The following is a 72,089-nucleotide window of genomic DNA, read 5'->3' as shown; positions in this document are numbered from 1 at the left end:
CTCCTGGGATAGGCTTGGGGCGTTCCATGACCCTGTACAGGATAAATGGTATAGAGAATGAATTAATGAATAAATTAAGAAGCAGCAGCTTATTGTACTTTGCTCCCGCTGCATTGGTTAATAAAGTTATAAGCTAGAAGCCTTTATTTGTTACATATATAGTGCACTAAAATGAATTTCTTTTCTTTAAATATCCCAGTTTGTTAGAAAGCTGGGGTCAGAGCGCAGGGTCGGCCATGATGTACAGTAGTTCCCTAGGAGCTGCCACTAATTGTTGTGCCTCTTTGTGTATGATCTTGTGAAATTAGATCTATATAAATAGGTAATTATTATCTTGAAAAAAATGCATCATGCTGCATCATAGAGCATCACACATTCGGAGAAAAGCACAATCTGCACATATCCACATACATGAGCTGGCAGATGCCGACAAATTGCCAATATGTTCTTTGAAACCAGTGATTTATCCACATCTACTTTTATTTCCTTAAAACTGTAAGAAAAAAAGTGGTCAATTATTTTCTTTTTTTCAGGATCAGACAAACGCACTACACACCCGAGTGTTTTTTCCCCGTGGATATATCTAGACCCAAGAGCTTTTATGGCACTTTCGAGTACATACAGTACGTGTGATCTAAATCATTTTGAGTGCTTGTGACATCATATATGTATGCAGTTGGGAATTCTCCCATTCTCCAACTGCAACATTTCACTGTCCTTGGAAGCGAAGGTGAGCTTGTAGTCTCCATGGCAACAGACAGATTCCATCATCGGTCTCCAGCTGCTCCTGCTTTTTTCTGACACAATAAAAAGTCATCTAGACATGGAGATGGTTTATAAAACCTCACAATGCTAAGGAACGAGGGATTTGATGGAGGAAAAACATGAGCACAGAGAGCCAAGATACTGTATAAAAAAAAGGGAAGTCTGCCCTTGGTTCTCCTCTCCTGTCCTCTCCATTCTTCATTCCCTCAAGCACTGTCCTGCCCTCATTAAGCCATTGAGGAGGTCAGAGAGGTGCAGCTAGACCTAAAATGCTTATTAGTGTAAAGTGACACTTTTTCTTTTGAAAGATTGCTGAGGCATGTGGCTCCTGCCTGCCACACTGATAGAAGGGATATCAATCCTTGCTTTTCTCTCTCTCTCTCTTTCTCATACATACGCCCAGACGCCTACACACACCTACTCTCACGCTTATACAGTCAAGTTGTTATTTAAATAAATAAATAAATAATAATAATAATAAAAACACAGAAACAACTGTTCGACATATTATTCGGACTCAACACAAGAGAAAAAACACACAAATGCTATTCATGTTTTTTTTTAAATTACTTTTAAATACTCCAATTAGATTCTGTAAAGATTACAAAAGTCACAGTAAGTAATATTTGATAATTAGTTCCTTTAATATATATATATATATATATATATATATATATATATATATATATATATATATATATATATATACACACACACACACACACACACACATATATATATATATATATATATATATATATATATATATTTTTTATTTTATTATTATTATTATTATTATTATTATTTAAATATTTTTTTTCCTAAAAATTTAAGAGGTGAATCTTGGTACTGAGTGTTCCCACTTCCAACCAGTACAACATAAGACTTGTTTCACTGGTTGTGGGGACATTTGGCTTATTTAGCATAAATTTAGTCATAGCACACAAAATCTCCCGAGAAACAGGACATTTCGAGCAAAAGTCCTTCATCAACTTTGCAGCCAAGGTGCTTCTATATACACGCTGTACCAAAGGGCAAAAAAAAAAAAGACGAAGTAAGAATGAACATAGCTGACTGTCTTTTGGTATATTCCATTTAACATTCATGTAAAAAAAATCACAACATAACCATATAAATATAAATATTATGTATTAAGCTGGAATACCAGCTGTTAAAATATCTTACATAACAGTCGTATGCAAATGTGTAATTGAAGAGTTTAGTGAAAATGCACCTCATGCCAGTGTGTTCTCAGGGACCATTGTGATGTACAGTATCTGTGTGTGTGTGGAGAAATAATGCCTCTAAATGGATTGGGTAATTTAATTTGCCTCTTGCTGTATGTGCGTGTGCATCTGTGTGTCGGAGTGTGTGTGTGTGTGTGTATTATAATGGACAGGGTATGTTCTTATCTTACTCCCATTGTAGACTGATCCTGAGATCTAGTACTAAACCGAACAGGATAAAGTGATTCTTTAAAGGAAATGTGACACTGAAACATGTTAAATGTTTAAAGATTGTGATGTGTTTAGTGATTCTGGCTCCAGTTTGATGGTTGTTGAGTGAGAGGTAAGGATGTCCCATGGTGACACTTGTTTTTAACTAAAGCAGTTATCCAGCAACATGATGTCTGTTAAAAGGAAATGTAACCTAGCAATACTCATTTTGTAGGGGTAGCTCTCAGTGGTTAAGTTGCTGCCCTGCTATTTAAAAGGTCCCCTTTCTAAACCCGAGCACCAACAAGCTGTCACTATTGAGCCCTTGAGCAAGCTCCTTCAACCTTAACTGTTCAGATGCAATTTGGCATCAAGCTGGCAACCCGTCCCCATAAGAACCTGCCAGTGAAATGACGGATATATCTCCAGGATGGAGAGAAATTAGTGCTCCCGATGCCTACGACAGCTGAATACAGCCATTTAAAATAGTTTTACTGAGACTTGGCTTAGTTAGTTAGTTAGTGATCTGCGAGATGATGAGAATGATGCGCTGGGTGTAGCGTGAAACTTAAAGCTCTGGAAGCTGATCTGAGTGTACAGATAAGGAGGTGAGAGAGCTGGACTAAAGGACTAAAGTGCCAGTGCGTTGCTCTCATTAGGTAAAGATGAAGTGAGGGCTAAATCCCACCGGTAATGTAGCAGCCCGCTGGGTAATGTAGCAACCCATTAACCAAAGTGAAAATAGACCAACACGTCAAAGGGAGGAGATGGAAAAAAAAAAAAAAAATCAGAATTTTATTCCAAGCTAAATCTTAGACACAATCAATCCTCTTGTTCATTTTGAGGAGTAATATACTGAACGAGTCATTCATGGTAGAATGTTCTTCTGTGTACTTACTGTAAAACACCTTGTTTTGGGTTTGTTACAGAGAGACGCAAAGGGTCGATGGCTATTTGAGCAGATCTGCCATCATTTGAGCCTGTTAGAGAAAGACTACTTTGGCATCAGATATGTCGACCCAGAGAAACAAAGGGTAAGTTAAAGTAAAAGGAATATATAAATATATAGATTTCATGTTCATGTTTAATAGAAATAAACAGATTGTTTTTATGTGATTATTATTTATGATATTTTTCATTAAAAAAAAAACTTTCACAAGTATCTAGGTTCACTAAATCCACTATTTTTAAAATTGTAGACAAGAGAAATGAAAATTGCGTACCAGACTGACTAATTCTTATTTTAATTTAAACAATTACTGTCCTAGGTATAGCATTCTGTCTGTTGTTCATGCTGATTCTCTGTGGTGCACGACAAAATGTTTGGAATATATGTAGCTCATGGGGGAACACACGTCAGCTTCATCTCACCTAATGAAAGAGTGCAGGGAAAAATGCAATAAATACTGTATGCCAGCACTATTGAATGACAGCAGCATTAGCTCTTTATACATTCACACACTCAGTATGACTCATTTTATTTAACTTTGTCATTTCAGCATTGGCTAGAGTTAAACAAGCCAATTGCCAAACAGATGAGATGTAAGTTGTACTTTTCACTGCAAGTTATTTCTTGATATGTACTGTGGCTTTGCAGAACTGTGAAAGACAATATGTTAGTTCTGTGATATCAATTATTCTGCAAAATCTGATCATGTGGAAACTCTAGATATAACTCTGTTATTAAGTTACTATCTTTTTTGTGCTCTAGCGCAACCACCCTTCATCATGTGTTTACGGGTGAAGTTCTATCCACCTGATCCTGCTGTACTCAAAGAGGAGATCACCAGGTGCTCCAGTCCACTGTGACCTGAATAATAATAATAAAAATAAAAATAATCATCATCATCATCATCATCATCATCGTGATTAAAATCTGTATCTATATTTTATGTACTTTTTATTCCATTCTATTAACATAACCGTTATGCTTTACATTAAGGTTGCCTTAAAAAAAATAAGGAATAAACCACTTTGGGATGTGCCGTTAAGGGAAAATAATCAGTGATTAGGCTGTGTAATCCTACACCACTCATACTGTACCACAGCAGGAGTCCAACAACATCAATTTATCAATTAATAGGAATTTTTTGATAAATGATGCCTCTTTTATTGACCTTTTAGCCATTTATATAAAAGATATATGACATCTTAGGGTCTGTTATCACTTAGGTCATAGCAGCATTCAGTCATTCCCTCAATAGCCTCACTATTTCCCTCTCGGGAAGTTAATAATATGAAGAAACACAGCTTGTAAAACTAAGATGTGAAAGCACAGAAAATTGAATTTCAAAGCACACACACTGGAGATCTTTATTTCCAAGATAAATAAGTGTAATTTAGAAACTTTTACAATATTAATGGTTATACTGTATGCATTTCTTCGTTAATAGATTTATAATTTTGTAATCATTTTTTAATTAGAAACTGTTAGAAAAGAAACATTACTAGACAGTATTTGAACAAGAGCGTTAATATAAACATGTGAACATTGTAGACAAAACTAATGTCTACGTTAATATAAAAATAGGTCTTATTGATCAATCGCTTTTGAGAATTCAACACCATTGTGATATAATTAACATCAGCAAACCATGAACATTAGTGTTAATAAAATGTACATAATGTTTTACCCTATTTATAGAATTTGTTTCAATATTGAACAAATACATCTAAAGTAACTGATTTTTGTCAAATCAGACTAATTTACTAAAATTATACAAATGGCCACAAACACCAGTTTACTGAACACTAGTCTTTATATTTGAAGTTTACTTCATGATGTAACTAGTGTTTTATTGCAGATGTTGATTATTTGATATATTCGGTTTATTATTTAAAAAAAAACACCATTTAGTAGAAGCATGAGTGTTGTGCATTGGTGCCCATCTGGAAGTCTTTTATCCTCCCATGTGGAAGGCCTGGGTTCGAGTACCAGCCACTGGGTTGGTTAAATCAAAGCCTGGATTAAAATGGAAGGGTTGCATCAGGAAGTGCATCTGGTGTAAAACCTGTGCTAAGTCAGATGTGCAGATGAGACTCTCTGCTCTGGCAAACCCTAAACTGCTGAAAGAACAGTGACAACAACAAGCACAGTTGTGTTAGTGTTACTTACAGTGTATTAATGCTGATCATCATGGTTTGTTCCTCCTAATTAGTGTTAAATAGTATAACTTAAGGATAAACTAATGTAACCCTAATGTAAAGTTGCTTCCAGTTGATAGAATGATAACATTTCTATTATAATTGGGACCAAAATTACAGTACATGCACTAAACAGATGTTTTCTAACAATGTTTTTTTATTGATGTTGTTTTCAGATATTTGGTCTTTTTGCAGATTAAGAGAGATTTGTACCATGGCCGACTGCTATGCAAGAGCTCTGATGCTGCCCTGCTGGCTGCTCATATTCTACAAGGTAATGACATCCAGGGACGGGATTACTTTCACTTTAAGGTCTGGTGTAAGACATCGGATATGTTGTTGGTACTGAAAAAAACAAAAATCATTCCATAGTAATATTTGGTATAAAGGAATAATTTTGGTGAGTCAATGTGGTTAAATTGGTATTGGTATTGGGTTTGGTATTCTAGTCTCCTGTGATAAATATAAAGCAATATTAGTATTTGAGATTGATATTTCGATTTTGGCTTCAGGTTTATTCCATGTTCATGTGGTTTAACAAAACTGTATTACGTAAAAATCTAATTAAAAAAGATCACGAAAAGATTACACTTTCTACTTTTCCGGAATCAGCCAAAACAACGACGGACTGTGTGTTTATAGGAGATTTTTTTTCTTAATCTTCTCTTCCATGTCCAGCTGAAACTGGAGACTACACTCCAGAGAAGCATCCAGAAGGCTACAGCTCCAAATTTCAGTTCTTCCCCAAGCACTCTGAACGCCTTGAACGCCGCATCGCTGAAATTCACAAAACCGAGCTAATGTAAGAACGTAATTATGGTTATAATTAAGCTCTATATTTGTCTCTCGATAAGCCCTGTCCATTAATAGAATAGTGTTCATAAAATAAAAGACTACAGATGGATCTCAGGAGACTAACGCCTGCATGAGGCAGTGCTATGAGGTGTGCTCTTAGAGATTTTAGGCACTTAAAATTTGTCCTTATATTATTATTATTATTATTATTATTATTATTATCGTGTGCTATCTTGGATATGTGTGTAAAGATCTGTATATCACTCTTACGTTTTCACAGAGGCCAGACTCCTGAGACATCTGAGTTGAATTTCTTAAGGAAGGCTCAGACTCTGGAGATGTACGGAGTTGATCCACACCCTTGTAAGGTCAATATCATACACATTTTTGTCATTTCTAAGGTCCATTCCCAGTCCATAACTGATCAACCATACCAACATAATAGCACTAACCGAGTCTTTATTTTATTTCTGCTCTGTTTGACGCAGGATGTGTCAGGAAATGCTGCGTTTTTGGGTTTCACTCCATCTGGCTTTGTGGTGCTTCAAGGAAACCGACGAGTTCACTTCCTCAAATGGTCAGTTGGAAAAACCTGTCGTATTGCATTTACATGATCGGTGCGTGTGTGTCAGTGCAGATAACTGTCCGCTGTTCGTCATCAGGAATGAGGTCACCAAAATGAAGTTTGAGGGGAAGACGTTTCACATTTATGCAAACCAACAGGAAGTAAGTGTATAGATGTATAAATAATATTTGAAAATATAATTCATATTGTTTATTTCCACAAATGGGATTTTCAGTTAAATGTTTTTTTTTTGTAGCAGGGATGGCCTGAATCCAGCTTATGTTAATGATTTCCCGCTCAAAAACACCAAACTCAGCCTAATTAGTAATGTGAAAATCATCAAATTATCCCTGCCCTCAAGGACTGGAGTACTAATGGGACACATTTTTTCTAGATTTATAATATTTCCAATATAACAGCTATGTCTAATTATAGCCACAAAGGGCTGATGTGGCTGCAGGTGCTAATTCCAGCCATACTGTATAGGAGACAAATATTACTAGACTAGGGACCAGGATTGCTGGTTCAGTCTAGTGTGGTTTCTGCTTGACTGGAATGAAAGCTCTCAGACGCGCTGGCTGGCTACAATCGGATGCCCGTGCCTTATAATTTTAACTGTCAGACACACTTACAGACACGCACCAAGCCCACTTCTTCTGTTTTCAATGTAGTAATGACAGCCAGAACTCAAATACTGACGTCCTCTTATTAACTTTGCCGACTGTCAATTCTTCTGAAGCATTGTACATCAAAGATGTGATGGAGAAAATGTTCCAAAAAAAAAGAAAAGAAAAGAAAATTCCTATGTTAAGTGCATGTTCAGTGTGTCAGTTAACTCCACATGCTTTCATTTTATGGAGTGCATCAGAAGATTGAGTCACATCTGCTACAATATCCAGAAAAATGTGTCACATCTGCTACAATATCCATCCAGCGTTTCACTCCAAAATTGGTCTTGATCTGTTTTTTTCTTCCTTCACTCAGGATCAGAATATCATCCTGACCTACTTTGCACCAACGCCTGAAGCATGTAAGCACCTGTGGAAGTGTGGAGTGGAGAACCAGGCTTTCTACCAGTGAGTCACCCTGAGCGAGCATGATGGTTTTTCCGAGTACATAAATAAAGGCTATTATTCTTAAAGATAACAAGATAATAAAAATAAGTCAAATATATACATAGGACAGTGATATGGACGAACGTTATTAATTTGCTATGGATGGATGTTATTATTTCTGCATTATTGCATCACAAAAACAATTTATGTTTTCAGAAGATACTTTTTCTACCAAAAAGAAAAAGAAATAAAAAATATGTTTTGCATAAAAAAAAGCAAGTACAACAGTCCAAGTCTTTAAAAAACCTGTGGGAGTTGTCAAACCAATGTAAAACCAGTTTTCACACGGTATCTGGGACCACTTTTCATTAAGTGAGGCGTCACATCAAATATTTACTCTGTCTAGTTAATTGCTGTTTACGAAAAGTGTAACGGTATGCAGGTTCGAAGTCGTATCGCTTGGTAAAGCTCGTTCAGTTCAGTGCATGCTGTGATCTGAATGAATACGGACTAGTTTTATCTAGTGCTGGGTGATTTTCCCCATCAAGTCTGTTGATTCAAATGAAAGTAACAGGCAGCACGTTACTGCAAACATCAATATCAAATATCACTTCAGAGATATGGAAGTCAGATGCAAAAGTCTTGGGCCGTCCCTCATTTTTTCATATTTTGCTTTTAAAATGTTACGACTTTAATGCAGTCTTGAGGAATAGATCCCCAGGCTTCTTGATAGTCTTTTGGCTCTCCTTTTCAGTCCTTCCCTGTACCTGACCTACAGTATGAATCATACAAGCATAACAATCATCTGACGGGAGATGATCAGGCTGGTGATTAGTATACTGGTGATGCTGAATGCTGAGTGGTTGGAACAGACGAGAGGGGAAATGAGGTTGCTGCTGAGGTTGTTTGTAGCCTGTCACACATTGTTCAAATTTCTTGAATTAAAGTGACTTGAATTTCATATGAAATAAATAAGGGGTGACTTTAGACCTTTGCACAGTGCTATATATTTCAAATATAATTCCAGATACTGTGCTACCTTCTGGGTGAAATTACGGACCTTTGGCATGCTTGTCTAATGGAGTGGAAAACTATTCCATCAGGTTTTGATGGAGAGAGCCATGGTACATGTGTGATATTTTCAGTGCTTTAATACATCCAGTGATTATATATAATATATCAGGCCAGTCCAGTTTCCAGACATTTTTGTATTTGCTTCTGCTCAAGGCCAAAACAATTCTCCACTGCAGTCACACTTTCGAATAATCTCTGGGAATAGGTTACAGCCAGGGTTGCCAGAGCACACTCTGTGCCTACACAATGCTAAACGCCTTCCCAGGTCAAGAGATGATCATAACAATTGAGAGGTGTTTACTTATTATCTATAAAAATAAAAAAAAATATTTAAAGTAGCACAATTTTAATTACTTTCCCAAGACACATTTTTCCAGCCCAAGATGATCAGAAGTAGCTGAATTAGGCATAAAGCACTTAATCTGGAGCACGGCTCACTTCTTTTAAAGGGACACTTTCTGGTATGTCATGAACGGCTGGATTAGTGCCGTGTTCAAAGTGATCAATAAATGTTTGTGATTCATAACAGATTTTAGCGTGATTTTTAGTGCTTGGGTGCTTATTCAGAAATGAAGACAACACTTTAATTTGTAATTAGATTCATGGAAAGGAGGACATGCGTGAAACAGGCTTAACACTGGCAGCTTAGCTATGACAGAGTTTTAATTAATGACCTTTTAATAAGTAAACTAAACAAGCCACAATGGGCCTACAGTTCTAATGAAGGGAAATCAGAATGCCATCAGAAATTCATTCCATAAGATTGTAAGGAAATGTTGGGTACATAAGGATATGTAAGGATATGTAAGGATATTAAGATTGTCAATATGTTTTGGCTATATAGTACTTTATCTTACTTACTGTTCCCAGAAATGATAAGATTCACCTGGACAACAAAAGCAAATAAGGTTTAAAACAACAGAACTCACCTTTAGACTAACCAAAAATAATAATAAACCAAATCCAACTTTGTCTTCTTATAGGTTTGAGAAATCCAGTCAAGTACGGACAGTGTCCAGCAGTAATCTCTTCTTTAAAGGGAGTCGTTTCAGATACAGGTAAATGCTTCTCAGCTGTTTTAAGGCCTGCCTGATTGCTTAAATTTACTCAATTTCCTATGAACTGATATTAACCGTGATATGTTCATGTTGTTTAAATGAAGTAAAATGATGTTAATTCGATTAATCTGGTTTGTGTTTTATTTTCTTAAAGCGGGAAGGTGGCTAAGGAGGTGATGGAGCAAAGTGCCAAAATCAGACGGGACCCACCGGAAATCCACCGGTAGGTTCATATTTTAGGCTTGAGTAGTTCGTTGTGTGTTTGCTTCTCTTTATCTGACTGCTTGTGTTGTTCAGGGCTGGGATGGTCCCGAGTAGGAGTTGTCCTTCCATCGCTCACGGCCCACGACAGAGCAGTATTCCACGAACTTCCAGAAGAGCAGTCCATATGTCTATAATGGAGGGTAAACACAAGTGCATTTTCTTCTGCCTTTTATAATATAAAAATGTTTTACTTGTTTACATACTGAAATGTTTTCTCTCTCTATATATATAGTGCTGTGAAAAAGTATTTGTCCCCTTCCTGATATTTTTTTTGCCACAGTTAAATGGTTGAGATCATCAAACTAATTTTAATATTACACAAAGGGAACCTGATTTAAATCCGATTGAGATACCTTAAATAGACCATTTATGCTTGAAAACTTCCAAATTTGGCTAAATTAAAACAATTCTGCAAAGAAGAGTGGGCCAAAATTTTTCAACAATGATGTGAGGCTCATTGCAAGTCATTGCCAACTCATGATTGCAGTTATTTCCGCCAAAGATATCACATGGCGTTAGTCGGTTTTCATTCTCATAGTGCCAGGATTGGACAGCTTTTTTCCTTAATAAATGGTAAATCATCAGTTAAAAACTGCAATTTGTATTTACTTGAGTTATGTTTGTGTAATATAAAAATTTGTTTTATGATCTGCATAATTTAAGTGTGACAAATATGCAAAAGAATAACAAATCAGGAAGGGGCAAATACTTTTTCATGGCACCATATTTTGCACACGGTGTTCTCACATTATAAAATTAATACACCTCGCTTATTATCCGTTTTATCCATGGGATTAAACTTGATCTGGTCTCAGTTCTTAAAGACACAAACACTGTGCTCATACTTTGTTGTATAATAATGCATTTTTTACACCAATGTTATCTGGACGCTTTTCAATCTTAAAATATTGGATTCCTCTACTGAAAACAGTTGGAGGCTAAACTTGTTAAAGGTTCCTGACTAGTGAACAGCAAACGATACCTCTAACCATGTTGCAAAAAAAGACTTTTTAATTTTAATCAAAGCTCATTCTTAAATTCTGGGCACTGCAGTAGATTAAGAAGATTTGTAAGATCATGTTGTAGATAGGGAATACCCTTAATACTGTTTGAATTGTGCAGCATTTATTTTAAAGTCAGAATAGATAAGAAGAACTCCCTATAAACGTATAATTCCAACTTAGAAAGTCTGCTCCATGAAACACAGCCTCCCAGGAACTCCTGTAGCTCTTATAGCTCAGAGCTATCATTTGCCATCATTTGCTTATTTTTAATATATAGGGCTCAGGATTTTACAGAATAGAGTGACATCCTTTTTTCAGCACAAATAGGCAATATGATGAACTGAACAGGGATTGACTTAATGACAAACTGAATCTAACTACCCAAACATGACTGAGCTAAAAATAAAACAAATGGGCCCCATAGGCAAAGAAATAGCACAGATAGACATAATCATGTGTTTTAATTGTTGTTTTCGGTTGTTTCTATTACAAAAGAAATGCTCATTTGAGAGTTCTACATTTTTGCGACATCAAAAGTCGCAAGTATTCCAGTAGTGGTAAAATTTACACTGTATAGTAATGATGAATTTAATTCTACTTGACATATCTGAAAACCCAAATGCACAGTTTAAAGACTAAAGCCTTCCTGTTAACATACCGTTAAAGCTTCCATATAAGCATTTTATTTTTTAATCATCATTGACCTACTGTATGCTGTGTTGCCGGAATGTACCTGTACCAGTTGAGTTTTAAGGTTAATGGCACAAACATGTGGAAATGGCTTGGAGCAAGGTCAGGATTGTATGGGGATGTGTCAATAACTCATAGCCGAGTTGCTATAATTTGCAAATAGCGCAGCAGACGGTATGAGGCCGTGCATCCTGCAAGAACAAATTGCCTGTAGTGGTAAAAACTGGCCATTTTTTCCATTAAAGGAAAATACCATTAAAGGAGTTCCTGGGAGGCCGGCATTTCAGACGTGAAGCAGGCAGTCCGCTCTGGCTTTCGCATACTGAATACTAAACCTTTATACTGTACCTTGATGGTATCCAAGCACTACTGAAATGTTGGAATACATGTATTAATATATATATATATATATTAATATTAATAACTGTTTTGTTATTCTGCACAATTAAAAGTCCCGGATTGACTTGAACGGTCCTCATCTAAACCATCAGTTAGGAGAAAATCCTGGGTTGTATAAATACAAAAAAAAAACAAAAAAAAAAACAACTGCACAGAAAGTGCATAAAAACCCTAACTCACTTATCACTACTGAAGACTCTGCCAAATTACTGCATGACCTTTAACTGCCAGTCGTCTTCCATATATCAAACTCTAGCCTGCACTGACCCACCTGACTCATCAAACATTTATTGTTTGTTCCACTTTCTAATAAATCTGTTGATTTGCCAAATGTCAAATAATGGTGCAATTTACACCAATTAGCACTTTGCATGTAATTTGGTTAATGTGTAAAAAAATAAGTTTTAAACATCTTTTATGATAAGGACGATGTCACCTATAGACCATGAAGGCAAAAAGTGTAGAAACATCATTAGCATCATAATATTGCAAGTTGTTGGTATGTATTCACAGTTGTACATACTGTTCAGGAATGTTATCATTGAATGATACCAGGGAATATCTTACTGCTGTGGTTTTGAAAGTGGGGTCTGTGAAGCATAACCAGGGTGTCCTAGTTTTAGCTTGATGGAATAAATATGTCAACAGCACCATTAAGTCTATGATGGCTTGTTCAAATATAGGATTTTTTGTAGCTAATAAAATGAAGGCCAAAAAGAAAGTGTTATAACACTCATGACATTACAGTATCTTGTTTATTTGAATTATTTGCGTAGAGACTTTTTGTATTAGCTGCACATTTCTGCATAACACTTCACTATTTAAATTGGGGACATTTTATTGACCTTTAAACGTACAGTATGTGTTAAGAATTAAGCATAGAGTTTTATCTGTGACATTTTTATCGTTTGACAGAATGCATCTATGGGTTTTACCCCAAACATTTGTTAACCCCACAACACCATATTTGTTAAATGTTGAATACATTTCAATTCATTGCTTTGTATATTCATATTTGTTTAGAACTCCAAATATCTGTATCAAAAGTGGGTATGGTATAAAATCTTTTTTGGGGTAACTACCACTAGAACAATGGAAATTACTGAGGACAAAACCCAGAGATACACTTGCTGGCCAAAAAACAAAGTCGCGCACACTAATATTTGGTTCAACCATCTTTAGCTTTGATTACTGCACGCAATGTGGTGGCCAACTCATGTGTGAAAATGATTCCTCATGCTCCCAGGACCACTCTTTCACAATTTAAGTCCTGGGATATGCCTGTGCCATCAGGTAAGAAAAAAAAATGCATTGACAGGATAAATATGGTCATTCAGTTCATTGAGGTAGTCAGCTGACTTAATTTTTTGTAACATAACTTTGCTGAGGAACAGAACACATAACCAACAAAATCCAATCTTTATGCTTTGAAGCCTTTTTGCAGTTAATCTCACAAACAAGTGAGCTGTTTAGTCCCAGTCCTGTAAGTTATTGTTGAATTGTGTGCTTTTACAATCACTGTGTAACATAGCTGTGATTCTACTATCGTTTATTTGGAATGTTTCACCGAGTGTCTATGTGATCTCAGATTATGAGATCATTCTGACCAAATTCCTTTCACCAACTTGATGGTTCGCTTCTATACTTCCAGGTTTCAATAATGTGTTGGCCAGTTCTTAACCCCAATCCCAGTTATTTTCTTTCTTCGTTTGTTTACTTTGCTTGATCCAGGCCAATAATTTGACCCCTTCTGAAACTGTGACTTTTTTTTGGCCAGGTAGTGTAGAAACCATCAATGTTAGCATGTTCTGTGATGTCTGCCTTTGCAGTTCCTCAGTCTCTGCTAAATCATTCCTAATGTTCTCAATTAAAGTTGTAAATAAGACTGCTTTAAATCCTGCTTGAAGAAATATTGTTAATCTTGGTTGTACCGCCCTACAAATTTAGTTATACTGTATTTATCAAATTCTAAATAAAAAATAAACAATGAGCTGGGAGAATAATTTTTAATACTGTGACCCTCATAAAGGCAGTTGCTAATGATAAATGAATGGACACTGTCAATGCATTGTGCATTAGATAACATTTATATTTACTTTTAGGCATTTGGCAGACGCTTGTACCCTACATAAGTGCTTTGAAGTTTTCATCATTAGATATGCAGTATATCCTTTCTCTGGTTCACTAGGTTATTAACTAGAAGTACCATCAATCAAACACTGTCGAGAAGGATTTTTTTTTTTTTTTTGGGTGGGATGGGGGAAGCTACCCCAAATACCTAAGAAACATATAAGTCGTGAGTCATTGTTTGAAGATCGCCAGAGATTCGGCTGTACTGTACATACATAAACATGGTTTTTGTTCTTCCACAAACTTCTGACAAACTGATTTTCTCTTGGGTGTATATCAAAGTTCTGCTTGCACTCTTTCTTAGTTGGGTGCAGTGGGATCCTGATGTGCATCTTTAGTCAACCCAAATTCTGGCAAGCTTTTTAAAAAAGTCACCCCCCTCCCAAAAAAAAACAATAATAATTTAAAAATGTTTATTTAGAACCCATTCCCAGTTCATTCAGAAAAAAGGAATTCTTATAACCCCGTTCATTGTATATAATTCAGTAATATAAAAAAAAAAAAAATAGAAGTAATCCTTGTTTTAATGTTTGTTCATTTGCAGGCTTGGAGTCTTTACGTGACAGTGGTCACTCCACTCCGGTGCGGTCTCTCACCCGGGGCGACTCTTTACTGAGGTCCCAGAACAATTTTTCTGAAGGTAAAAATGGGGCGTCTGAATTTTCTGAGGAATTGTACAGGCCCACTGACAGCGTGTTACCCACACCTGTCTCCAGCAACTGTTCACTGGACCAGGCCTTGTGTCAGCATATCAACAGCCCTCCCAGTGTCCAAGAGGAGAAAAAAACGGAAGCAGGCATTCCAAAAAGCGGGAGGCTGGTTGTTGCTAAGTTTACAGGAAGAGTCTATCACCTGGGAAAGATCCAGACACCCACTGGTAGCATGGAGGTAAAGCAAGTAAGTAAGGTGATTGGAAGTTTGGCACGGCTCTTCTTGGTGACCCTCACTCTGCTCCTGGCTCTCCTCCTGCTTCTTATTGCTCTGACAGAGTCTGAACTCGACGTGGCCTTTCTGAGGGACATCCGACAAACAGCTGAATTTCAGCAATTCCACAACGAATATTTTTGCCCGCTGAGACGCTGGCTAGCGTTAAAGCTGCGCTGGATGTGAGGCTAGCTGATGAATAAATGAGAGACTGGGAATGTGTGACAGGCTTTTCCATTTTCTATCACTATTCTATTATGGCATCATGTACTTTAAACTTTCAACTCAAACCCAGGCCAAAGCCACAGACGTCCCCAGTGCCATGCCACGAAGACTGTGTACATGTTTCTCGTTATTGTAAAAAAAAAAAAAAAATTCCTCATTAGTGTTACCTTGGTCTAAGTAGAAAATGTTAGCAATTAGACCACAGTGCTGTTGACTTTTTGATTCTGATTGGTCAGAAGGTGTAGATTCATTTTTTTAAATAAAAGCAGCTCTGACGGTAGTGCTGGCTATAATTCAAAACATAGGTTTATATTAACATTCGAAAATGTTATTATTTCTATAGAAACAACTTATTCACAGGGACTACTTCACTACGGCAGACGATCTACATAATCTAAGGCTAATAATAAACAAACAAAAAAACATTAATTATTATTATTTAACAAAGGAGAAACTATAATCGCTAATATGGTAAAGCTTTTTTTTTTTTAGGAGATGTTTATTTGAATTTATGGAAGGAGTCTAGTGTGGCTTTTAAGGGGATGATTTTTTGTAGCTGCTATACAGGAACTAACTTGTCTTGCAGTCGTTCCAGATTATTTAGTCTAACAAAAAAACAGATAAAACGCATGTGTCGTTCATTAACGAATTAAAAATCGCCACCCTTGGCAAATCACTGTGGTACACCGTAAGAGGAATAAAACACTTCCAGGCATGCTGTTGTAGAACAATAATCAACAGTGACTCCACTTCATGCTGGATCGCATGACGCCACATCATTGTTGATCATTTATTTTTTTTTGTACCAGCACATCTGGATTTGTTTTATTCCTAACTAATCAATTTCCTCCTCACCTAGTCTGTGCTTTTCATGGCATGTGGATATCAGATGGACTGATGGAACATGTTTTCATCTCTTTTTCAGTTTTACTGTGTTATCCTCCTGTTTTTTTTTCATTTTCGCTGTTCATGACCCAATTTTTTTCCCTCACTTACATTACACATTTACTATGTGACAAGTGACCGAATACTGCAGACAACGTTTTTTTTTTCTTTTTCTTTTTATGCTGGATTATATGTACAATAGTAAGCTGCAAAAGGAACTTCCTGAAAAAAGGTAAACTGATAAATGATTTGAGAGCCCAACAGATATTTTCCTATGTGATTAATACTTTGCTTTTTAGTCATGTGCCATTAATATCAATCTTCTCCTTTAAGGGTAATAACACTGGGTTAATATGTGTGATATGGAGGCTAAATCTTTTTTATTAGTAGTATTATTATTATTAAGGAATGGTTGTACAGAAATTTATCTAACATGGATTCCTTCTTGCCTTAATTATGCGCCATTCGACTTTTTATTTAAACATTTTATAGAAGTTTTTTTTTGTTTTTGCAGAGTGATGCATATTGCAAGTCAAAGTCATCCTTGTCAAAGGAAAAAAAGTACTTCCATGTTTTGAACGTTGCTGAGCCTACTGGAGCAATATTTATTGGTTTATTGAAATATCTATGTATTTACAAAAACAACAGACAATGGAACTGTATCAATGAATGAAGTAAAGTGTCACACCATGTGTTTTCGTAATTTGTCTAAGGATGGTGCTGAAATTAAGCAAGACATTTCTTTTTTTCAGAAATTACAATGATTTTATATGAAATAATATGTAGCACAGCCCCCCCCCCCCCCCCCCCCACGCCCACACACACACACACACACACACATACAGTTCTTAAACAAATGTTGGTAAATACATTAAGCAATTACCACAGGCTTTGAAACATTTCAGCCCCTCGTAGGCGTCTATAGCCTACACTCACCAGCCACCCTAAAGCCATCACTGCTAAACCTGCTCATTTGCACAATTATCTGCAATTTGTGCAATGCATAAAGTCATACAGATCAACAGCTTCAGTTATTGTTCACATCACAGAGAAAGAAAATGCTGCGCTCCTGGGGTTTCCTGCGCACAAAAGGAAAATGTCTGAACTTTTCACAGAATGGGACAAAAAAAAAATTATAACACTGAAAATAAGGTACGGGTAGGTCAAATAACCACACATTTTAACCGTGGTGAGCAGAAAGGCATCTCGAGAAACAAAACATGCCGAAGGTGGAAACAGCAAAAGACCAGGAAATTAGCTGCATGATTTTGTGCATTGCACTGCTGGAGAACTGCATGGGTGTGCAGGAGTACCCGTGAATGTACAAAGTGTACATTTCTATTAGTATTCTACTAAAACAAACCTGTCTCTTTTAAAACATACTGTACAAAATGTACACACTTTAACCCAAAGCGGCATGTTGGCCCGTTTATAAAAGAGAAATATATGTGATGTATAGCAAAAAGTACTGAATATTACAATAAAATGTAATAAACATATATTTTATCATTATTTATTTATTATACAAAACGTTCTATTTTCTATTCAATCTATTCCTTATTCCTGAATAACACATTACTGATATATTAGTATAATATTGGTTAAATGTAAGTTTTACATTTACAGTGTGTACAGCATAATAAAGTGGTGAAATCTGAGAAAAATGCACACAGGCTAACAGAGGTTTGTTTTAAAAAATGTTTTCTTAATGTAGGACTTTTGTCTTACTGAGAAATTATATTTACTGCTACTCAGTTTACTAATAAAAAATATATGTTTTTTCCTTTTTTTATATATGGGGAAATTATATCTAGTAAGTTCTTGCAGATCCAGGATCGGGGTTTGATTTCCACCTCGGGGTCTGATTGCATGGAGTTTGCATTTTTCCCCTTGCTTGATGGGTTTCTTTCGGGTACCCCAGTTTCCTCCCAGAGTCCAAAGACATGCAGAGTAGGCTAATTGGCGTTCCCACATAGTTTGTAGATGTGCGCGTGAATGTTGACCAGAGGCTCTAAAATGGGAATAAATACAATTCAATTCAATTTTTCTTTGCATAGCGCTTTTAACAATTTACATTGTCACAAAGCAGCTTTACACAATTAAAAGAATTAAGTTGGTATGAAATGTGAATGTGTATAAATCAAAATGATATGATTGTCCCTGATGAGCAAGCCGAGGACGATGGCGACAGTGGAAAGGAAAAACTTCCTGAGATGGTAATAGAAAGATACCTTGAGAGGAACCAGATTTAACAGGGAACCCATCCTCATTTGGGTGAAAACACATAGCAGAGATTGATGTGCATAATATTATGCAAGACTGGAAGTATAAGAGAAGTTGTGTAAGATTAAAGTCTAGTTTGTTCCTGGAGGCTCAGGTAGACTGAAGAAATTCCAGTCCTGAACTATTGAGCGACTAAAGTCACAGGTCCTCAGAGAACAACTGTCTGCATCAGTCGAGGACAGGACCACCTTCATGGAAAAGTGGAGCCATCCCCAGTCACCACACGCATCCCAGGCAGACCACACGGGGCATCCATGTGATGAGATCTCCAACCAGAAGCAGGACTCCAGGACGAGTTAGACAGGTCCAGAGGGCAGAGGAGGTCTGGATCACTGGCAGCTCAGGAGCGACATGTATAGCTCGACAGAGAGATAGGTAGAGGAAAAGGGAGAGAGAGAGAGGAGAGAGCAGAAGAGGAGAGAGCAAAAGAGATGGAGAGATGGCAGTTAGGTATGGTTACAGTCGAACAATGTATAAGGTGAATGTATATTTAGTGCAGAGTGCAAGTAGGGACTCCGGCAGGACTAACTATGACAGCATAACTAAAAAGGGAGAGCCAGAAGGAAACACATACATGAGGGCTTCCTGAGATGTAAAGCAACCAATCACCTCACCGTCAACAAACCTGAGTGATCAATGAGAGTGAGGAAGACAGCATCTAAACATACCAGGTCATCTAAAACTCTACGTCCATGAGTTCCCCAGATCTGCTCCTTTACCTAAGGCTAATCTATTTACAAAAATGCTTGGGTAAATAAGGTTTTCAGCCTGGACTTAAACACTGAAACTGTGCCTGAGTCCCGAACACTATTGGGAAGACTATTCCATAATTTTGGGGCTTTGTAAAAAAAAAGCTCTGCCCCCTGCTGTGGTTTTAGTAATATGCGGTACTGATAAGCAGCCTGCATCCTTTGATCGAAGTAGGCGTGGCGGATTGTAAGACACTAGCAGTTCACTCAGATACTGCGGCGCAAGCCCATTTAATGCTTTATACGTCAAGAGTAGTATTTTAAAATCGATGCGAAATTTCACAGGAAGCCAATGCAATGTGGATAAGATATGAGTGATGTGCTCGTATCTTCTGGTTCTAATGAGGACTCTCGCTGCTGCATTCTGGACTAATTAAAGCTTGTTTAAGCACCTTGTTGAACAACCAGACAGTAAGGCGTTACAATAATCGAACCTAGACATGATAAAAGCATGAACTAGTTTTTCTGCATCATTTGGTGACAATATATTTCTTATCTTGGCAATATTTCTGAGATCAAAGAATGCTATCCTGGTAATATTATCTACATGTGTTTCAAATGAAAGGCTGGAATCTATAATCACACCGAGGTCTTTTACTGTTGCACTTGATGAAACAGAAAGGCCATTTAAAATCACAGTGTGTTTAGAAAGCTTACTTCTAGCTGCTTATGGTCCTATGACTAGAACTTCTGTCTTATCAGGATTAAGCAGAAGGAAATTAATTAACATCCAATCTTTTATGTCCTGCACACATTGCTCAACTTTAGTAAACTGGTTTTTCTCATCTGGTTTTGCTGAAACGTGTACTTGTGTGTCATCAGCATAACAATGAAAACTTATACCATGATTACGAATTATGTTGCCCAGAGGAAGCATGTAAAGGGCAAAAAGCAGTGGGCCTAAAACAGAACCCTGTGGAACACCAAACTCAACTTGAGAACATGAGGAATGGTCACCATCTAAATCTACAAACTGATAACGATCAAATAGGATCTAAGCCATTAGAGGGCCATTCCCTTAATTCCTACTACATTTTCTTATCTGTGAAGGAGAATACTATGATCAATAGTGTCAAAAGCTGCACTGAGGTCGAGTTACACAAGTATAGTGACACAACCCTGATCAGAGGCCACTAGGTGGTCATTTACTACTTTAACGAGTGCTGTCTCTGTGCTGTGATGAGGCCTAAATCCTGACTGATACAGTTCTTTTATGCTATTTCTATGTAGATATGAACAAAGCTGCTGTGATACTACCTTTTCCAGAATTTTAGAGATAAAGGGGAGGTTTGATATCGGCCTGTAATTGGAAAGGTTTCTTGATTAGTGGTTTAATAACTGCTAATTTAAGGGATTTAGGAACATACCCACTGCTGAGTGAACAGTTAATTACTTTCAACAGGGGTTCTGTTATTGCTGGAACTATCTGCTTCGGTATAGGATCTAATTCACAGGTTGATGATTTTGAAGAGGAGATGAGTGAAATAAGTTCTCTCGCTTTTAGGGGAGTATTGTAGGTTCTGATGTGATGTGATTAATTGATCATCTGTATCACTTAAATTGTCTGGTTTCAAAGCCTGAATTTTTTTGCCTAATATTTATGATTTTGTTATTGAAAAAGTTCATGAAATCCTCACTACTGTATGTTGTTGTGGAGATTTCTGCAGTAGTCTTGTTTTTAGTTAATTTAGCTATGGTATTAAATAAAAATCTAGGATTATTTTTGTTATTTTCTATAAGAGTAGAGAGATACATTGATCTAGCAGCACTGAGAGCTTTTCTATAGTTCAGGATGCTCTCCTTCCATGCTATTTGGAATACTAGTAATTTAGTTTGACGCCATTTGCGTTTTAATTTCCGAGCGATTTGTTTTAGAGTGTGTGTGTGGTCATTATACCAAGGAGCAAGTTTCTTATCTCTAATCATTTTTCTTTTAACTGGAGCTACATTATCTAAGCTATAACTAAGTGTTGACTCTAGATATTCAGTCACTTGATCAAGTTCTGTGGAGTCAGATGGCGATCCAATCAAAGTTGATAACTCTGGGAGATTATTGATAAAGCTCTGTGTGGTATTTGATGTGAACGTAAGTTTAAGGCAATAGCGCGGTGCTGTGCGTACATTATTACTATGATACACTTTAATCAAGACAAGACAGTGATCTGAGATAACTTCAGACTGTGGAATGGTAATTATGTTTCAAACACAATGGTCACTACTGGCCTCCACAGTCACTAGTTGAACTACGGAGGTTCATGGATGGATGATTAATTATAACGGGTGTGCATAATTTTGAATATGTAATGTAATTCAGGTGTTACTCTATCACGTAGACCTACACCGGTTGATTAACTTAATAAAACACTTACTGATGTACTGTGATAATGTGAAACAATCTTGTCATGGGTCTGTAACAGGCACTGACTGCAGGAACAGAATAGAACTGTTTGTAAAGTCCCTCTGGTGGTCCATAAAGGTATTGCGGGTGGGCAGTTGAAGGTAATTTACAATAAATTAAAGAAAAGTTTAAATTTTCAGTTTTAAAGTTTGTTTTTAAACCACCACAAAATAATTATAATTAAATGTTTATAATATATAATTGAATAAATAATTATAATTAAAATAATAGAGACATATATAGAGAATGTCTGGCCAAGAATATTTCCAACAAATAATCTTTAATTCAATTCAATTCAATTCAATTTTATTTGTATAGCGCTTTTAGCAATTTTCATTGCCGCAAAGCAGCTTCACACAGTCAAAAACATTATTAAAGTTTGTATGAAATGTGAATTTGTATGAATCAAAATGGTCAGTTTGTCCCTGGTGAGCAAGCCGAGGGCGACAGTGGCAAGGAAAAACTCCCTGAGATGGTAATAGGAAGAAACCTTGAGAGGAACCAGACTCAACAGGGAACCCATCCTCATTTGGGTGAAACAGAAAGCAGTAAATGATCTGCATTTATACAGTGTGTAGGGTGGGAGGCAGTTCAGCTATAATAGCTGATGTTAATTGATGTTAATATGGAGTCCAGGTAGTTATTGAAGACCCAGGTAGACTTGTAAGAAGTTCCAGTCATGAACTATCGAACTGTCAAGTCCCCAGAGAAACAGGTGCCAACACCAGTCAAGGCCAGAACCGTCTTCTAGGTAGAGAGAATCATTCCCAGACACCAGACGCATCCCAGAGAGACACACGGGGCATCCATGTGACGAGATCTTCAGCCAGAAGCGGGGCACCAGAATGGGTCAGACAGGTCCGGAGGGCAGAGGGAGTCTGGATCACTGGCAGCTCAGGAACGACATGTGTAGCTTGACAGAGAGAGAGAAAGAGTGAAAGGGGGAGACAGGAAGAGAGAAGAAAGAGAAAGAGGGGGGGAAAGAGAAGAAGAGGAGAGATGGCAGTTAGGTATGGTCACAGTCACACAATGTATAATGTGAATGTATATTAACTGTAGAGTACAAGCAGAGACTCCGGCAGGACTAACTATGACAGCATAACTAAAAGGGAGAGCCAGAAGGAAACACAGACATGAGGGCTTCCTGAGATGTAAAGCAACCAATCACCTCACCGTCAGCAAACCTGAGTGATCAATGAGAGTGAGGAAGACAGCATCCAAACATACCAGTTCACCATAATACTCTACGTCCATGAGTCCCCCAGATCTGCTCCTTTACCTATGGCAAATCTATTTATAAAAATGCTTGGCTAAATAAATAGGTTTTTAGCCTGGACTTAAACACTGAGATTATTCCATAATTTTGGGGCTTTGTAAGAAAAAGCTCTGCCCCCAGCTGTATTTTTCATAATACGCGGTACTGACAAACAGCCTGCATCCTTTGATTGAAGTAGGCGTGGCGGATCGTAAGACACTAGCAGTTCGCTCAGGTACTGCGGCACGAGACCATTTAATGCTTTATATGTCAAGAGTAGTATTTTTAAATCAATGCGAAATTTCACAGGAAGCCAATGGAGTGAAGATAAGATAGGGGTGATGTGCTCATATCTTCTGGTTCTAGTGAGGACTCTCGCTGCTGCATTCTGGACTAGCTGAAGCTTATTTATGCATCTAGATGAACAACCAGACAGTAAGGCGTTACAATAATCCAACCTAGAGGTGATAAAAGCATGAACTAGTTTTTCTGCGTCGTTTAGCGACAATAAATTTCTTATCCTGGCAATATTTCTGAGGTGAAAGAATGCTATCCTGGTAATATTATCTACATGTGCTTCAAATGAAAGGCTGGAATCAATGATCACACCAAGGTCTTTCACTGTTGCATTTGATGGAACAGAAAGGCCATCTAAAGTTACGGTGTGATCTAAAATTTTACTCCTAGCTGTATGCGGTCCTATGACTTTAACATTTTTGCAGTTAATGGAGCTAGCAAAGAATTTTTTAATGTTTAGATGTAAAACTAATTTCAGCAATTAAATTTAAGTCTGTATAATAATTAGTATAATGTACTAATAAGTAGGGCACTGGTGGCTCAGTGGCAGATGTTACTGCCATGCTGAAGGCCTGGGTTCGATTTGTTTTGTAAAGAAGAAATTGACAAGAGCAAGTAAGGTTAGCAATTTGTGGGTAAAATGACAGAGGATTGTCCACAGTTACCCCAAGATTGCGGGCAGTGACTGAAGGAGTAATCTGATTCTTGTCCAGAGAGATCACAAGGTCTTAAGTCGCCAGGGATGAATAGCAGTTCCGTTTTACTCAGACTGAACTTTAGCTGATGAGCTGCCATCCAGCATGAAATGTCTGCCAGACATGCTGAGATCCAGGTGGAAACCTGAGTGTCTGAGAGAGGAAAGGAGAAAATATGGTGTGTCATCTGCATAACAATGGTACGATATTACCTTACTAAGAGACCGGGTATAGAGGGAGAACAGAAGATGACAAAGTACTGAACTCTGTGGGACACCAGTAGAGCGTCTGCATGGGGCAGATGTGGATCCCCTCCATGTGACCTCATACGACTTATCTTCTAAGTAAGAAGAAAACCATTGCCACACTGTTCCACAGATTCCAAGGCTTGTAAGAATATATAATAAAATCTTGTGGTTCACTGTGTCAAATGCAGCTGACAGGTCCAGGAGGATGAGGACAGAGCTGTGTGTGGTGTATGTGTGGAACATGCGTTAGTGGTAGCAGCTGACGTTTTTAATAAGGTTTAAAAAGTAGACGGATTACTATATGCATTTCTTACTTTTCACCACTAGATGTCGCAAGCGTACGTTGATTTTAAAGGGGCGTTAAATACTGTATCTACGTGGTCATCTAGGCTCAAAACAAGCCTACGTACAGTGATTATAAAAAAAATAAAGACGTTAGAGAGAAAGAAAGAAAGAAAGAAAGAAAGAAATATCGTTTTATCATTTTATTTCCACCACCAGTTGTGTTTTTTCTTTTTTCATTGTTTTTTTCTAGTTGGTACTTGTAACTTGATCGTATATTGATTCCTTGCTGCATATAAAGAAGACATTTTACGACCTGCAATGTGTATAGATTTAATGGAAATAAAGATACTGTCTGTTTACGTTCTAAATAAAGAAGCCATGTTATTGTGGCTGCTGTTTGGAGCGCATGCGCATACCATGTAAGCTGATTGGCTAGAACACAGAACATGGAGGCGGGACAAACAGCCGCAGCTCGCGCAACCAGGAAAAACCATTAGCGCTCCATCGCTACATCGAGATAAAGCGATTCGGCTTCGCTTCGGTCGGATTTATAAAGCTCCGAGTCATGACCAGTAGGTATTTTATTGGTTATAGTTTTATAATTAAATATATACACACGTTCATGTTTCTATTTACGCTAAGTACGTTTTTTAAATACAGAAGCTAACGAATTTACGCTAGCTAATGCTAGCTTTGCTGGCGGTAACAAGCTAGCCGACATGACGTTACCACTGTTGTGCTAACAAATACGTTGCTAATATAAACAATAACGGGTATATATGTTAGCTGTTTTTAAACAGAAGTGTTCCAAAAAACGATTCAACAGCTATGATAACGTTATCTTGGCGTTTTAACCTTGGCTTGACGTTTTCTCGAGTCCTAGTCCGTCCTGGGCTAACGTTAGCAGTAAAGCGCAGTAAGAATGTATCATTAATTTTTCATTCTAAAAAAGAGGATTGTTTATCTCAGCTGTGGATATTTCCTCTTTTCATTTTATTTATCTCGACCAGCTGTTTGTTTGTGTTTTTATCTTAAACATCAGCTTTTGTTTAAGGAATGTATTTTGCCACGTTGGCATGTGATGTATATAATTAACCCATCTTCTAAAGCGTGTTTAGATTGAGATTGAGCTCATACGATACCAATGATCTCACCATTCTGACAATGCTTAGTTATTAATCTATGCAAATAAAAATATCTGTTTGTGTTTACATAACGGTATTCCTGCTGCAAGATCCTAAACACAAACCCAGCTGGTCAAACTGGTAGACTGATTTTTACCAGCTGGTGAGTTATTTTTTCAGCTAATTGATGATAAATGTTGTTTTTTCCCCTATAACAATTATATTTTTGCTGCAACTGTAGCGTATGCCCTGTGATGGATTGGCACCCTGTCCAGGGCAAACCCCACCTTGTGCCCAAAGTTTCCTTGGATAGGCTCTAGGATGCCTGTGACCCTGTACAGGACAATCAGTATAGAAGATGAATGAATTCTCCTGTTGTGTTATTTTGGTAAAAAATTACCACCACTAACCAGCTGGTAAAGACTACTTTTTTTTTGAGCAGATCAGTCTGGGTTTTGGTAGCTGGTCAGATCCAGGTCTATTTTTCTTCTTTCTGCATTGAAGCTATTTCAGATAAGCTGGAGATATTTTAGAAGATTAATGTAAAATTCTATGTAATTGCTTGTGGTGGGTGTGATTTATTTCATAAAAAATTCTTGTGCAGGAGGAAACCAGCGTGAACTTGCTCGACAGAAGCACGCCAAGAAGCAAAATGAGTCGAGCAAGGGCAGAAAGGATGATGGTCTCTCCGCTGCTGCTCGCAAGCAGAGGTAATGTCATTTGCAGCATTTCCCAGAGATAGTAATGGTGATTTACAACAAGTATCAAATTATAACATCTATTTTTTTCTTTTTTTCAGGGATGCAGAAATAATGCAGCAGAAACAGAAGAAAGCCAGCGATAAGCCGGAACCTAAATCAAAATAACCAGCGTGGCACATTGGGACTAGTATGCATTTTCTGCAGAGGTTCCCAGCTTTCAACAGCTCATGGCTAACGAAAAAAGTTGTAACCATATAGACGGCTTAAAATACTATTACTGACTTTGGTAATCAGTTGGAGAAATTAGTCTACAATGTGGCTTCAAAAAGATCTCCTCTTGCGAGGGAAAATTATTGCATTGAGTATCGATTCACCTGTTGTTCCAAATGCAATCAGTGCACACAATAATTCAATAATAACATGTAAATTGGCTTCATATTTTTAACTGGTTAAAAATATTGACGTGTAGTTCCACCACATGTTAAAAACAACTGTGTTACTGGTAATTCTTGGTTCAAATGTCATGAGATCTTAATCTTTCATCTTGTGTCTCTTTTTGATTTCACACACTCGAAGGTGATGTACTAGATGCGATGCAGATCATGTTAAAGAAGGAGACTTCCAGTCAACACATGAATTGACTTTCGAGTTCTGTATTTTTGTATTAAACACCCTTAATAAAATGTACATTTTTAAACTGATTAATTTTGCATAATTTGACTTTTTTTAAGCTGTTTTTAATTTATGAAAAGGATAAATGTAGAATTTTAAGTTTTAACTTTGCAAACTCACAAAACAAAAAAACACTATAAGAGGCATAAGGTTGTAACAGTTGAGTTGTAAATTTGTGTCAGATGGAAACTTTGAACATGGAGGTGTAATGCAATGTCACTGTTTGTTACTGTTTATGCTTGAAATGTCCCAGAGCTCTAGCTGTATTTTGATTAAAACCTAAAGTGGTTTTGTCAGCCCTACTACCATGGCTCTTGAAACATTGTAAAACACTTGACAAATTGACCTTTTTATTTTCACAAATTATATTAACATATTTGCAGAGTGTATTTAAACACTTTCCTGTATGGTTTATCAACCTCAGTGTCTATGTTTTGGATGTTATATTAGGGATTTGTAATAGACTGCATAGTGGTATGGGGATGTCTGCCCCTCATGCCAATATATGGATTTTGCCCCAGACTGTGGCCATGAAGTTGAATTCACAAAGTTGCATGGACTTTTTTTGTTGTTCTAAATTGTAATTTTTTTTATTCATTGAAACTAAAGAGGTCAAAACCTGTTCCAGAATGATGATGCCCCCATACACAAATTGAGGTCCATTATTTGCCAAGGTTGGAATGGTACCGTGGTACAACAGTCATACCTCAAAGAGAGCAACCTGTAACCTCAAGCGAAAATGTAGGAAAACTAAATTACAAGTTTTTTCGAATTGCGTATAAAGACAGTATGTGCAGCTATAGACAGGCTCTAAAAACTGCTAGGACCGAGCATCTTAGCCAACTGATGGCAAGAAACCAAAACAATTCCAGGTTTTTATTTAGTACAGTGGCTCGCCTAACAAAACCTAAGATGCCCGCAGAGAAAATCCCATCACAGTTTAGAAGTGAAGACTTTATGGACTTCTTTAATGAAAAAATCAAAAGTATCAGGAAGAAAATAACAGAGGTTCAACCTCTAATAGTATCTCACGATCCAGTTCAGCCCATAGCTTTACATGTAGATTTTCAGTGCTTTACAGGTATACGACAGGAAGAGCTGTATAAACAAGCAAATGAAATAAATTAAAGACTGATTTCGAACTTTCCGTTCATATAAAAAATATTAGAAAAAGTACTATCTGCTCAAATATGCACATTCTTGCAGGGAAACAACATCCTTGAAGAATTTCAATTAGGTTTCAGGCCCCATCATAGTACAGAAGCTGCACTAGTTAAGATTGCAAACGACTTGTTTTTAGCTTCAGACCAAGGCTGCATCTCAATACTAGTCTTACTTGATCTAAGTGCTGCATTCGACATTATAGATCATACCTGTCTGATCGATACCATTTTGTAGATATGAATGGAGAACCGTCTGGTGTAATGCCAGTGAAATATGGGGTCCCACAAGGGTCAGTTTTAGGACCCCTGCTGTTCTCAATATACATGCTTCCCTTGGGTAACATCATGAGAAGACATGGGATTAGTTTCCATTGTTATGCTGATGATACCCAATTATACAGTGGTGTGAAAAACTATTTGCCCCCTTTCCTGATTTCTCATTCTTTTGCATGTTTGTCACACTTGAATGTTTCTGCTCATTAAAAACCGTTAACTATTAGTCAAAGATAACATAATTGAACACAAAATGCAGTTTTTAAATAAAGGTTTACGTTATTAAGGGAGAAAAAAACCCTCCAAATCTACATGGCCCTGTGTGAAAAAGTGATTGCACCCCTTGTTAAAAAATAACTTAACTGTGGTTTATCACACCTGAGTTCAATTTCTGTAGTCACCCCCAGGCCTGATTACTGCCACACCTGTTTCAATCAAGAAATCACTTAAATAGGAGCTACCTGACACAGAGAAGTAGACCAAAAGAACATCAAAAGCTAGACATCATGCCAAGATCCAAAGAAATTCAGGAACAAATGAGAACAAAAGTAATTGAGATCTATTAGTCTGATAAAGGTTATAAAGCCATTTCTTTAGGACTCCAGTGAACCACAGTGAGAGCCATTATCCACAAATGGCAAAAACATGGAACAGTGGTGAACCTTCCCAGGAGTGGCCGGCCGACCAAAATTACCCCAAGAGCGCAGAGACAACTCATCCAAGAGGCCACAAAAGACCCCAGGACAACATCTAAAGAACTGCAGGCCTCACTTGCCTCAATTAAGGTCAGTGTTCACGACTCCACCATAAGAAAGAGACTGGTCAAAAATGGCCTGCATGGCAGATTTCCAAGGCGCAAACCACTTTTAAACAAAAAGAACATTACAGCTTGTCTCAATTTTGCTAAAAAACATCTCAATGATATATACCTTGTGGACCGACGAGACAAAAGTTGAACTTTTTGGAAGGTGCGTGTCCCGTTACATCTGGCGTAAAAGTAACACAGCATTTCAGAAAAAGAACATCATACCAACAGTAAAATATGGTAGTGGTAGTGTGATGGTCTGGGGTTGTTTTGCTGCTTCAGGACCTGGAAGGCTTGCTGTGATGGATGGAACCATGAATGCTACTGTCTACCAAAAAATCCTGAAGGAGAATGTCCAGCCATCTGTTCGTCAACTCAAGCTGAAGCGATCTTGGGTGCTGCAGCAGGACAATGACCCAAAAAACACCAGCAAATCCACCTCTGAATGGCTGAAGAAAAACAAAATGAAGACAAAATGAACCGCCTTTTTAAGGTCATGCCACAACATCTCAATAGGATTCAGGTCAGGACTTTGACTAGGCCACTGCCTAGTCAAAGTCCTGACCTGAATCCTATTGAGATGTTGTGGCATGACCTTAAAAAGGCGGTTCATGCTAGAAAACCCTCAAATAAAGCTGAATTACAACAATTCTGCAAAGATGAGTGGGCCAAAATTCCTCCAGAGCGCTGTAAAAGACTTGTTGCAAGTTATCGCAAACGCTTGTTTGCAGTTATTGCTGCTAAGGGTGGCCCAACCAGTTATTAGGTTCAGGGGGCAATTACTTTTTCACACAGGGCCATGTAGGTTTGGATTTTGTTTCTCCCTAAATAATAAAAACCATCATTTTAAAACTGCATTGTGTTTACTTGTGTTATCTTTGACTAATAGTTAAAAGTGTTTGATGATCAGAAACATTTTGTGTGACAAACATGCAAAAGGATAAGAAATCAGGAAGGGGGCAAATAGTTTTTCACACCACTGTATATCTCAACAAAACCAGACAAAATACCCAAGTTGTCTAGATTAACTGAGTGTGTCAGATTGGATGACCAATAACTTTCTTTTACTAAATTCAGATAAGACGGAGATATTACTCATCGGCCCAAAAACCAGCACACAACAGCCTTCACAATTCAGCCTGCGTTTAGAAGGATGTACTGTTACTACCAGCTCGACAGTAAAAGACCTGGGCGTAATATTAGACAGTAACTTGTCCTTTAAAAATCATATTTTCAATATTACAAAAACAGCCTTTTTCCATCTTAGAAATATTGCCAAGCTTAGGAGCATCTTATTCGTATCTGATGCAGAAAAGCTAGTTCATGCATTTATGACCTCCAGACTGGTGACTATTGTAATGCATTACTAGGTGGTTGTCCTGCATCCTCAATAAACAAGCTTCAGTTAGTCCAAAATGCAGCCGCCAGGGTTCTCACCAGATCCAGAAAATATGATCATATAACCCCAATATTATCATCCCTGCACTGGCTGCCTGTTCAGTTTAGAATTAATTACAAAGTAGTATTACTTACATACAAGGCTTTAAATGGTTTAGCTCCCACATACCTAACCTGATACGATACACTCCACCACGCTCCTTAAGATCACAAAACTCCGGACTTCTGGTAGTTCCCAGAATTTTAAAATCTACAAAAGGAGGTAGGGCACTTTCATATTTAGCTCCAAAGCTTTGGAATAGCCTCCCAGTGTTCGAGGAGCAGACACTGTTTCCCAATTCAAAAGTAGACTCAAGACGCATCTCTTTAATCTGGCAAACACGGAACTCTTCCCATAACCTCATACTCCAGTACATCTATCCTGAATGGCAACTACGCTAATTTTCTCCATCTGTTCTGTATTTTTCTACCATTTTGCCATCTTCAGTAGATTGTGCCATCTTCAGTAGACAAAGGCCGACCCTGAGAGGTTTCTAAGGCATTCAGAGAAGGACCAGCTCTAGCTGGATTCTGCTTTATGATGGTTGGAGCTACACATGCTGCTCCTGTGCTTTCAGTGACCCAGACCCCATCTGTACCTACTGCCTCCCTGTGCTGAACTGGACTCCCTGTGCTGAACCTCTCTCTATAAGGAACACAGGAGCATGACTGAGGCTCACAAAACTGCATCTAAACAAGCCACAAGACTTCTAGAACAATTCCCTGTGGACAAATTACCTCACAGTGGAATTGTCATTTCAACATATACACCCCATACCCACTGTCAAGCATGGCAATGGACACACACAAACTAGATGCAGAGCTCTGCTCTCTCTCTGGTCACTCATTCTTTCTCGTCTGCTAATTTTTTATAAGCCACAGGTGGAAAGCTTTGCAATTTGACTTAATGGTTTTCCTCTTTTTCTGCAGGCGATGCTTAACTATGCTGCCACTACCACAATGAACTACAACATGTACTAAACAAATAGAGTTTATTTGGTCTGTTATCAACATACAGTGAATCAGTGAAAAGGAATTCATACAAAAGGTGGCTCAATTACAAAAATATGGTTATCACAAAAAACTTGTAGTTTATACTAAAAGCAATATACAAAGGATGTACCAAAAGTAATGCAGAAGAAAATGCATAACATTTTTGTATTAACAGACATAGGTTGTCCAAATTGCACACGTTGGTAAAGTAACTCTTCCTCTATACAAAGGTAATACTCAACATAGTCTCCATCAATAAGCCATGCATTTGTGCCATCGTTGAGCCCAAAAGTGAAGATAAACCACACGGTGGGAGACCATCAACAATGACCAAGGGATTTTCAAAAATGTTGGGATCAAGGATGGTGCAAATACATCGCTTCTGATGGAGACTAGGCTGAGTATTACTTTGTATAGAAGAGTTACTCCAACAACATGTGAATACAAAGGTTATGCCCACTTTTGCATTACATTCGATACAACCATCATATGTTGTAGGCCTTGCATAGTGACATCTTTGAAAAACGAAGTGACTAACTAATGTACAACACAGTAGTATTACAACTAGCAGTGTTCCTAAGATGGCTGCATAATACGCTTGCAGTGTGTAGTCATCCACTAGCATTGTTCTTAACATTTGACTCCCATTATACAGATAACCAGATTATCTTGCTTTATTTAAAAGCTTGTAGCACTGCATGACTAATGATTAGAGAGTGTTCAAAGTATTAAACATTCAGTTCCCATTTTTTGACAATGATCTTTGTGCTATGAAACTCTTAGGAGAGCCGATTCAGTTTGATTTCATTAAAGGTACTATAGAACCAGCAAAGACTTGTCTAATCTAAACACAAATTTATCTAACATATTATGATTGTTGTTAAACTATGTGTGGTTTACTTTAAAATTATATATCTATATTACATCTCTTTAAATAGTGCTTACTTGTGAAAACTATTGAGTTAATTGAATATGAAATGCAGTAGTGGTAAATATTAATGCACTAATTATAAATGAGAGTACTCTACAAAGATTACTGTATACATTTTATATAAGTGATTCTTATATTAGTATGAGGCACTGCCAACAACCAAGGATAGTCTATCAAAGTTAAAATGCCCAAGACACTGACTTGTTAAAATATGGCAAAGTAACTGTATGAATGTCCATCAAGTTGGATCTCATTTGTTTGATGGCAGAAGAAAAAAATTCAGATGTAAATATTATAATGGAACACAGTTGCATAAACCTCACTAGATACAGCAAGGAAGGACGATGGCATCGGTTCACAGTTCTTTACTTTCTCTGGATTTGGCAACGTTTACCACAATAGAGGCAAAACAGCTTTGAGCAGCTTTTCTGTGTCCTCCAGAATGGCTCTGTGCTGAGAGAGGCTTGCTCTTTACCGTTCTTCTGACTCAAAGCAATGTGCAGCGCTCTTTCAGGGTTTTTTTCTTCTTGCCTCCTTTCTTGCCGTTCTTGTCCTTGTTCTCAGCCATTTTCTTAGCCCGGACTTCCCTCATTAGGTCAAAAAACACCTGAAAACACAAGGACATCTTGAAACCCCTCCTTTTTTTTTGGAAAATTGAATAAAATCTTTCAACTTAAAAGTATAAAAGCTGATGGGTGCTTTCACTAAAAAAAACGTTTTTAGATTATGTAATTTGTATAATTTTATATCACAACACCATTCTTTTCAAAAGGTTACAGCGAAGCTCACTTACAGGTACTGTACAGTAGGTAGACAACCAAAATGCCTATTACCGTCGCGCTCACCGCCGTGGGAAAACGGCAGCAGCCAAAATAAATCTGTTGCATTTTAAAGTCATTCGTGAAATGACCGCCAGGTGGCGCAAAATGACATTTTTCACTCTACACAGTTTTAAATATAATTAAGTCATAAAAAAAGTCTTAAAAATATGTTGTATCGAAGAAATACTACAATTATTGTAATTTCGATCAAGTTCACTAGCTGATAATTTTATTTGTACAAAGAATGAAGTGTTATAGAGCCTATCTCTATTTGTTTCTGTTTTTTTTATTTAAATACATTCAAAAATACATCAAACTTTAAATATAGAAATAACTGGTAAAATAGACTTTTAAAAAAAGACAGAATAAAACATTACAATAACTCAAAAAAGATGCACTAAAAATGTTGTGTTGTTTCTGTAAACACATGGTTGGGTGGTTTATGCCGAATCAAAATTCTAGGTTATTTCGGGTACTTTAAACACATTGTTGTGTTGCTCATGTTGGGTCATATGATATGTAGTGAGTCATTTACAAATGAACACCTGGTTGGGTTACTTTGACCCAACAACTGGTTTATTCTTTATTCTCTGGTTTCTTTAAACGGCAGCCTGCAAAATGTTTGAAATATTACTGTTATTGTGTCACAAGTGTAGAGATTCAAGCTTCAGGAAATCTCCCGGCGAATAACATCGGCTGTGCCATGCAGGCATGCGGGCATACAGCTGGCGAAAGGTGGCGGTGGGCAGAGTGGCAGAACGGAGCACGCCGAGGCAGCACAGAGCGTTTGCTTAAATTATTTTGGAAAATCATAAAGTTTTTTCATCATTGTGACGCTTAAAAATAGATGCAGGATTATTTTATATAGTCTAAATAAAACTGCTTTTCTAAACAGGGGCTATTGTTGTTTATCTCCTCCTCTCACACGCATAAAGTTTTCCAGAGGGCGGAGGATTTTTGTTGTAATATTTAATAATATTTATGCAGTATAATCAGGGGCTCTTATTCCTATTTGTCCTGGGATGTTGTTCTTTTAGTGTTACTGTGTGTTTACAGTAAAAATACTGTGTACTGTGCTTTACAATGGCAAACATTCAAACGCAAATTATTCACCCTCCCCAGGTGTGAATCAGCTGTTCTCACCTATACACTTAGAGAAACTGAAATGCACTGCAGTGATTCAGACCTCTTTTTAAATTTCTGCGAATTTCATCTTCTGGATTCTAGATTCTAAAATTGACATTATTACTGTTTTACTGGAATAAAAGAAATGGAGATTTTCCTTATCATAACATAAATTGTATTGGTTGTAATCACTCTATACACAATAATTTTCTTTGGTATTTTTATAAAAAATAAAAAAAAAATAAAAAAAAGATTTAATTTGTATTTCCCTCTAAAATAGCATAAAAATCACGGGTTGTGTATAGAGTAATAAAAAAAAAAAACTTTTTTTTGCAATACAATACGTTATGATGAGGAAACTTTCCATCTCTTCCATTCCCTCGTCTCCGCAGCAATGAGCGCGCCTACAATTCACTTTTCATACGTATTACATAATCTAATAATTTGTTTTTCATTAGTTTATATAAAAGCAGATATTTCGCTTTTTATAAGTATATATTTTTCACGTCTCTGAGGCGATTACACACTGAGTTTCGGTTCATTTTCTGACGTGCTCAAGTTCAACAAAAACAATACAGAACCCTGTTTACTTTCTTTATTTAACAAAATCCTGAAGTTTTTTTTCGTCATTGTAAGTGCACCTAAATAAAAGTAAAGTCTCATAAAGGCTATGAAGCTTATATAGTTTTACTATATAGTTTTTGCACATTATTCTGACAGTGTTTCAATTTTATGGTCGTTTAGTTTCATTTATTTCAGTTAATAAATCTACTACAAATTTAAAGAACACAAAATATAAGATGACGCAAGACCCTACACGTGTAGCTTTTCTAATTACACATAAAATCCTAAGGCTCATTGTGTTAACGTTTACATTGCTTAAATACGATCCTAAAAATATTTCATTTAATTTTAATTACAAATGTGTACTGTAATGTTACTACTGTGATTATGAATTTGTTTAATTACAATGTTTCACTTGATTTTATCTGCAACTACGTGAAGCTTTAGACAAGCTGCAGCTCATTAGGCCTGGAGAGAACTACCTGATGCCTGAGGCATCAGTCTGTAGTTATATAGCGCCAATCAGCGGTAAAAGCCAGCAAACGCACAAATCCAAATGCTGCCGCCATACGCTGCGACGGTAAAAGTTGAATACTGCTTGTCCACCTACTGTACTTGTAAAGGCTAAAAAGATCTTAAAAGCATGTTACGGTGAGTTACCCATATGTTAACCATTTTAAGTACATGTTAATTCGACATTTATAAAAATGTCAGAATGAGTGTTCATACTTACCATAATGCGAATAAGAACAGGACGTAATGGCTTAAAGGATGTTTTTTGACATAAATGTATGACATGTTATTCTTTAACAAATAAAAAATGCAATCTATGATATATTGTGTGGTAAAACTGTGTTATAAAGAGGACTCAAACACTTCTGGGCATGCCGCTATTGGAAAATAAATCAATAAACCTCCTGCGGGAAACCAGTAACTTTGCATTGTGTCAGGCTTTATCATGCTACCCTGTCATGCTTTGTTACGTAAACATTAACATACATGTTTAATGTGTTCAGTAAGGCAAGTTCAGGTCAAAGTCAGCGTATAATAAACAGACTATGTACAACATTATTTTACCGTTCATCAAGTGATTGCTGTATCTTACGAGGGGTGTTCAAGTCAAGTCTTGTGAATTAAGGTGTGAAACCAATGGACATTTTACAGGAGACCTCGATCACAGTACTGTACTGCAAACGTTTTAAAGAAGGCCATATGTCCATGAAAGAAAATCCCAGGCAGAGGTTTAAAAATAAATAAATAAATAAAAAACGAGGGATAACTTGTAATCAACTTGCAAAAGAGACACATGTCTGTGGGAACAGTACACACTAACATTCACTAACACCACTTGATCGTTATAGGACCTCGGCTGAAAGTAACCGCCACATCTCCTGTACAGTCCTGACCCCGCTCAAATCATTTCCACATGTTTGGGCCTTTAAAGGAGTTTACAGGGGACCAATGTTTCAGAGGTGAAGGAGGCAGTCTGATCATGATGAACTTCATAGCATGTTGGTATCCAAGTTATAGTGAAACACTGGGATGAGTGCATTGGTGTAGCAAGGGGTTATATAGAGAAATAAAGGTAGCTTATACTCTCATAAATGTTGTTATTTTCTGCAGAATCAAAAGTCCCAGTTTGACTTGAGCATCCCTTGTAATAGCGCAAATATATTTTTTCTTGAGACTTATCAGCAGCATGAACAGTAATCAGAATTAGCAACCAGTTCATCCATGTAAGACCGTACATGTTACCCTCCCAAAGATAAGTTAACTCAATTTAATTGTTCCAGATTATTTTATTTTATTACATACACTACCATAAGTTTCAAAAGTGTCAATAGTTTAGACACACCTTCTAATTTCATGGTCTTTCCTGATTTTTATTTCTTTCTACACTAAAAAAAGGCGCTGAAGGCATCCAAAATATGCAATACTCTCCTTTGAATAGTTGATATTGAGATGTATCTGCTACTTATACTCTGTAAAGCCTTCATCATGGCTCTAATCCAAAGAGCTGTTTGTAAAATAGTGATTTCTGAGGCTGGTAACTCTAAATGAACTTCTCCTTTGCAGCAGAGGTAAGTTTTGTCTTGCTTTCCTGGGATGGTCTTCGAGAGGCAGTTTCATCATGGGTTTTGTAAATGCATGTAACAATACTGTTCTTGCTCCAGAACAGCTGACACTCCATGTTTTAAAATAACTGACTGTTGTTGCTGCTGTTTTTACTTAAATACCCAATTCCATACAGTATGTGTTATTTCATATTTTTTAAATCTCCAGTATTGTTTTAAATAGTAGAAAGAAATAAAATCCAACCTGTAGTCATTTTAAAACTTGCATCCATCAAGCTACAATATAACAAGTTACAATATAAGCAACACACTGTATGTAAACCATACCTTATCAACGTTGGCTCGTGTTTTTGCTGAAGTTTCCACGTACTGCACTCCCCATTCATCTGCTTTTTCCCGGGCCCCGGTCACAGAAACCTGCCTCTTGTCTTCCAAATCAGATTTATTTCCTACTAACAACAGGGGAATCTTATCTTCCTCTGCTTTTACACGCAGGATTTGCTCCCTGTAACAAACACACACACAAACACAAAATGTTTAACTATAGGTTAATCATGGCTAGAGCTCATTGCTTCAGTTTGTATCCTGTACCGACTGCACAACAAGACAACACAAGATGCATTAAATCAACTTGCAGGTTTGTGCTGGTTTTGTGGCCATGACATAATATTGATGATGAAATCACAAGCACAGTCATGGCTTTATTACGGAAGCACAAACACTTAGAGAGATACTGAAACACACACTATTTGAGGCAACTGAACTTTACTGAAAAGCATCCACTTTTCATCTATTAACCTTGCTACTGTAGATTTCCTACAAGTGACCGCAGTACTACTGGTGCTGAAGATATAAATATTTCTTTTATTTTTGAACTGGAAATGCTGACCAAAGAAGTCAACACTGACACATCCTGTTCTGGGCGAGTCTGCAAATCAGCACTGTGGAAACAAAATGGTGTCTAAAAATTTTTTTGACTCATAATCCTTATAGGCTTTACCATGTTTTTTCCATTGTTTTGAACTTTATATGGGTGAGATTTGACTCTAACAACCCATCTTTAGCTGTTTGACAAAGGCCACCAGGTTTTGATTTAAAATGTCCTGTTATTTAAGAGAGTTCATGATGCCATGCACCCTAACAAGGTTCCCTGGGCCTTTGGAAGAGAAACAGGCCCACGGCATGACAGGTCCAGTGGGCATGAGGTGCTTTTCCACATGCTCATCTTTTGTTTTACACCAGACCCAGACAGTGTTTGTTGCCAAAATGCTCTCTCAGTCTCATCTGACCACAGCACACAGTCCCAGTTGAAGTCCTTTCAAACTCCAGACATTTATGTTTGTGATTGTAGGTGAGAAAAGGCTTTTTCCTTCCATGCCTCCCAAACAGCTTGTTGGCATGTAGATAGCGTCTGATGGTTGTTATGGAGACAGTGAGGTTTGGAGATTTTTTTACTTCTTTTACCATCGCCCTCACTAGGTGTGGTGGCAAGATAAACTTGGGTCCTCGTCCAGCCTTGTTTATCACTGTTCCAGTTTTTTTGTGTGTGTGTGTTTTATGTTTTTTTGCATTTTGTACAAGATTCAGTGAAAAACAGGCACCATGGGTCCCAAGAATGTTATCAAGGAGAAAACGAGGCTGCTTTCAGGTTTGTTTTTAAAGCAGCTGGTGCCATGATGAACTATGACTTGAGGATAAGTGAGGTTAAATGTCTATTCATTTTATATTTTACTTTATTTACATGTCTTTTCTAAATGTTTTTTTTATTTTTTATATGCAAAAAAATATAATTATAGTGTTGGAAATTTGTAATATTGGAAATATTTTTGGGTGGCTGGAATGGATTATCTGCATTTATATTATTTCCTAAGAAAACTATGTTTCGCAATATAAAATTTTACCTGAAGAACTCGCCTCTGCAATGGATTAAATTCACAAGCCGAGTTACCACTGTACTTAGGTTTTTTTTGTTGTTTTTTTTTATGTCAAAACTATAATCTGAAATTCCAAATTACATCTATTAAAAGGCAAATCTTTATCGCTAACAAATAATAAAAAAAAAAACTCCAACTTCACATTGCCGAGTTTAAATCTATAGCTACAACCGACCTTTAATATCTGGAATAACACTATATATACTGAGCTTCCAAAGAGCTTTTTTTTTCATACAATCTTGAAGAATACTTCTCCAGACATTTTAGCAGCCATTCTCAGTCCAGTCCCTGTACCTGAGCGGTTTTAACAAATGTTTTTTTTGCTTGTTAGGCCACACAGTGACTTGTGAATCATGTTAGCATAAAAACATCTAACTTAAGGCATGAACCAGTAAAAATCAGGTGCAGATGATGACAGATCAGACCGGTGATTAGTATACTGGTGATGCTGAATGCTGAGTGGTTGGAACAGATGAGAGGGGAAGTGAGGTTGCTGCTGAGGTTGTTCCATAAACAACCAATTTTTAAAATGTATCTTTAGCCGCTTTGCAGCCTGTCATAGAAAATCTCTGAGAATGCTATATATATATTTTTTTTCATAATAAACCCAGCATACCTGAACTCAGAGGTGGCACTGAACGACTCTTGCTCTGTGATGGAGAACACTAGCAGGAAGCCCTCTCCGCTGCGGAAGTAATTATCCCTAATAGCTGCATAGTCCTCCTGTCCTGCTGTGTCCAGAATATCGATTTGAACCTCTTCTCCATCCAGTACTACCTTTTTCCTGTAGCTGTCTGCTTTAGTGGGCTCATAGTCTTCAACAAACTGGGGAAAAAAATGAACTAAGTGAGTTTTATGAAAGTTTTATGAAACAATTTCATTTAAAACTCATTACAGTATTGATTTCTCCTTATGGGAGGCTCTCATATTTAATTTAAATGAGAAAATATTTATTAGACCCATCCATCATGCTATAGTAGCAAGAGTTTTTATAGAAGAACTCGGAACTCGAGATGTATTTATTTATTGCGTTCTTGCAGTTCACACACTCCCCCCATGTCCTGTCTCTGTGTAATCTCACTGCACATTTTGTTTGTTGCAATATGTTGTTACCACACGGTATGTTTGATGTTTTGTTTCTTTCCCTTCTGATACTGTCTGTTCCAGACTATTAGATAATATCAGATAATATTTAATAACCCAGAATAGACAGTTCAGGACATCTATGAATTAAACAACTTTTTAGTATAAATCTCACCTCATCATACATGAACTGCAGTGTGAGTGCTGATTTGCCCACTCCTCCGCTTCCCACCATGATGACCTTGTGCAGAACCAGAGAGCTCTGGCCCTTGCTCTTGTTGGCTGCCATGCGTGATCTGCTAAGGTAAAGGAAAAATAAACCTTGAACAACTGTGTGTGCAATAATGTTTATGATTTGCATGTGATCTTCAATGTCGTCCAAGGATTACTGTGTAATGAAATTCTGTGTTGACTTTTAGGTTCAAATTCTTTCATTGACATTTTGTTCTATTTTCACTTTAGTTACCTTGGTTAACAGGTTCCTACATCACACTCCAATTACTAAGCACATGACATACAGTACACTGATCAGCGATAACATTAAAACATCAGTTTTTCCCCCTTGTGCAGCCAAAAGAGCTTCAACCCAATAATGCATGGCCTCAGTACGAGCTCCCCAAGCAAGTCAATAAGCTCTGGGTGCCTAAGACCCAGTCACTGTCTTACCTGTTGTCCTTTCTTGGGTGACTTTTGATAGGTAGAAACCAGTGCATACTTGGATACCATAAGCCCCAGTTCCACCACTGTTGGGCACTTCAGCAAGGCCCTCCAGCTAAGTCACTATATCACAGCTGACCCTGAGTTCAGATTTCGCTATGCACAATAGCAAATAAAGACTAAAGTTAACTAAATTGTGAATGTGTCTATGTGTTTTGTCAGTGTTCTCAAGACTATAAAGCCACTGTGACCCTGATCAGAAAATGTAGTTGCTTAAAATAAATAAATACAAGTAAATGTTCAATAAAGGTGGCACGGTGGCTTACTGGTAAGCCATTTCACCAACAGCCTTGCACCTCCTGGGTCTGGGTTCGATTACCCCCTTGGGATCTGTGTGCATGGAGTTTGCATGTTCCCCCTGTGTTTGGCGAGTTCCCTCCGGATACTCCGGTTTCCTGCCATGGGCTAAAGACACGCAAATCAGGCTAACTGACAGCTCTTGTTTCCTGTAATTTGTAAATAAGTGTGTGTGAGAGTGATTGTGTATGTGTGAGTGCCCTGCGATGAACTGGCATCCTGTCTGGTGTGTACCCTGTAAATGAGATGCAGGATAAAGCGGTATCGACAATGAGTGAGTTTATATATATTTATATATATTTATATATATACACATTGTACAAACTTTAATATCATCATCATGAGTCCGGTTGCTGTTTGTTAAACTCATTGTATTACTTTCTTGTATTTTTATCTTTTCTCACCTTCACAATAATTGGTTTTGTTACCATTTATAACTTTTTATAAAAGTTACGGTGCACAAAAAGTTAAATTTTCCTACAAACCAATAGTTTATCTTTAAAATAATCTCACATGCAGTGTCATGGATCTAAAACCTGCTGACTGAGGGACTCTCAAGTGATTACAACACACGTCTACAGTTACAAACGCATTATTTATATTAAACATCACTGGAGGTCTTTAATTGTAAATGTCCATTAAATAACGACAACGTGAAAATATCAATTACTGGAAAAAAGAACTTATATTCTATCTGTCACAGACATTGAAGCTACTTTTGTTTTCTTTCTGTGTTCTTAAAAAGGACACCGCCCCTTCCGTGATGTGCTAAGCGACAACCCGCATTCGCCTGCTCGCTCATTGGCTAAACGAAGGACACGCGCTCTCGCGTCTGCCCGTGTATTGGACACCACAGCTGTCAATCAAATGTTTTCCAGCGAAAAGAGAAGTGCTAGTGAAAACGGTTATTCTTAAACTAAATATTAATGTCAAATAAATATTCATTAAAACATTTAGAAATTGAAAAAGAAACTTCACCTAAACAAAACTTTAAAAACCCGACTCACAGTTTCAGTTACAACAGGCAGTAATTCTCCAATAAAACGCGTCCACTGTTCCCAAACTGCTACTCTTCTGTCGTCCCATCCACCGGAAATGCAGTGGCGCACATTACAGGGATATGATGTCACTAAACTGGCATGGTATTTCAATGGCCAGTTTTACACAATCATTCAAACGCCTACAAATATGTTCAATTAGTTTTAAGCGTTTCTAATTTTGTTCCAGATTACTCTAAAAGATATCACAGACCAGTATCTCACTGCTTAAAACATTTAGCCCCAATGGTCTTGGCTGGTTTACCTTAATCTAACTGCCTGGACTAACTGGTTGGCTAATTTGCCTCCTAGCCTGTTCAGGATTAGCTGGCAAGAACCAGACTGATGAGCAAGAATCTTCATGACTAACCAGTCCAGTCAATTCGACCAGCTAGAACCAGCTTGTAAATGGCTAAAACTCGTTTAATACCACTAATCCAAACATGACAGATTAGCGCAAACCACCCGACCAGCCAGAATCAGCCTGTAAATCTCTTTCTGTAAATAACCAACCAGACAGTCACCCCACCTAGCTAAAACTAGTTTGGAAATGTCCGGAAAACCCTATTAACCATTACTCCAAACAAGTACGCCCACTTAGAATCAGGATGAAGTGTACAAAACCTTTACAATACCAATGATCCAAAAGAGGAAAGATCAGTTACAACTAGCCAAAGGGTATAACCAAACAAGCAGAAAATTAAACTGGTAAAATGATTTTTAAAATATCCATTAAAACTACAAAACCGATCCAGATTGACAAGTTGAGGCTGTGTACCAGCTAAAACCAATAACTATGCAAGCTTTCTTGTCCTCCTTCAGGTTACTAAAAGCTGTGAAAAAAATAAATATTTTTTTAATTTGTCAGTAATAGTAATTCTGAAAATTCTATTATTATTATTATTATTATTATTCTGTTTTGGGTGAATCAAATCAACAAAACGCAACTGTTTCGTCGATAGATGGCGCTATGTGATAACTTGTTGCTTCGGTACAACCTTTCTTTGCTGAGCGATTTAGCTCATACATGAGTAAAAGGTTTAGGTAATTAACATAGAAATAGCTAAAACACAAAATCCAGTTAATTAACAGCCATATCAGATAATTGCACGAGTATATTATGGACATTCCAGGGAATTGCTTTATCTGCAATTTATTTTCAAATAATAATTTATTTCCTGTCTGTAATTAAGCAACAGGTTAGCACTTTCCAAGTTTCATTGTAAACGAGGAAGAAAAAAAGATGAATTATTGATCTTCAGGGAATTTTGGAATTTAAATGATATCCCCTAATCTTTAGGAAATTATGAGGATCATCATATCATTTTCTGCAGAACATACGACTTTCCAAAAATGGAATATATTTCATATTGAATATTCTCAAGTAAAGTAGAATCAGTGCTGTTGGTCACTACATTTTTTCAGCATATAATGGATGACTCACGAAAAGTGATGTTTCAGGCATGAGGTGGTAAATGGATTTATACAGTCTGATCTCTGAAGCATTTTGATGCTTATAATTAAATAATCCTAGCTGCAACAAGCCAGAATGCTGCCCCCCCTCCCTTTTTTTTAAATAGAATTCACTGTTGTGTAAAATTAAAATTTTTAAATATGTTAATTTGAAGGTTAACAGTCACGTGTTAAAATATATTTTATATATTTTATATACAGCATTTATAAATGTAATGGTAGTTGACTTGCTAAAGGCTTTATGGTTTTCTTGTTATAAAACGTACTTGATAGATTATTAATGTATCGTCAAGTAATGCTGTGCTTGAATTTGATTACTTAATGTGTGTGTGAATAAACATCCGTGAACTGCATTTTAATGACATTGCCGACACAGTTTCCTGCTATGTACAGAAAGGAATAAGAAATAATATAAAATATAATGTATTAAGTAAGTATAAATATATACATATATTTAATGTATGCAATTTTATGTGCAATAATATTTGGCTATTTAATAGAGCTGTTGTTTATTAGGGTTGATTTTAACCAATTTAATTTAGTTAACAGTTAATAGTTTATGGTATTCAGTTAATAAAAAATTGAAGAAATAATAAGCAAGAGGTGAGAAAGTCATTCCCTGATTATGCCCAACCATATCTTTTAAAAATATATATAGAAATAGGAATGTTGTGGCATTATGTAATACTTACATAATTTTTCCATAAAGCATATGCTTATACCTAGCATATGTTTTGTGTAATCCAGGGATAACTTTAAGATCACCATGTATAGGGAAATCTTGGGTTGTGATTTCTAAATTCAAAGACCCCTGGAGGGCCCTGTACCCCTACTTTGAGAACCACTGGAGTGTCCACTTCAGGTCAGTAAGGATGCCATGCGTCCACATGGACAGAGCTCCATCAGGAAGTCGCATTCCGTTTGCTTGGAGCTTTAATCCGCTACAGGGAACTCCCTCTTGGCTGCTCGACCCACGTGGTTTCTGCTCCTGTATAAAAAGTTTCTGTCTAAAGCGGTACAATGTTGCGATCGCAAGGGGTTAAAGCTGTTCACACGAGCGCATCGCCGTGTCCAGGAAAGCGATGAAGACCTACTTGGACAGCGCAAACTGGAAGACGACATATCAGACAAATCCAGACAGGACCTAAAGCGAAAGGCGTATGCCAAGCACATAGCTATTGTGCTTTGGGTGGAAAAAAGTACTGCATCTTTTTTTTTATAATTTTTTTCACTATGGATATTTTTAACTGATCAGAGACTGTGCAACTTATTAGACTACATACATGGACTTTATTTTAATTGTATTTGTTCATTCTATAACATTGCTTCCATAATACTTTCTCCAGCCATGGCATGACGCCGAAGATGCTGAGATTTTATCAAGTAGGACCCGGGAGACAATAAAGTCACCTTGTACTATGAAAAAAACGTGATTTTTATTTTTTATAATTTGCGCATCACTGACTGACAAAGAACTTAAGGTCTAGCTTAAGAAATCTGATTCTTCCATGATTTTATTCAGTTTCAATGAAGTTTCTAAATCATCGCATGGAAGATCAGAGTGCATCCTTGCATGAAGTCTGGATTTGTTCTTGCGCTGAGAACATTCTCATTTGGGACGAGCCTGATCCGTTTCTGAAACGATCCCTGAAGCGAAACGAAGACTCGTGACTCGTCTTTCCGCGCTTTCTTTCTTTTTTTTTTTGTGCCCTGATAGAATGAGAAGTTTCCTTTTTAATGTGCTTTGTCTCCTAGGCTGCGCGCTGTCCGTGCGCTGCACGCCCGCGCCGGACTCCGAGGCGCACACGACGGCGTCGCGCGATTCGTGCGCGTCGTGCGGTCTGTCGCAGCCTGCCGACTCGGGCAGGATGGACGCGGAATTCGTTGAGGCGGTCAAGAGGCACATCTTGACCAAGCTGCAGATGAGGGAGAGACCCAACATCACTCAGCCCATACCAAAGGCGGCCATGGTGACCGCGCTGCGAAAGCTGCACGCCGGGAAGGTGCGTGAGGACGGCAGGGTCGAGATCCCCGACGTGGACGGGCACGCAAGTCACGCCAATGACGTCGAGGAGGAAACGTCAGAAATCATCACTTTTGCGGAGACAGGTGTGTGTGTGTGTGTGTGTGTGTTTTCAACTCGGAATCTACACTACTGTACTGTATGAAACATACCTGTGCGCACGTGTGATTATGAAATATTTCAGTGACTTTGGTTCTAAACATTCCGATCCAAATTCAGAATACATAACTTGTGTTTGCTTTACTGTGGGATCAGTATGAACCAAACATTCCCATGGGTAAGTGTTGGCACGAGGTATCTATAAACAGTGTGTGTGTGTGTGTGAGAGAGAGAGAGAGAGAGAGAGAGATGCTTTTCCTGCCTGCCTCATCCACTGTAAACATCATTCTACAATGGAGTGCAGAGAATATTACCACAAAGACCACTTAGGCTCAGTCTAATCACTAAGGTGGTCTTTGTTTGCAGTAAAGCCTGGTTTAGCTTCCAGAGGCAATTCTTGTTTGTAAACAGGTCTGTTGCCATGAATATTGCATAGTTACGCTCAGGTATCAGGTTGCCTAGACAAATGATGTGACTTCTATACACCTTCAGAAAGAAATAGTACTAGTATGCGTTTTGTCTCAACACAGGGATGGAGCACGTATCCTCTGTATCATCTTAAACCTGGGGATGTGCTTGTTTGTTTGTATTAGTGTTTATTGCCATATCAGCTTCACAGGCTATTTCATGGCAGATACATGTTAAACATACAACTAATTTATACGAACCAATATAATATTATGGTATAGATATAATGTAGGCGATTTAAAGGGTAGTGGAAAAAGTCAATAAATAATAATATTAATAATAATTAAATAAATAAATATCACATTATAACATGGCCTTGGCCTAAAGAACAAGATTTTACACAAGGTTCTTTAGGTGCACTTTTGCTAAAAATAAAAATTTGGTTTTGAGTTGTGCTTACAGTTTTTTTTTTTTTTTGTTTTTTTTTATAAATAAAAAGTGACATATTTAGTCTGAGTAGAGCTTTAAAGATGCACTCCTGTACATGCACGATTGCGTCTCTAGGTAAACATTCATATGTTGGCACTATCCTAGCAACCGGAAAAGGCAGAGTTGAGTACAAAGATCTCCACTTTTTATTAGGGGATTCTATAGTCATGACACAATGTAAGGCATTTAATTACTTGCACCACCTAGGGTAAGAGCAGATTAAAATCAGAGCTGATTTGTTAGATAAGTAAGTGATGACAGGAATGTCATATTATTGTGTGTATTGTATTTCTTGGTCAGACCTATCAAGTAAATGTACTAATTTAATCATGAAACGCACATGTATAGTCCCAAAGTCCCAAATAATGCATGTGGGACTTTCAACCCTGGTCCACTTGCTGTGGTAATCCATGGCCCAGCATCAACTAAATGTACAGGCTGCCAAATAGAAACTTTATGACGTTTTATGACTGGGAAAATATTCATGTCCGTTACAGTGTAAACATAGCTTTACTATAGGTACAAACCTAAGGCACGGTGTTTCCCTGTGTGGAACATCTGTCTTATACTTCTCCCATATATAAAATAATAATAAAAAGCTAATTAAAAATGTCTAGCTGATTTGACATTCAATTAACCGAATCCCAGTTCCTTATTACTTATTGTAATTTAAAAAGTACTGAGTTGTTTTCTGAAGCCTGTATATTTGGCATCAGACTTGGATTTGTGAACTCATTGGCATGTTGGCTTGGCTGCTCATGCGTCTCATTAAAAATGCAGGGTGACTCAAGGACACAGGGATCTGTGGTATTTTTTTTTTTTTTTTAAGAATTACTCAGTGCTTGAACTGCAGGCTAACTGAGGCTCCTCTATTCCACTGACATCTTAATTGTGTTTGAAATTACAGGTAAGAAGGTTTCAGCCTCTTAGTGTTGGAGTCACTGCAGTCTGAAATGTCTTACTTTAAATGTAGGTGGGACAATTGTGACTAAAATGTAATTAAATATCACATTTTCACCATGCTTTCATGATGACATGACTTTTATTTTACATACGAACCGCTGTTCTAATAGCTCAGATATTTTTCGCTGTCCATTCTAACTATCTGCAAATGAAATGAGTAAATACTGTGCAACAGGGATTAACACACAGCACTTTATGTGGCTTAATTGTCCTTCATTGGTGTCCAGGTGGTTGTAGTCGGTTGCGTATGTAGACGTTGAGTAATGACATGGAGATTACTTCTCCAAGCCGTGAGAGCTTGTGCAGGTGGAGGCATGCTGAGTGGTGTGTATTGTTGCTGGCACTGGGGCCCACCCAGGTATTGTCCTGCACTCCATGTAGTGGCCAGGCTTAACTTCTAAGGCTTTTGACCTCGTTGATTTGTCTTTCTCCACTAATTCTCCAATTTGCATTCACTGACAGCTGTCTTTTGGACTTTGTCCTATACAGTCCCTGCAGGCTGAAGATATATGATGGATTGGTGAGGGGTAGTGTGCAGAAACTGGGAAGTTGGCATGATTTTTTTGGCAGGTGATAGATGTTGTGACATGAGAGAGAATTGTTTGAAAACTCTTTAAATCTATTTGCCAAAATTTTTACTGATGTACTAGTTATACAGCCTAAATCAGTTTACCTACAATAGGGTCAAAAACCCAGAATAAAAGACTTCAAAGGTCTTTTGGTATAGTGTCTATCTATTTTTGTACATTTTTATTGTCTGCTTTTTTGCATTTGCTTAAACGGTCGGATATTACGATCTCCATTAACTTAGTATAAGTAAATTTCTTGTAACAAACAATCCATGAAAGCACACTTTTGCTTTCTGTTTTAATTTTTTGATTTCTTAAGGTCCGAATTTATTCATAGGAGAACATGACATTTTCTCCTAGTTATATCGTCCAAATGACCAAACATATGCAGGTTAGACTAATAGGCGTTCCCAACTTGCCCGTAATGTGTGAATGATAATCAGCCATGGAGCTGGCAACCTGACCTCTCAAGTAACTGCCATAGAAACGATGGATTCATCTCCAAAGTTGGGAGTTTCCATCGCCTGAATGGCATGTGGACGGACCAAAGAAAAAAAAAAAGGAAGGAAAAAAAGGTCACAACCTTGTCCAGTCCTCATATGAAGACCACTTGGTATTATTTTTTTGGTAAACTTTTTCCTGTTTGGGTCCGGGTCTCAAAAGACTCAGACAACAGTTATGTACAGAAATTTACCCAAAATAATATCCATTTATTATTTTAAAATTTAAGTGTAACTAAATTGTGTCATGTAAATAGTTACCTCTGATCTCGTTCTCTAGTCAGCCTGTTAAGGTCTGCTTGGATTGCTTTTAACATCAGAAAGCTTGTTATGTATTCTCTGAGGTGTCATCATGGCAATCTTTGCCAAGCCTTTGAACCTTCTAGCTATGCCCTAATAGGCTCTCTCTCCTCATCTCCACCTTAACTCGTGGCCAACTGGGCTAACGTAACAGCCCACACTGTCATCAGAGAATGTTGGTGTGGCCCCTTTACCAAAAAGGAGCTGCGGGAGTTCACACACACACTTCTCCCGATTTTAATTGAGCCGCAGACTCAAAAGACTGTTACAGAGATGTTAATATGTTTGAATCGGATAAAAAGGGAACGCTAGGAAGTTCATGCAGGTCAGATTTAGAGAGTAAAGAAGGAGAGACAGATTGAACAGAGCGAGAAAGAGAGAGACGTGGCAGAGGAACAGACTCTGACAACTCCTCCCACCCACATTGTGGTTTAATGTGAAACACTAACACCATTTGATCGCTTTAGGTTTAAGTGTTCCCAGTTAGGGAGTCCATTCATGGCCATGTGAGCGATCTACTGCCCTCTCAGCATGTTAATGTCCTCAGCCTTCTGTCCAGGCCTGACTATTATAGTGACACAGCCTCGGGTTTTCAACTGAAAAAAACTTTTACTGGCTAAACAAAGTGTGCACCTGCTGTTTCAGCTATGTTTGTTGACCTTTCAATGACCTAACCTTTTACCTTTTTTTTTTTTACATCTGATAGACGATTTGCTGTCTTCGAAGTCTAGCCTTTTCTTCATCATCTCCAATGAAGGCAACCAGAACCTCTATGTGTCTCAGGCAAACCTGTGGCTGTACTTTAAACTTCTGCCTAGTTTGTTGGAGAAGGGCACTCGAAGGAAGGTCATGGTCAAGGTGTACTATCAGGAACCAGGGCTGGGCAGCAAGTGGAACCTGGTGGAGAAGCGTGTGGAGCTGAAACGCAGCGGCTGGCACACGTTTCCTCTTACTGATGCTGTGCAACTAGTGTTTTCCAAAGGCACAAGAAGGCAGAACCTGGACATTCGGTGCGAAGGCTGCGAGGGGGCAGGCGTTCTGCCTGTGTTGGTGAACTCGGGCGATGAATCGCACCGACCGTTCTTGGTCGTGCAGGCACGTGCAACAGACAGCAATCACCGCATCCGCAAACGTGGCCTGGAGTGTGACGGTACCAACGGCCTTTGCTGCCGCCAGCAGTTCTACATTGACTTCCGTCTTATCGGCTGGAACGACTGGATCATTGCGCCATCGGGCTACTATGGCAACTATTGTGAAGGAAGCTGCCCGGCTTACATGGCTGGCGTTCCAGGGTCAGCGTCGTCATTTCACACCGCTGTAGTGAACCAGTACCGTATGAGGGGGATGAGTCCAGGCTCTATGAACTCCTGCTGTATCCCCACCAAACTCAGCACCATGTCTATGCTATATTTCGATGATGAGTATAACATTGTCAAGCGTGACGTCCCCAACATGATCGTAGAAGAGTGTGGATGTGCTTGAGCTAAGACTCCTAACTCTGTACACATTCACAGATGGAACAAATTATTGTAAAATTATATTTATGAACAGCTGGGTAAACCGTCACCTTGATGTCCACACCCACAAACACACATGCATGCACAAATCTTTTGTACATATATTTATGTTGGTTAATATCTTCCTGGTAGACTCATTTATATGTGATACAGTCTTATTCTCAGAGCACAGGTTTGTACAGTAGGTGTCGATGTCAAAGGGATGAGAAAGTTGTGTTACAGGTTATTGCCGTTTCTTCGCTTCTCTCCTCTAAAATGGTCGTGTTGGGAAATTGAGATGAGAGGAGACTTAGAAAAGGGTCTTTTTCCCAGCATTTCTTAACTATGCCTCTTTCACTGTATACAAAAGCACTGACCAACTCCCCATTTACTCCTTTCAACAGCAGCACTTCGAATAACCACTCCATTGGAAAACACGACAACCAGTCTATTTAAGAGTCTCCATCAAGCAGTATTCATCTGTCAGACTGTGTCAAACAACTCAACCATATATCTCAAAGACATGCTGCATTCTTAAGTACTCATGTTAACAGGTCTTAATACAGCAGGGCATGAGTAGGCATTTTGACATTATCTAGTACAAGGGCTTTTTATAAAGCTGGAGACATTATGTTAGTTTTTTGTGATGCTTCAGTCCTGGCTAGAGCATATGCTTATACATATAAAACATTATCTGTGCATGGAGTGAAGGGAATTACATGTCTGTCAGTATGTGTTGGTTACAGTGCTGTTTGCAGAAAAAAAAACCTTCCGAAAGTACTTAAAAGAACAGTAATATTTAATATTTCTACTCTCAAGTTTCCATGTTTCAGCTGGCTAGGGGTGCAGCATCTAACTCACAAAATAATAATAATAATAATAATAATAATAAAAGAACATAAATGCACATTTTATAGCACTTGCTAAATAAAATGCCTTTAAAGGGTACCAAGTGACACGCCTGTGCTCGCTCACAATCCTTTTTTCAAATAAGTGCCGCATGAACTATGCAATGTATAGTACCGACCCATTTCAGACAAACTAGCTCCTAGGCGTAAACTATCTTTCAATACTTGAAATGTCTTTCGCTTCCTTCTCTGAATGAATGGTTGTTTATGACGTTTGCACTGAAAAAGTCACATTATGAGTAAATGAAAAGAAAAAAAAAAATTGCCATTGAAATAAAGGTTATTTTTATAGACGTAAAATAAATTCTGTTCAAATGTATTATACGGAATCGTGGAACCAAAGAGGCCAAGATTTTTCTTTAGCTATTATAAGATGGCAAGACCATCGCATTGTTATGTAAAATACTTTTTTTTTTTGGATCATGTAGAAGGCCTAAACACTGTATCAGGGTACCATATTATGGATTCCATTTTCAGCTCAATTTTCTTTCTTTGTTATTTTGTACAGTAGATAAATGGAATATTTCATATTTTTTCATCAACTTTAATATTTTGTTTTTTTTTTGGTTTTCTATTTAATACTTCTAGTTCCTTTTGCAGAACCATTTAGAATCAAATACGTGCCACCTCTGTACAGCGTATGTAAGATAAAGAATGATTTTAAATATTTTGTTCTTTGTAACTGTTATAAATAAATTCCTTATTCTGCATTCAGATGTGTCACTGTAATTCCTTTGAAAAACCACATAATTTGATGCTTCAAGGTTGACAAGAAAAATTAATAATCATTCTTAAAAAAATAAACTTTTTACAACACGATCATACGCCAAGTGTAGCCAAGTGTGTTAACCATTTATTCATCCTTAAAACCTGGACACAGACCATTTGTTTACTACTGGCCCGTAATCAGTAACCAATAACCAAGCAGCTTTACAACTAAAACCTTTCCTTTTGTAGACATGTTTATAATTAACTTGTATACTAATCTTACTAGAAGCTTTTTTTTTTTGAAGCTTGGCACTTTACTTAGTACTTAGCAAACATTAGTTGTCAACATGTGGGTTAATTAGTGTATTTGATCAATGAAAAATAAACAAACTCATGCTTTTTTGAAAACTCTTAACATTTTATTCTAACCATAACTGCTCTTCAATCCTTTCTAAGGCTACTACACTAAGGCTGTAGTATGTCTTAAATAAGGAGTAACGCATGATATTCTTTCTTTCATTTACTCTCTATACTGCGTATCCTGTACAGGGTCGTGGGAGGCCTGGAGCCCATCCCAGGGGACTCAGGGCACTATCCAGAGTACATAACCTGGATGGGATGCCAATCCATCACAGGGCACAAGCATGAATTTACACACTCACTCACCCACAAATAGTAGTTTAGAAACACTGATTATCCTAATCTGCATGTTTTTAAAGTGTAGAAGGTACCAAGCAGGGAGAGAACATACAAACTCAACTCACACAGACTAGAAGGCAGGACTTGAACCCTCAACCATGGAGGTGCAAGGCTGCAGTGTTAAACTTATTGCCACAGTGCAACCAAGGGCTGTACAGCCTGGATGGGGTGCCAACCTTTCACATGGCATGCACATACACACATACTACGGGCATGTCTTCAGATGCCAATCCATCGCAGGGCACTCGCACACATAACCAATCACAATTACATTCACACACTATGGGAAACTAGGGCTGCCAGTTAGCCTAATCTGCATGTCTTTGCCTCATGGGATGAAACTGGAGTACCTGGAGGAAACCCACCAAACACAAGGAAAACATGCAAACTCCATGAACAACAACCTGAGGTGGGAATCGAACCTGGCCAGGAATCAAACACGGACCCTGGAGGCAACAGTGCTAACCACTTAGCCACCGTGATGGCTACAGTTATAGCAAAATAATCTATCCTGGGGTGGTGAGATTCTACCTGATGCAAAGTAGAACTAATAAATCACTAAAAACTTTATTTTTTAAAGATCATGGCCATATGTGTGTTCTTTCATATGTGTGTTATATTTCTCATAGCGGTATTTGCCAACAACTTATACAGTAGTTAATTTATTGTTATGGAAAATCTGCAAAGCGGCTAGTTATTGTTATTACTTATATATTTTATTATAGCAATTTTAAACAAACATTTCTCCACCTGACTCTCTTTCTTCTCCCTCCTGGTGCTACTAGACAGTAATGTCACACTGTAAAATAATCAATATCTTAGCAACTAAAATATCTTTAAAAACTATATATGCAAATGGTGCTTATGAATGAAAAAATATTTTCTTGAAATATAAGCTGACTTTTCAAACATTAACTGACAAAAAAAGAGAATTTTCAATATATATGAAATTACTAAAATATTTACAAACAGGATAAATAAGTTTTAGTGAAATCACATAATAGGAAATACTATATACTTTTGATGGTATTCAAGATATTGCTAATGTAATTTTTTTTCTGTACCAATAATAATAATAATAATAATAATAATAATAGCAAAGTCTTTTTTTTTGTGATGGAAACCTTTCTGACTGTGTGGCCATTTGAAATCTCTCATCCTAAGAGAAAGCTTCTCTATATCAATAATGACAAGTTCTTATTATTTCTTTTGCCAGTTACAACAAACATGAGTTTGATTAATGTATCCAATCAATCATTGGAGTTTAATATCTATTATTTATATTATATTTAGTATAGGTTACTAAAATTACCATTTAATATACAAATCAACAAAATGGTTCATTATTTTTCATGATTTATTGAATTGAAAGTACGAATACGTTGTAAGCTAAGATAACTTTAAAGCAGTGCACATTTTCCTAGTGTAAAAAAACCCACATGTTTATATATGTATATACTGTATATAAACATTTTTTTACACTAGGAAAATGTTTTATATTTACATTTTTAAAAAGACAAAAATAATAAATACATTTACATAATCCTGGTGTTTTACCAAAAACACTGGGATTTAAATGGGGTTTGACATGTGTTTATTCCTGCTGAGTGAGTCTGGGTCAGGCCACAGAGGTCAAAAAGCTGCCCATGTGGTTAAACACTCACCAGGATTGGTTAACCAGAACCCACACCAACAGCCCCTAGGGCAGTAGTAGCTCATGAAGACTTGGTTTATGCCGAGTTATGCCTCGGTTAATTTCAAACTGTGTTTTGATATTTTGTAAGACAATGGACAGGAGTTGAGCAAGCAGTCATACTCAGAATAATGAGAACAAAATTAACCATGTCAACACATTATTGCTGAAAACATAAAAATGCTACTGAAAAGTTGTATATAAACTATGTAAATTAATGCAAAAGAAAAAAAAACAGCACAAAACATCACAAAAATTGTAAGCTGTGTAAATAAAAGGTCGTTTTAAAGCCTAGAATATCACCATCTCCATTACAACACATCCGCTGGTGCATTTTAATCATGCACATTTCTCTTTAACTGTATATTTGGTAGAGTTAACTTATGACTGACCCTATAACCATTTAGTGGTTAATTAGCATACCTCTGAGTAAAATACAGCAGAATGTAACTGCAGAAATTCCCTTCCATTGAACTTATGATCTCAAGTATGCTCAAGCAACTGCTCTAGATTAGCATAAGTTATGGAAAAACTCCGAAAGGAAAGACTTTGAAGGAATAAAGCACTATAAACACTCTCTCACACCAGGCTCTCTCTTTTTCTCAAGTTCAAGCTAACTGTGCTTTATTGGTATGACTATTTTACCAATGTTGGGAATGCCAAAGAGAAGTCAATAAATAATAACAAATAATATCAACAATAAAGGGTTAGACATATAATGATGATTAAAATAACACAACTGAAATAGATATTAATTAAATTACAGAGGTATTACAGAATGAAATTGACATACATTACATAGCAATATAAAATACAATTTCCTTTTGGGATTAATAAAGTACTCCCTCTCTCTAAAATAACAGAATCGATAATATTGGGATTAAATTAGGGTAAATAAGATTGCCGTAATTAGTGTTTTTTTGTATGATGAAGAGAGAATATGAATGCTGCAGTTAGCCACAAACGTTCTTGATGTTCCCCATATTTTCTACAGATCAGGTCAATGTAGGTCAAATGTCAATTAGTTTTACACCTACATCCATAAGAAATTTCATCACACGTCCCGGGTTGATCTGAACTCTTCTCATATTTCTCTGATTTGTAATAACATTTTTATCTGGCTTGACAACAGCCTGGGGATTTTCTCCCCATAGCTCCACTGGAATGCCTCCAAACAATCATCAGCAGAAGATCTTTTGTTCAGACTCTTTAATATTTTACAACCATTTTTTTTGTATTTATTTTTGTTATAGCCACCACATGTCTTCCTAACAGCACCATTCCCACAAACAGCTCTAGATTGTTTACGGCTGTTTAAAAATAAGGAGTGTTTCATTTACAAGTGAACAGAGGATGTATTGTGTTCACAATTATGATCCAGTTTTTTGCCAGATCACTTGGGCATAAAAGGCTACAAGGCCATCAAGACTTAAAGAGATTTACAAATCTATGGACTTGTGGGAAAGCTCTTGTGGAGACCAAAAATTAAATAAATTCCAGAGGCCTGGAATTAGTGGCTAATTTGGCTAATATAACTACTCATATATTGAATAAAATACCAATGAAATGCAAGGGATTACCGGTCTACATTACTCAAGATTGTCATATGGCCAAAAGATTTTATTGGTGATAAAAAGTGTCTCACCTAGGTGAAAAGGGGAATTTTCAGATAGGATCATATAACATTATTTTTCATAATACTTAATGCTTCTTATCTCCCGATCTATGCTTCATTTTTTTTGTAAATATGCATACACATTTATAATTTTACCATATAAAAAGAAACACATTTTCTAAATACAATTTTATTTCATTTTATGTAGTATCCTTAACTTTATTCAATTAAAATCTTTCAATGATCTTAATTGTCATTCAAATGAAACTTGGCCAATTTAGATTTTACATGAAAAAACATAAACCTAAAAAGATATATTATTCTAAAATGCAAAAAATATTTTTTAATAATATTGAAACATGAATTTGACATGGTTACAGACACTAAAGATTTTCAGTTTTTAAGCTTTTACCAAAAACCAATACTCATAAAGAAACATGAATAATTAAAATTATTAAAGTAATAAGTAGACAGTAAAGTGCTGAAAATGGCCATTTTGGGGGCACATATAAAATCATCTCTCAAAAATAGCTGAAGTTAGCAATTTGAACTGCTTTGGGAAGAAAGTTTGGTCACTTACATGATACATAAACTTCAGAAGTAGCTTCTTTTGCACACAAATCTTCTGTATTATATGTATGACATAAAAACAAATCAAATCAGCACCGATACTGTGTTTTGGCCGATAGGTTTAAAGATCAAACCAGACACTTTTCTTTCTTAGGGAAGTAAGCTTTAGAATTTAAAACTCTTTTACCTAAAGGGTAAAAATCCATTAGCATGGTTAAAAGTGAAAAAGACATCAATATAAGATTTCAATTTTGGTGTTTGGTTCAGTTTTAACTTATTGTCGAATCAAGCTTAATAGCACCTCCAATGTGTGCAAGAAAAATACACAAACTGCACTGAAGTAGCCAAGCTGCAGCTGATTTCTTTCTAACCCAGATTGTCCTGTCAAGTGTTTACACAGTGACATGCCCCCTAGACGTCACACTCATTGAGGCTCATATTTTTCTGCCCACGTTGCTGACACATCCATTACACGTCATCAGAATGTGAAATTCCCTTCATGGTTGAAATTGACGCAAACAAAGTGGATTATTTACTCCATGAAGCATGCATCATGCATGATGAACACTACTTACACCATAGTGCTTTGGCTTCTGACTTGTCCTTGCCCGTCTCAAAATTGGTTTATTTTCCAAATGATTCCATGTGTTTTATGTTTAGCTCTTTCGCTCTTGTCTATTTACACGGTTGTGTACTCACTAGTGTGTTCGTTGGTCTCTTTCCTTTGGGTGTTTGCTTTCTTTTCATGGTGTTAAATTGTTGTTTTATTTTTATGTCTTTGGTTCATTGAGGTGTCTTATCATGCATTTGTTACTTTAATCCTTAGACCTGTACTTTTTTTGTGTGTGTTTTCTATTTATGAGTCTTATTTGAGCAATGGTTTATGCTTATGGATATTTCTTGTTTGATCCTGCTTGCTTGCGACTTGACCTATGCTGTAGATTATGACTCACTAAAGAACGAGCTAAGTACATGAGATTGCATCCTGCCTCTAAGTACTACATGTCAAACTTTCTGCCTTCGGAGGAGAAACTAAAAATAAATATGTTACTACATTTAGTGACATTTTGTAAAAGCGCGCATTGTCCAAACAAACCACAAATAACACAAACGTCATTGTAAGATTAGTGCTTTTTGGTTAAAATAAAATTAGATATTTAAAAGGAACAAGGCATAATACAGTAAAACGTCACAAACTAAAATACTTGTATAAAATTGGAACAAAAAATAAAGTTGTCACTTTAACTGTCTTTAAGTGTGTACACATGCCTGTGTATGTCTTTATGCACGACCGATGAGACAATGCATTGCTCAACACTGATCATCATCGCTGACTACCTTATCAGATATTTCATAGCAAAATGTTTCTGGCAAACTAAACTAGTTGAAACGAAAACAGATATTTAAAATTGTAATACTAATGGACATGCAAGTACACATCTATGAGTTTCCTTATGGGAAAAGTAGTGTTTATTAAGGATAATAAAATGCAGTGTCATGGACCTCCATGAAGTAAAAACCCAGACCCCTGGGAGAGTCGGTTTGAGAAGCACTTGACAAGCAGCACTGCAAACAATTAGTCCTGTCTGACACATGGCACCTGGACTTTCTGAATCCCATTACGGAGTGGAGCCAGTCTGAGGATTGGCTGTTAAATGGACTGGGTTGGATGGATTTTTTTTTTTTTTACCATGTCTTTGCACTTGAGAGTTTATGGAGTGGAATGCCTGGAATGTTCCACTTCAGTTATCAAAATATGTACATCTGGGGATATTTTTACCCACTAAACTATTGGCTCAGAGTTTCTACTCAAAAAGGACCTGATTTCCATCTTGCTAGACTGGAGTGGTGATATTTCATTTGATGTTTTTTTTTTTTTTAAAGCCACCCATGTTTGGAATGAAGAATTATTTTTTTAAATGATGGTTTGATATGTTAGTGGCCAAAGGAACCATGATACCCTACACACCAAAACACATGTTTTCCCACAGAAGAAAAAAAAACAGGTCCATCCATTTTAATAGCAGGAAGTAGACAGTATTTGACCCTCTGCTCTGTTAAATATGTAAAAGCAGTATGTCTGACACAAGGGAAAGTGCTAATGGTAAGCGGCACCACAGCGAATCCCAGTGGCACAGCGCATTTCCATTTTAACTTGCCGCTTCTTCTGGTTTTTATTTCGACTCATCAGCCTGAAAACTGAAATGAAAATCCATGCACACTCCAGCTGCAACGACTGAATCATTTTTAAGTAAATGTTCTAAACTAAATTGAAATCTGACCCATAATGAACACCACACAAAAATACCTAGCGGAATAATAGCCTTTGAGTCATTTAATGCTTATTGTATATAAGGAGCATCTCTGACAGACCTGCCACGCACACATCTCGACACTTTATCTCACAACGCCGAATAAAAGGGGAATTGTTCTTGACTGACAGAGCTTCATAAAAGAGTACAAAGGATGAACTTTGGCATATTATTGCACATAATCCCATTCAACAGGACTCCCTCCACACACTATTCACATCGTGACACCACAGCTGAGACATGCTAGCATAAGAACAGGTGGATCTTCATGTGAAGGCCAAAGTTTGACATTTCTTCTGTATATATTTAGGTTAATTCTAAAAAAAAAACAAAAACATCTTTTTAATGTACAGTCAAGTCCATAACAATCTGGATATGAAACAATTTATTGTTATTTTTAGCTATTCGTTGTTGTAGTAGTAGAAATTAGACAATGATTGACCATTTTAAGAAACCAAAAGTAACTGGACAGTTGGGCGATCAGCTTACCAAATTAAATATTTGGTACATACCCAAAAAGAATAAATGCACAATATCATAATGTGCACAGGGAAGATGCTGGAACACTACAGCTCCCATGAGCCACCATGAGTCACATGTCCCTAACCAAGTGCGCCTGGATTGTGTTTACCATTGATTAGTTTCACTATTTAAGTTGCGGTTTTCTGTGTTTCTTTGTCTTGCGTTTGTCGTTAATCTGAAGTGTTCGCATGTACGGACTGTTTCCTGTTTATAGCTACAGTTCCTGGCCCTGTTTTGATTTGTGTGTGTTCTCATGATGTATATTAAAGAGGATCTGCACTTTCGGCCATCTCTGTTTCCAATGTCTGGCAAAATGCAAGACTGCACAGTGAAGGCATTCGATCCATGGTTGTTTGGGCTGGTCCGGGAACAGCTGCAAGAGAGGCACAGATATCTATGGTACTACAGAGAATGTAGCATGAAGAACCAAAGGCAGATAGTTCAGGTTCTGGTGGGGTTATTTTGGGGGGCTACAACAGGCCAGTGGCATCTGAAGCAGAAAGCAAGGGGGATTTCTTTTGTGTCGACCTTGCCATGGACCTTTACTCACCCCTCTCTGCTGAAGATGCCCTTCTGCTTTGTGGCACCATCTGACACTTCTAAGGACGCCACCCAGCTAAAAATGACGAATATTCTACCGTGCCCTATTGAGAAGACTGCTCTGCCACTATGCCCTTGTGAGAATGCTGTGCTGCCACCATGTCCTGTTAAGAACACCACTCTGCCACCATATTCTACAGAGAATGCCGCTTTGCCATTATGCCTTGCAGGGAATGGCACTTTGCCATCAGGCCCTGCAGAGAACGCTGCTCTGCCACCATATCCTGCTGACAACAATGCTCAGCTACAATGCCCTGCTGAGAATGTTGCTCTGACACCATAGCCTGCTGCGAACGCTGCGCTGGCACCATGCACTGTTGAGAACACTGCACTGCCACCATGCACTGCTGAGAAGGCTGCTTGGTTACCGTGCCCTGCTGAGAACAATGCACTGCCACCATGCCCCGCTGAGAACGTCGCTCTGCCATTATTCCATGCTGTAAATGCCATGCTGCCATCATGTTCTGCGGAGAACAGCAGTGTGCCACAAAGGCCTGCTGAGAACAGCACTCTGCCACCATCCCCTGCTACTATACATTTATACATTGTTAATAGTTATGTTCGAGGTAAATTTAATGCAAAATAGAAAAAATAAATAAATGTATAAAATAAAGTAACAATGATTACTAATTATCTGATGCTTTGTCACACATAAAAAAAGAAACCTAGCATCAATAGATTTTGTTCTGGTGATTATTTCAATATGCAGTATGTTGTGGTGGACTTTAAAAATGGATAAGGAACTTAATAAGGATATTTATTTGCACAAGTTTGATTTATGATAACAGGATTACCTCAAACGGTGTAAAAATATTGGTTTCTCCTGAATGGCGTTTGCTAGCATTAGCATTAGCTCAGTCAGTGCTTATGTTGCAAATGAGATTATACTATGGTATGTTCTGACATTTCAAGCTTTCTAATTAATAGCTAACTAAGAGTTCTGGGGTTTGATACAGTGTAAAATGGAAACCTAGTCCGATATGTAGGATGTACAACCCTACATCAATCCAATCAATTGTTTCACACAGGAAGTAATGCGTTCGTTCAGAGGTTAGAGAGAGATTTGGAATTCAGCCTTGTGTTAGAAGCTACAGTAGTTAGCTTAGGAGCTCATGTTAGCTGTAAGCAGTATAGCACGGAGAGTTTTGAGGCAATTCAGAAGGAGTTACTAAGGAGAGAAAGTGTTGTTGAAGATAACATAATATTATCAGGTGTGTTTTCTTGCTGAAAGTGCTTCTGTAACTGGTTTCTGAATGTGTGTTTTGGCATTTGCAAAAAAAAAAAAGAAAAAGAAAAGTCATTTTTGCTGTCCAGGAGTGGGCGGGACCATGGCAGACAGATGTTGTGACATCAGCTGCAAGAGGTCTATAGACAAAGAAGACAATACTCTCTTACTTTGAAAAGAGTAAGAGAGTATGGCGAAAAAGAAGGAATTGCTCATGATCCAAAGCATACCACCCCATCTTATAGCATGGGCAAGTCATACAGAGCTATCAGTGAGACAAGTTCCCTTGTATTTATGATGCTGGTCAAATCTAGTTTTCACTCATCATCTGAGGTAAAAGTCACTCTTGGTACTCGAGCCTCAGTGTCGTCTTTACTTAACTGAACCTTGAAGGGAACAAGTGGACACAAACCATGACTCGTGTTGGTAAACCATGAGTCAACCAGCAAGGGTCTGTTGAATGATTGCTATTTTGCAAAGCTTTTAAAACGTAAAGAATCCGTTCATTATTCTGCTTGGAAAAACAAACAAATCTGGGATTGCATACAAACTTGAACAGCTTCAAGAAAACTAACAAGCCTTTCCTTGACATGATTAAGCCCTGTATGAATTAAGCGCTAACAAGTTGTCCTGTCTAATTCGTAGAAACATAAAACACCTGCTAGAGGCCTTAACTGATTCTAGTAGATGTCGCAGCTGCCTGTTAGGAGTAAATTTGACAGCATGCACCTGGTGCATTTATGTATGTACATGGAGGGAGATCTACTGTTTACATAGTGACCAGAAGGTTCTGAGATCAAATCCCTAGAACAGGACTGAGCCACATTTGGTTCCATTAATAAAATCTTTTACATTCACAGGTATATACATGAAGAAATGCCTCACTTTAAAGCATTTATTTAATTAATAAATGTGCATATGTAAGTTTTATTTATGTACCAAAGAAAGATCTGGAACATTATGTTCCATATGGAACATTCCCTTTCTCTCCTTAGTGACTGCTTCTAATTATAATGGCTAAAACATATCACTTTAATTTTAAGTAGCTTTTATTACTTTATTACTTACTCACTACTTTTGCAGAAGTTTAAATTTATGTTAATTTGTGTAAAGTACACTAAAAATAAACCCACTCATTATTATTATTATTATTATTATTACTACATCCTTCTGAGTTTTCAACCTAATACCCTCCGGAGACTTCTTCCCTTGCTCTCTCTCATGCCACTTGTCCATATGCTATCACTACACTGCTGACAGAGAGATTAGGTGGTGGTATTGCGAGGAATGAGTGTGTCCTCAGGCCCTGAAAATAACTCAGGACATGTTGACATGCAGTCTTGTGCCTTGTCTTGTGCCAGCAGTCCTGAACAGCAGCACAAGGACCATGACTAATGCAAGCTGATATATAGGCCTTCTCGGCGAACATGTTAAATATAGGGCTTATGCACACAGGACAAAAGAAATCCAAAAATACAACCTGAATTGTTTTACACACACATCATTAAACAACGTGCTACCACAGTTAATACTTAGAAACAAACATCTTAACAGTTACTGCAACTGTCTTAACGTGACCTCACGTTTATAGCTTTTGTGTACTTTGCCTCTCTATTTCTTTCTTTCTCCATTCTATCAATTTATCCTTGAAGGTGCGCTGTGGTATTTGGCACCAAAATAAAACTTGATTGTCCAGCACATCCCACAGATGCTGATAAGTGATATCCTGGGAACTTGGAGGCCATATCAACACCTCTAACTGTTTGTCGTGCTCCTCAAACCATTTCTGAACAGTTTTTTTCCCCCAGAAATTGCAGGACGCATTATCCTGTTGAATAAGGACATGAAGGATTAGGACTTAGATATGTAGATTGTATGTGCCAATGTAACATCCTAATGAATGAAAGAACGACACTGTATCTGCTGTCTTGCCTTCTTTCCATAGTGCATCCTCTTTCCCAGGTAAGCCATGCACATGTACCCGGCTGTCCATGTGATGTAAAGACAACATGATGTAAAGACACCTTTTTCTATTGCTCCATGGTACAGTTTTGATGATCCCATGCTCACTTCGAGTAGTGGACTTGGGTCAGCATGCATACTCTGACCAGTCTGTTGCTTGGTAGTCCCAAAAACACTGTTATAGCTGTGATGCACTGTGTGCTAATGGCATTAACTGGTCTATATATATTTCTCACTCATACAGGTGGTAAGTGTAATCCTCAACCTGGGGTTCTCTATGAGAGGACTGAGTGTTTGAGGGTTCTGTGCAGTATCTTAGCTGATCCTAACACTGAACACTTCTAGACAGAGAGCTCTGATGTTGTTCCTGGGATTTGTTGGAGTCACTCTCTCAGATTAGGAGTCACAGCCCAAAGTGCGCCTACCACCCTTGGGACCACTTTGGCTTTCACTCCTCATATTCTCTTCTATTCTTCTTTCAGGTCCTGGTACTTCTCCAGCTTCTCATACTCCTTCTTCATGATGTTGCTGTCACTTGGGACTGCTACATCTATCACCACTGCTGCCTTCTGTTCATTGTCTCCTACTACAATGTCCAGCTGGTTAGCCAGTACCTGCCTGTCCATCTGGATCTGGAAATCCCACAGGATCTTGGCTATTTTACATGACCTCATGAGGATTCTCTTATCTGGACTTTGGAGGATCTAGCCCATGCTCTGTGCAGATGTTAGTGTACACAGTCCCAGGTACTTGTATGTGCAGTCCGATGTATGCAATCCTGCCTGTTTTGCACCTGGCCACTATGTGTTGGACTGTCTCTTGGGTCTCTCTTCACAGACTGCACCTGGGGTCCTGTCTAGTCTGGTAGACCCTTGTTTCTATAAATCTGGTGCTTTGTGCCTGTCCTTTCGCTGCTGTGATTTGTGCATACATTGCTGGGATTTGGATTATATTGTCTAATGTTTAGATAATAGGAAAATTTACAAATTTTGACAGATGTCTGTCTATCAGGTGACCCAAGAGGAGACAAATAAATGTACATCTTCACGTTAACTTATTTAGAAAGTGCGGAAAATAAAACATTGGTTCAGGATTTAGTTTTTTATTTGTGTTAATTAAGGAATTATTTAATTTAAAATTTTAGAACATCAAACACAGTTTATACAAAGATTTATATAAAATCATATTAAATATTGTAAAGGATATTTAGATGTTCATTTTTTTCAGATGTTTAACTCATACAACCCAGAATTGCCAAGAGCACATAACCACAATTTTAATTAAATGTTTTGTTTATTCATTCTTTAAAATATTTTAATTACATCTATAATTTATAAAAAACTATGTGAGGAGAAGTAATGCTATGCATTTTCTTATTTACAACAATAAAACACAGTATATAGGTTTATTGAATTTATCAATCTATACTGACATTAATAAAATATCAGCGATCGATTCATGCTTTTACTCATAAGAACAGGAAGTCATAGATAATGCAGCAGCTGATAGAAAGGACCTGTTTGAAGCCTTTTGCTTTATTAAAGGGCGCGTTTTATACTGTGCCACCAAAGACTCCAGATGGTTGCGGCTGCTGCCGCTGCTGTGGAGCTGGATTTCCATTGATGCACAAAGCAGACCTTTTCTTTCATGCATATTCATGCCAGGAGGACGCTTGTTAGGAGTGACGATTACCTCCCTTCATTTGAATATTCATAAAGGGACAAGCTCTGCAAAAGGGTGACGTCTGGGTGTTTCATGAATATTCATAGGCAAACTGCCCAAAGGTTTTAAGGGCTCACAGTGAGCAATTTTCATGGTACATCTGGGGAAGGATACACCTCCTCAAGTACAAAAAATAATGAGTATGGTTCACAGTTATTGGGAGTTTTTTTTTTTTTTTTTTTCTGGATGAGTACAGCAGATGCTGCTCTTTTGTGAAGTCGTCCAGCGTGTGGCTATGCTTGACCAAGAGGATTATGATGAGTTATTATAAGTTATTATTGTTCTTTAAACAATAGTGATTTAAGAGCTTTGTGTCACGGCAGATTAGAAAGCTCTTAAAGGGTTAAGTAGGTGAGGGGCGACTAGGGACAATAATAATAAACTTTTGTTTTACCGCTCATTTAACAATGATAAAGAGAAGCATGTAAACCCAGTGAACCTTTTGAACATTAATAAGGTCAATTTGTTGATCGGTTACAACAAAGTAATGGGGCAAAATACACATAAATATCCAGTGCCAATTAATACCAGATAAATTAGTAACAAAAGTTATATTTGAAAAAAATTGTTACTTTTATTCAGATTATTATGAATTATTACTAGTCGTTATTCATCTTTAGTAATTATTTTATTTTGATATGGACTGTGCTAGGAATGATGCATGAAAACACTTTGAATGGGATGACGGTCTATTTTAGGGTATGTTCATATACATTCACTTATATGGGTAATAAAGATTTGCTGAACAAACATCGTTTTGGGAGATGGGAGGAAACACAGATAAGCTGAGAAGCCAGTGGACGTCCAAACCATGGTCAAAGCAAGGTCGCTGAATGCTGCCAACTGTATGACATAACTGATATAAAATGATACCAACAATTTTAATTAAATTATGTAGATTAAATTAAAAAAATGGTAACAAATACAACAGGCTACAAAAATACAACTCAAAAACCTGGCAACCTCAGCAGCAATCTCATTTCCCTTCTCATCTGTTTCAACCATTCAGCATAAACAGACTCATTATCTGCAGCTGTTTCTCACTGGTTGAGGCCTTAAGTTAGATGTTTTTTATGCTTGAACGATTCATAGATAACAGTGTGGCTTAACAAACAAAAAATTCCAAGGGATTGGATTGAAGATGAGCCATAAAAAGTCCTTCAGGAAACCTGGAGAACTATGGATTCGTTCCCTGTGAGGTCAGGTTCTTCTCAAGGTTTCCTCCTGTTGTAGTCTCAGGGCTTTAGTGCAATATAGGTTGTAACATAATACACTTTATTTCAAAATCTTTGAGGCTTATAACAATTTGTGTCTACAAGATTTCTATGTAAACTTTTTTCTTTGTCACATATACATTACTGCACAGTGAAATTCTATTCTTGCCTATTAACTGATACGGCACCCCTGGAGCAGACTGGGTAAAGGGCCCACCAGCAGGAATTTGGTGAAGCTGGGGCTTCAACTGCAGATCTTCTGATCAGCAACCCTGAGCCTACTCACAGTGAAGTCTACATACGTGAAGATACATAAGTGTGCAATCTGCTTAAACAAATCAGTTAGCAAAGCTTCAACTTTCAAACTAAAACTGTGCTGATAATCACACTCATCATCTCCTCATAGTTCGAGAACTATCAAAGCTAAGTCTCTGTGGCTGTGCATTACTCCCGCACTACTTCTAAATGGGACTTCTCATTAATGTGACATGATTTGAACACGAAGAGTGAGAAAAGAAATGCTTGATCTCCTGTTCGTTAAATGCTCAATGTGATTTATTCCTCATTTCTGATTGAGCAATGAGATTGCTGAATACATATATATATATATATATATATATATATATATATATATATATATATATATGGAAGAATAAAGTAAAAAACAACAAGTTTGCTTTGATTATCTTTACCATTATCAGGTCATGTTACACAATATTTCATAAATGGGTTCAACACCTACGAATAGGCTTGAGATTCTGTCATGGCTCCCTTTCCTTCATTCTACAAAGTCTTTTTATAGAAAAGGATCTATATGGAACACTTTCAATTTCCCAAATCTAAAGATTGCAGAAAAGCTTAACTGAAAAAACATAAATAAGTAAATTAACATGTTACTATTGCACAAAAAAGACAAAGTAGTGACACCATGCATGTGATTCTAAGTAGAACCCCTTAGCACACTGTCTTTTTGTTCTCACGCATCCCTTTGCCAGATCAAGTCAATGCACCTGGCAGGAATTGATTTCTGCGTTCACTGTTTGCGCAATTTGCTTATAGTTTTGGAAGCAGCAGAACAAACACTTCTCATGGAAAGCCTAAATATTGCGCTTTGCATCGTTACGAATCCTGATTATTGGTTTGCAAAATAACACCACATTAAACAAAGTCCAATTGTAAAGCCATTACAATATTAAATATATGCCATTATGTGCGATATTCAAAGTACACCTCATGCATACTTCTATTATAAGTCTAACAGTTATCGTTCATACCAAAATGCTTATTGTAATATTTAGAAGGAATGTCATCAATGTCTGGAACCTCAGGCATGACTGTTGTTTCTCAGACATGCTGGAGTTCGTTAGTGGATTTTTCAGCCCATTGGTATGCCAGAATTATGGAGTTTGTAGCAACACCTGAAGATTACACTGCATTCCTGAGGGTCAGTGTTCACAATGTGAAACCCTCACGCCCCGTTGTTCCTGCTAATGCTCCTGCACCGCTTCTTACCGCTGATCTGGGACCAGAGTCAAATCCCATCCTTAAGCAATTTAGGAGAAACAACAAAACTGATCTTCAGATTAAGGGGCACAAAAGAGCCGCACATGCCCGGCTGTTGTTGCGATGCAGTCGCTTCTCCGTGCTCTTTGACTCCAGAAGTGACTAAAACCGAACCAATCACTAACGGGGCGGCTATTTTGGGGCCAAGACTGCACAGCTCACTAATCTGTTGGCATGAATGACTTCATCAGTCAAGAAGGCTGTGGTGCAAAAGAGTGTTGAACACATATCATTAAGCAGGCTTAAATAAACGCGTGGTGAGTATATGAAATGCCTTCAGCCTCTTACAGGGATTTATGGAGCACTGTGGAAATGTTTTCTTTTCAAGACATCACGCGCAAGGGCTAAATGTTTTCATATTCCCATACCACAAAAAGAAAAAAAAAAACAGACTGTTTTTTCATATTTACAATAGTTGCAGTGTCAAGATTGGATAAATTAAAAGAACAAAAAGAAACAAGACTCAATTTACAATAACAACACTCATGAAAGGCATTTTGTTTATCAATCCCTCTCATTCCTAGATTGTTTGTTTAATGTAATTTCAAGTTCTTGTTTATCTTACATGTACTTGCATGACTGATTGCTAAAAATGGTTCGGCCAACATCTCATGAAGTAATGTAGCCTCTCTTGTTTCAGCCAACCAGCTGACTGATCTGGTAATCACTTACAGTATGTGACGTCGGAATCGAAATGAGCTGTGTGCCAACACGTGACACATCAGAAGCTCCAAGAAGCTCCAAACCCAGAGGCCATTCAGTGTCAGGTGCTGTAAGAGAACTTTGCATTGTACTGTACACGTTATGACTTGCACCAAGAGGTTGTGCAGAAATAGTTTCTAATAAACCTGGGACACAGGACTAGGAGAAAACATGGATTAACAACAACGTGAATGATCAGCAGTGATGTTTAAAGTCCTTACTGAAAGCTGAGGTATTTTTAGAATGATATTCTTTTAATACTGAAGTTACACAGCAATTTCACGGTTCTAGGTCATGTCCATACTCTCACTCACTCACTCATCGTCTGTACTGTGTTATCCTGTATACAGGGTCGCGGGGGCCTGGAGCCTATCCCAGGAGTCAGGGCACGAGGTGGGGTACACAGAATGCAAATTCATCGCAGGGCACACACACCCTGGCTCACACACTACGGGCTTTAGCCAATCAGCCTGACCTGCACGTCTAAGGACTGTGGGGGGAAACCGAAGAACCCGGAGGAAACCCACCAAGCACAGGGGGGAACATATAAACTCCATGCACACAGACCCTGGAACCTGGAGGGTATATTATTATTGCAAGGCAATAATGCTAACCACCTATTACTGGTGTAATGTTAATATACAAAATAATAATATTATTATTAATAATAATAATAATAATAATAATAATAATAATAATAACAACACCATCAATCGTAAGGGATATTTACAAGGAAATATTATTATTTTCATTTCTTAAGAGTGTTCCCAATGAAGCTTTTACACTCTTGGCATCTTCTCAAACAGCTTAAGGATCCACAATGCAACTCAGTATTTTTTTGGAAACACCAATTAGCCTGATCTGCATGTCCTCGAGAGAACCCAGTGGAAACCCACCAAGTACAGGTAACCTTCTCACATGAATAATAACCATGCAACAACAAACACTTAGCAAATTATTACCAGAATCTCTAAGCACATCATAATCTTATCAGTGTAAACACAGAAGTTTGAGTTTCCATCAAGTTTAAAAAGAAAACTTCTTGTTTTAGTTTAACTGATAATGACATGTTTTTGGTCAAATCTACAAGGTGCATTCAAGTCAAACCAGGACTTGTTGTCTTGTGAGCAGAAAGAGGACTACAAGTACATCATGGTGATGAGACTCACAGTAAAACATTTGAATGGTGCAAATTTTTTAAACAAGGCCATACATTTATGAAAGATGATCCCAGCTGAGGCAACTCAGAGCCATCTGCAGTCATTCTTGTGAACGTTCAGTGAGTGGAACACCTGGCCGTGGAATATCGAAAGATAACTTGTCACCAAAGTACGCAAGAGGCGCATCTGTCTGTGTAAAGTGTAAACACACACACATACACACACACACACACAATAATTTGTGATTACCACTTGTACCTTACAGGAACTCGGCTAGGAGTTATTGCCACATCCACCGTAGTCCTGACCGCGCTCCAAAACATGTTTGGGCCATTTAAGGGTTTCAGACATGAAGCAGGCAGTCTGATCATTGCTCTGGCGTAATGAAAACTTTCTACATTGTTGGTATCCAAGCACCAGTAAAATGCAGGGATTAGGGCATTAGTGTAGCAGTGAACTATATAGAAAAATAAAAGCAGTCCCAGTTTGACTTGATTACCCTTAAAAATGTATTTACCCAACAGTCTGCATCCATAGGCATTTTACCTAAAATAAAATTTGTTTTTATTTTTAACTCACAATAGAAGATCGCACCTTAAAACAGACGAAACTAGAACGTAAATGGTGTCAAAGTAAATTGGTAGTATTTTAGGCAGCATGGAAGGAGAGTGTTCTGAACCATAAAAAGCTCTTTGTGCTGCTAGATCAATATATCTCTCCACTCTTATATAAAATAACAAAAATAATCCTAGATTCCTCATTTAATAATGTAACAGAATTACAGAATTAACCACCGCCAAAACATAAACTACAATAGCATGTAGTAGTGAGTGATTCAGGATTTAAAGGCAGACGGTCTAATAAATATGGGTGCAGGTGATAATGTAACTGTATCAGATCAGCACTTATTATATTTTATTACCCTTCACAAATCTAAGCAAAATCTGTTTACGCTTACACAGATAACAGATATAACTGAACCCATATATATATATATATATATATATATATATATATATATAAAAAAGCATTCAACTCTTGACTCAACTGTAGCTTGCTTCTGAAATTTTAAACTAGTAGTATTAAACCCCTAATTAAGAAACCTGACCTTGACCCCATTCAGCTGTCCAACTACAAGGCAATATCAAATCTCCTCTTAGTAGTAGTTGTAGTACAGCAGCTATTCTCATACCTACATAGGAATACTATTCATTAAATGTATCAGTCAGGATTTAGGCCTCATTATAGCACAGAGAAAGCTTGGGATGCATGTAGTAACTGGGGATAGTTTCATGAAACCATGAAGTTGGTCTAGAACTTGGCAGTTTTATCTCTGATGGCTTGTGACTGCAGTTGCTCAGTAGTTTAGGACTGAAATTCACACAAACAGTTTTGATTCTGTAATGCTGTTTTGTGACAATGACCATGTTAAAGGCGTTATATAAATACAACCATCTCTGCATGTAACAGTATTAGTTCTAAACCATTAAAAATAGATAAACATTCGTGTACTCAGCATTTCCATAAGTGCTATAAAGTCGAGTTGTCAATTTGATCATTTGCTTCTAATTATAGTTTTAAATATATTTTGACATTTGTATGATATATTTTTTTATAAGTGCATGATTATCTTAAAGAGTATGAAACTTATGTTTAACATTTATTTTTTATTTGCAAATGTTTGAGAGTTTATTTTGATTTTGCATTTCATTCATTGCTTTGTTCTGCTTAATGTAGTTTTCATTTCTTTTGAAAGCAAAACTGCTGAACAACGTAACGACATTGCGATAACAACAAAAGCCTCATGAAGAAAACAAATCATGTTGGGAAAGCACAGTTCTAATCCCATTTGCAAGAAAGGTGCTTTTCTTTCTCTCTGCCCTCTAATCAGCGCTGGGGAAGACAGGCAGCAGCTGGGGCGCTGATATGAAAGGGGTCATTTCATGGGAAAAGCAGGTGAAAACCATCTCCCGGTCTTAAATGATGAACTTTGACTATGAAAAACAAATCATGAGCTGCTGTGTTATTTTTCTCATCCAAGTATGAAATACTGCTGCCAGGATTATCTTTAGAATTCATGAGATACAAAGTAAACTTGACACACACCTACCTGTTAATATGGTTCTCAAATTACAGTGTAAAATAGACAAAACCCAGATGGTTCATTAATACTACAAAGCTACAATACTTTAGGGACATTTACCATTATGAAGGATATT

At 37.4% G+C, this 72,089-nt stretch overlaps 4 protein-coding genes across 6 annotated transcripts in view; 3 read left to right on the top strand and 1 right to left on the bottom strand.

The window, feature by feature from the left end:
- The window catches only part of frmd5b (FERM domain containing 5b), a 21,196-nt gene extending 4,075 nt beyond the window's left edge, over positions 1-17,121 (top strand). Inside the window, exons 2-14 of the mRNA XM_053512766.1 lie at positions 3,131-3,235; positions 3,701-3,743; positions 3,913-3,991; positions 5,522-5,619; positions 6,024-6,147; positions 6,421-6,508; positions 6,629-6,717; positions 6,803-6,866; positions 7,690-7,781; positions 9,818-9,892; positions 10,047-10,115; positions 10,190-10,296; positions 14,924-17,121. Coding sequence (XP_053368741.1) covers positions 3,131-3,235; positions 3,701-3,743; positions 3,913-3,991; positions 5,522-5,619; positions 6,024-6,147; positions 6,421-6,508; positions 6,629-6,717; positions 6,803-6,866; positions 7,690-7,781; positions 9,818-9,892; positions 10,047-10,115; positions 10,190-10,296; positions 14,924-15,489 — 1,599 coding nt within the window. The 3' untranslated portion in view covers positions 15,490-17,121. The remainder of the gene's footprint in view (positions 1-3,130; positions 3,236-3,700; positions 3,744-3,912; positions 3,992-5,521; positions 5,620-6,023; positions 6,148-6,420; positions 6,509-6,628; positions 6,718-6,802; positions 6,867-7,689; positions 7,782-9,817; positions 9,893-10,046; positions 10,116-10,189; positions 10,297-14,923) is intronic.
- A 7,927-nt stretch (positions 17,122-25,048) lies between these two features.
- On the top strand, positions 25,049-27,149 carry serf2b (small EDRK-rich factor 2b). Its single transcript, XM_053512772.1, has 3 exons — positions 25,049-25,195; positions 26,352-26,457; positions 26,547-27,149. Exons 1-3 carry the CDS (start codon positions 25,189-25,191, stop codon positions 26,611-26,613), a joined length of 180 nt encoding a protein of 59 aa, XP_053368747.1. The 5' UTR covers positions 25,049-25,188; the 3' UTR covers positions 26,614-27,149.
- Positions 27,150-31,773: 4,624 nt separating this feature from the next.
- Positions 31,774-42,499, bottom strand: LOC128542765 (ras-related protein Ral-B-like). Of its 3 annotated transcripts, none has more exons than XM_053512770.1 (5): positions 42,346-42,499; positions 40,500-40,623; positions 39,858-40,066; positions 37,635-37,812; positions 31,774-33,329 (listed from the first exon to the last, which is right to left on the bottom strand). In XM_053512770.1, exons 2-5 carry the CDS (start codon positions 40,611-40,613, stop codon positions 33,210-33,212), a joined length of 621 nt encoding a protein of 206 aa, XP_053368745.1. In that variant the 5' UTR covers positions 40,614-40,623; positions 42,346-42,499; the 3' UTR covers positions 31,774-33,209. The 3 variants fall into 3 exon arrangements, with proteins under 3 accessions (XP_053368745.1, XP_053368746.1, XP_053368743.1); XM_053512771.1 differs by having other exon boundaries at positions 40,500-40,620; positions 42,346-42,448; XM_053512768.1 differs by lacking the exon at positions 42,346-42,499 and adding an exon at positions 40,991-41,135.
- Positions 42,500-44,848: 2,349 nt separating this feature from the next.
- On the top strand, positions 44,849-52,302 carry LOC128542764 (inhibin beta B chain-like). Its single transcript, XM_053512767.1, has 2 exons — positions 44,849-45,957; positions 49,906-52,302. The coding sequence occupies exons 1-2, from the start codon at positions 45,567-45,569 to the stop codon at positions 50,679-50,681; spliced, it is 1,167 nt and encodes a 388-aa protein (XP_053368742.1). The 5' UTR covers positions 44,849-45,566; the 3' UTR covers positions 50,682-52,302.
- Positions 52,303-72,089: the final 19,787 nt, after the last annotated feature.

This window comes from Clarias gariepinus, chromosome 15 (genome assembly GCF_024256425.1).
Source record: "Clarias gariepinus isolate MV-2021 ecotype Netherlands chromosome 15, CGAR_prim_01v2, whole genome shotgun sequence".
Classification (NCBI taxonomy): Eukaryota; Metazoa; Chordata; class Actinopteri; order Siluriformes; family Clariidae; genus Clarias; species Clarias gariepinus.
This window is presented reverse-complemented; position numbering and strand designations above follow the sequence as displayed.

What these genes read in the sequence shown, in the direction of transcription:
- serf2b (XM_053512772.1), top strand. An exon ending in GCTGCTGCTCGCAAGCAGAG is followed by an intron (nt 26,458 to 26,546) that starts GTAATGTCATTT and finishes TCTTTTTTTCAG; the next exon opens with GGATGCAGAAATAATGCAGC.
- LOC128542765 (XM_053512768.1), bottom strand. Translation starts at nt 41,037, where the DNA reads ATGCACTGGTTTCTACCTATCAAAAGTCACCCAAGAAAGGACAACAG. An exon ending in TGCAGTTCATGTATGATGAG is followed by an intron (nt 40,067 to 40,499) that starts GTGAGATTTATA and finishes TTTTTTCCCCAG; the next exon opens with TTTGTTGAAGACTATGAGCC. An exon ending in CACGAGCCAACGTTGATAAG is followed by an intron (nt 33,330 to 37,634) that starts GTATGGTTTACA and finishes TTGTGTTTTCAG; the next exon opens with GTGTTTTTTGACCTAATGAG.
- LOC128542764 (XM_053512767.1), top strand. Translation starts at nt 45,567, where the DNA reads ATGAGAAGTTTCCTTTTTAATGTGCTTTGTCTCCTAGGCTGCGCGCTG. An exon ending in CATCACTTTTGCGGAGACAG is followed by an intron (nt 45,958 to 49,905) that starts GTGTGTGTGTGT and finishes TACATCTGATAG; the next exon opens with ACGATTTGCTGTCTTCGAAG.